The sequence below is a fragment of the Podarcis vaucheri genome, assembly GCF_965113315.1.
Source record: "Podarcis vaucheri genome assembly, chromosome: 4".
Taxonomy (NCBI): Eukaryota; Metazoa; Chordata; class Lepidosauria; order Squamata; family Lacertidae; genus Podarcis; species Podarcis vaucheri.
Window position 1 is genome coordinate 109,450,655 of NC_138762.1, and position 72,089 is coordinate 109,522,743.

Genomic DNA, 72,089 nt, shown 5'->3' on the forward strand with positions numbered 1-72,089 from the left:
GACATATGGTTGTCAAGCCTCTGCTTAAAGACCTCCAAAGAAGGAGAACTTCACAAGATTCCCCCTGTCTCTTACAATCAAGCTTAGGCACTTTGATTTAAGCTGCTTTATTGGGTCCTCCCTTAAAGAGGGCACGTGTTGCGGTGGGGCCTGGCAACCTAACCCTGTGTTGTGGGTGGGTATGTTGGTAGGTCCCTTGATGCAGGCTTCAATCAGGCCAATGGGACGCAGACTAAACAGATCAAGGGACTGATATATACCTATGCACGTGACCCATACCTTCCTCTTTCAGCTCGTGCATCGGAACACCCACCCACCTCTCCCTATATTTAGGGCTTGCGTGCTTGACCTTGCTATGCCGTCGTGTGTCGTCTGTCATTGGGACAGGGGCACGGCAGGAATTTCCCCCACTTGGCTGATTGGCTGCTGCCATTTGGGTTTCACCTGCCGCGTAGCAAATCATCACAACTTGTAAGGTTGCGGATAGGCTCTGGTTCAGGTGATAGGGATGGGAGAACGCTCTCGCCATCTCTATGAGAAGGGTATTCCGTTAAAGGAATCCAGGGACTCAATGGCTTGGTCAATCCCTGTGAGGGGGTTGTGCCCGTGCCTGAGTCCAGGGAGATATCTGAGTGGCAGAGATAGCCTGCTCCCAGCTTTCCGCTTATCCAGGTGTTCACCCTAGGCTGATGTATGCTGGTGCCCTGGGTCAGCGCTACCTGCAAGGGTGCAGGGAGCTAGTTGAACCAGAGCCTATGCAACCAATCACTTGCTGTAATCAATAAAGTTGTGGCCTAAATTCTGTCAAAAACCAAACCAAAATTTGAATCTTGTCTGAATTTATTTAAGGGGGAGGTTTAAAGGTCTCAACATGCAACTAAGAGAATTTTTTAAAGTTCTAAACCAGTGTTCACTGAGCCACCAGATGCAGGCCTATTGGTGTCATCATTGTGCAAGGCACACTGACTCTGTGTGAGACGCATGGGCCAGAGCTAATCCTAAGAATAAAGCCCTAGGCAAATCCAACAGCTTTCCTTGAATGAAACTCTAGGCAACAATCTAATAGAGATACTACTCGCACTCTCCAAGATGAGTCAGTACGCAAGACGGCATATAAGGCAAACAGGCAGAAAACAGGGGGACTGTGGACATCCCTCAGTTGTAAGAACTGTCAGAGTATTCCTATTCTCTGCTCCCTGTTCTGTAGCAAGACACTCACTGACTTCTCCCCCCCCCACACGCACATGTGTACAAACAAACACACACACATGAGATAGACCTTAGTACCAGCCACTATTAGAAACATTGTTGACTTCTGTTGTGGAAGATCATCACTAGCATCCTCTTCCCCATTTCTGTTTGAAAGTATCAGTAGATATTAGCATATTCAGCTAATAATCTTACTGTCCGACAATATGTACCAGTCATAACATTCTCTTTGAACTTTGTTCTCAGGGTCTGATTAATTGTTTTTCTTTGATGCGACCAGAAAGTTATGTGGCTATACTTTAGCCCAGTTGAATGAACATTTCAAGTATGCACTAATCCTTAGGAGCAACATGGCATTTTGCAAAGGACTCTAACCTAGTTTCTCATTATAACTTTACTGATTGAGCTATAATACTTGCCAAATTGAAAATTAAAGCTTGTCTCCCACCCACTCCCCTCTTTTCAGGCTAAGCAGAATTATTTTCATCTGGGTAATTAACTCAGGTTCTTATACCTGAACCTCCAGAAGGTGCCTAGAGCTGACAATGGTTTTCCTAAAATGGATTGATCATAATTAATTACCTTACTATCAAAACAAAATTAAATTTCAAAGATTTATACAGTACAGTATTATACAGAAAGCTATATTTGAAGGCCTCTTTCTCATACTGTACAGACCAGGTACAGAAAGACCTAAATAAATAAGACCTGGATCTGTAATGGTCCATGAAGCTCGTCATCCCATCATCTCTTAGATTTATAGCCCAGCTAGTCCCAAATGTCCAAAGAGGGCAACTAGAGTAATGCCAGGCCTGAGGTTGGTCAAAGTCCAGTGCCTTCCAAAGCTATCTAATTAACTCAATTATTCCTAATGATGTAGCACTGCTCAAGAGTCTTTAATGTTACATCTCTCAGATTTCAGATGGAGTAACAGGCAAATAAATAGTCTAGTTCTAGGCAACAGTGTGCATCACAAGAACAGTCAGGATGGAAACAAGTCCCTAGGGACCCATTACAATGCTCAACATCTCCCATTGGCACTTCAGGTCACTGTGCTGAATATAACCTCTGAAGAAGAAGAAGGGAACCTGTCCCATCAGCCCCACCAGCCAGCATGGTCAATGGTCATGGATAATTTGAGTTGCAGTCAAACAATATCAGGCTTTAGAGCCCTTAAGACTTGGGTCCAATAAACCTTGCCTACCTTGAGTGATCCAAAGATCTAGGAAGGGAGTGGAGGAGAAGGAGAGATTGAGCTTCCATCTATGTTTCCACACCATGCATAACATTTTAAACCTCTGTCAGGTCCTTCCTCTGCAATATTTTTTAACCAGTAAAAAGCATCAAAACATGTTAGCCTTTCCTTCTGGGAAAGATTCTCCAATGGTGGCTAAGTTGGGTCACTTTTCCTGCTTGTGAATTTCTTAGTGGTCCCTGCAAAGAACCATATGCTCACAAAGGATGTTAACAAGCTTCCATCAACACACTCCCAAATTGTATTATATCATAAATATTTTAGTAATAAACCTTCAAAAACCTTTAGGTTAGTCTGCCCAAAAACAAAGATAATTGAAAGACTAAAATATAATTAGGTGGTCTGTACCCAATTTCTTATGAGAGATTAGCAAAAATATGTATAATTCAAAAGCCTCAGTAATACATTTCCTTATGATCGCTACAGTGATTATTCTTTTTTAAAAAATCTTTTACAAAGATTTCTTTTGTTCTGTACCTCATATGAGAATATCAATGTTGCAGTCACTTGAAAAAAAAGACTAACAATAAAAAGCCTATTTTTCACATCAGCAGTTGCATAACATACAAGCATAAATCAGGAGTGGGTTTTTCAGAAAAATATTCATGGGTGGATAGACGTCGAAGATTGTTATAGCTCCTTTCTGGCATTCTAACAAAAAAGGATTAGCAGACTGCCATAAGCAGGCACAATTCCTCATACGGCTGCATATTTATACAGAAATAAGGACCCAAAAATAACAAGCATACTGCTTTTGCAGTAGCAGATACCAAAACCCAAGTAGTAAACCTGAGTTTTACAAAGTGATTACTAAGCTTAATATTTTTCTATTTTATTATATTGGAAAATGAGTAATTTCTTTTTTAGCTTATGGTATATACTCTGTGTGTTTAATATTTGGTACTTTGAAATCGATGCTGTATTATTGCAATATTTACATCCATCTGTCTTGAGATAAAATGGGGGGCGCCTATACATATATGATTTTTGCAATAATACAACATAGATTTCCAGATAACACATACACACATACCCCTTTAAGATTACAGTGAGACTGTGCTGTCTCTAATGTAATTTTCTGTATGTTTTTAATATATTTTTTTCTATATAGTTTTAATTCTAGAAATGTCTGGGCAGTGGGCTTTCTGGCACACTTGAAGTTAGCAGGATCACTCTCCCTTCACATTAGCCGGTGTGAAGGGGGTGGTCCTGCTTAGTGCTGGGTTCACACTTTGTGCAGCCCTTTAAAGGTTCCTGACAACCAACTGGTTGTTGGGTACTTTGAGAACTACAGAAAGTGGTCTTTGGCCAGGTCCACCCTCACCTGTATGACATCAGGTGTTAGGTGAGTCACTGTGGTTTGCTTGCTGGACAAATGGGAAAGCTTGATGCACAGAAACTGGGCCACCAGCAACAATTCCCCACCCCTGATCTGGAGATACAAAAATTCCTCTCAGGAGCTGAGGGTCCCTTGCTATTCCCTAATCAGGGAACAGTGCAACAATGAAAATGGTTAAAGGCAGTCTTGAACACAAAGTGTAGATGACTTTTAACATAATTTAAAATAAACAACACAAACCCAGGGAATGAAGTCCCTATGGGAAATGTGATTGTTCTGGAAAAGTGCAGAAGCAGAAGCTGCCACTGATGTGCTAGTGTTAGTTGGCAACTTTGTTGTTGTTGAGTAAGAGACAGGGAAACTGAAACGAAAATTTATTGTCTAGATGATTCAATATGATATTCATTAGTACAAAATCCTCTTTTTAAAAGGGAGGACTTCTGTGACATATGTCTTCTGCAAATGATAAATGTTGGATTGAAAAGAAACAAATTGTTAGAGTGTTGCCACAGCTAAGTATAAATTCTCATGGGCACTGCAATTTCCTGCATGGACTTGATGCTGACCTGCAGCTTGGAAAATGCATATGCCTAGGGTCTTATTTTAGATGTATTTATTTGTGGGTATCTATCAAGGTATTGTCACATGTTACATTGGTCACATTACAGTGGTCACAGGTAATTTATCAGAAAACCTTCTCCCCACAGTTTCCAATAACTAGAAATAAGTTTGACACTTGCCCATGAAACATGGGCTCTTTATGTATATTGCTGCAGTTTGATTTTTTTAAATTAGAGAAAGCACTGATAAATTCTTAAGGCTGCAAAACTGTTACATTGCTCACACCTTTAAAAACACAATAAGAAATAAAGCATTTAAACTACATGCTGAATACTTTTCATTATTTTTGCAGGTAAGACCAAGCCGGTCAACAAACAGTTTAATGACAAATGGAGTTAAAATAATATTAGCTAAAGCACATTGTTGTATGCCACACCAGTCTCTGAGTGGTGTGAGGCTCCAGGTGCTCCAGGCACTTACCCAGGGTTCAGGTTCCTTGCAATAAGGGATAGCAGAGACTGTGGTGTCTTTAGGATATATGGTTTGTCTACACATATATACAATCTGAGTCCATGATGGAGGGGTTCACTGCACTAACACCCCAATAAGGTATTTCTTCTGCCACAGTTTGGATTCCAGCAGAAAACAAGCATGTCTCTCCCTCACAGGCTTCAGCCTGCTGCCTGCTTCTAGGTTCTAGCTCTCTCTCACACCAGCTCTCGCCTTTGTCCTTTTAACTGTTGTGGTCTTGCCCCAGAACAATCCAGAGCAAGCCTCAATGAATAGTTAGCAGAGTGAAAACACTCAAACATGATGCGTAGTTTCAACATTCATTCAGTTGTACTTTACTGAAGGCAAATTGAGGTAACAGTCACAAATCCAACAATCCTGGATTGGCACAGTCTCCTCAGAACCCAGTTGCTTCAAAACTTAAGTTAAAAACCTAAAACTTAGCATTAAACGTACTATGTACAAATCACCCCTCAAACGAGAGAAAAATACACAAGAATTAAGTAGAGAGAAGCTGGAAAGAGGAGAGAGAGAGAATGAGGAGACCTACTGAGCGACAGATATCCCCATCTCCCAGTGGCCTTGAAATAAAGATAACAGTTCATTCTTGCTTAGACCAGCTGCACTCAGCTCTTCTGAAACATAACCCAAACATAGACAAGAACCTTCTGCTTGTTTCACCAGCAGAATAGAAACTTACTTGTCAGCTAGAAACTTCCAGCTTGTACCACATAGAGAATGTACTATAAAACTCCTGCTTGAATCAATAGACTGGAAATGATCTCTACACTTTAGACAAACAGTTTGTGTACCTCAAAAACACAACCATGACACTAACCTACCAGCCAGTTGAGGGAGGGTCCCCCAGCCACTTCCTTTGTTACCCTAATGACACATACTCAGGAGGCCATTACCATGAAGCTGTCCAATTCCAACAATTGAATCTTTGCTAGATCCAGGAATTAGGAGGAACTCAGGCACAGTGGTGGAGCTTCATGCTCCGGCATTTGGGGGGGGGAGAGCAGGTGGGGGCAGTGCAGGTGCGCATCCTGGGGGTGGTGTGTGTGCTGCCCGCAGGGGCATGACGTGTCCTGGGGGCGGGGCTCACCACCTGCGGGGGGGCACCCAGCGCTGGGGGGCAGCTGCGATGGCACCCTGCTGGGATCGCGCTCCCCCCACACTCCTCTTCCTCTGCTAGTGTTCAGGCATATATCCTAACTATCCCCACCCCCACCCAGCAACTCACAACAATCTTGTGAAGCGTTTACAAATGTTACACTGGTCACTATGGAATTATCCATTATATTTGATCCAATGTGAATAATAATTGTTTTGGCAATGCAAAATGAGATGAACTTTTAAAAGATTTCTCCATAAATAGCTAAAGTTGTTCCTTAAATTGAATATTGATAACTTTTAATGGCTGTATATCAGTTCTTTAAGAAACTACACCTAGTTGTGTAGAAGTTGCAGAAGACCTGTTGGGTAATTTGGATTACAGTTAGGACTGGATTACAGCTGAATTTGCATGAAGCAGCTTGATAGAATGTGGCACATCTGTGGGTATGTTGTTGCTTTAAGAACTTTTGCCTGTTTCCTAACTTTACCCTATATATTTTCAAACTGAAACTTTTCATAAACGTCAAAATATTCCATTATTCTTTCTTCACATAGAATCTGACCCTGTAAATTAAGATTTTACACCTGGAGCGCCCCACATTTCAGTAAAGTGGAGAGCGTGAAATGCTGTGTTCTGTAATGTATAATTAGAGCCAATGGCTAATGCAATTAAATACTTAAATCAGTACATATTCACCTTAAGGGGGTGCAATAAAATGGAAAGCAGTATTTGGAGGAAGTTCACCTCCTTGCAAAGTCAATCCCAATAAACAGAAATACAGGATAATGCAAAACCACAAAATATTGGGAGCTACAACAGTTTATGTTCACATAAGATATCTTTGGAGAGATGATGGTGCACAGTATAAACGAAATATGAATTCCTAATATTAATACCTCCCAAGAAATTCCTTTAGAATGAATTAACTATTTCTTTTGTCTTGATTCAAAAGCCCTGCTGTATGCACTGACAAGCATACAAGGGAGTAAGCAGTTCAGAGGTGCGCACACATGCCCCACCCCAGGCATCCTGCTGGCTCTTCCTGGAGGCTCTAGGTGGGGTACCTTTTGTGGGGCAGCCTCCTGACTGCACTCAGACAGCATATGCATCTTGGATAGACTGCCCCTCTGCAGATGTGTTCTCAGTCCATGGCTCCTTTGGGAGGGTTCATTGTGGGGCAGGGCAGGGCAAGCACAGATGCCTCCACACTCCTCACACATTTGCACCTTTGCCACACACATTTGAATAGGGCTAAAGAGGATGTGCATTCTGAGACACAAATGTAGTGTTGTTGACCTGTGGTCACAGTGTGGCTATTGCCTTCCACAGCTGGTCTGATGAAGCGAGAACTTAATGAGTTCTCAACATTTTGCAAACTGAAATTGCTTGCATCTGAGAATTAAGCACAATCCTAGGCATGTTTATTTAGAAACCATTCCACACTATGTTTACTCTTAATTCGGTGTGGTTAAGATTGCAGGCCCCTTGCTTCCCCAGTACATCTCAAATCTTGAAGAAAACTACTCAACCCTGGAGCTGGTGTACTGGATTTCTTTTCCACAGGAACCAACGAAAGGAGATTTGAAGTTGGAGAGAGCAGTAGAATTGCCAGAGGAAAAACTGCCCCTCCCCACCATATTCAGCATCATCTTCAGGTAGTTTTGTTAGCATCATGTTCAAGCTTCTTGAATGAGCAAGAAAAGGTGGGGCATCTGAAGGGTAAAGATCTATATTTACCATGGAGGTTTGAAAGCCAGCTTGTTCCTATTGGGACCTAGAGGAGCTGGTGAGATCAAGTTCCAGCTCTGAAAGTAGGGAAGAGGCTGGTGATGGTGAGCAGGATGACCAACCCACCTGGACCTGGGAGAGCTTTTCCAAACTCTTTGGTGCACTCAAGCATGTAAATAATATCATTGCCCCGTATGACCCCTCCATGGAACACAGCCTGAAGATCCAGCTTTTGAGTGCAGACAGTGTGCGACTGTACAGGGAGCTGTTTGACCAGCTGAAGAGACAGACCTGCCAGCTGCCCATCACCATGTTCCATGCAGGACACCAGCAGCAGCAAGTGAATCTGACCCACAGCCAAGCACTTCAGGGTACCGATCCACCCCCCACCCCTTGTTGTTGTTGCCACATCGCCCTCCAGTGATGAGAAAAACTAGGAGCCATCATTGCCACCATTCATGCCCATCTGGTAACCACTGCTTGTATTTTTAAGGGTTTGTCAAGGATTCCCAGAGGTTTAAAGGGTGTTTGCAGGTTTTTCAAGTGGTGTTCCCAATACAGTGGTACCTTGGTTTTTGAACAGCTTAGTTCACAAACAACTTGAAACCCGAATGCTGCAAAACCAGAAGTAGGTGTTCTGGTTGTCAAACTTTTTTCGGAAGCTGAACATGCTCCGTTTTGAGTCCCCCTGTGTTTCCTGTTGCGCTGCTAATTTGTGTCCCCCCCATAGTAATTCAAGCCTTCCATTTCCGATTGCAGTGTTCTGAGGTGATATTTGGAGCTCATAGTTGGTGCTTTTGTTTTTGCTATTTATTTTCCATTTTTTGTTTTGAGACTTCTTCAGTTAATTTGTTTTTGTGACTGTGTGGATCCCAGTTCAGCTGCTGATTGATTGATTGATTGATTGATTGATTGTGTGACTGCAGAAATGAATAAAAGCCCTTCATCTAAACCATGACTATCATCAGTGCAGGTAAGGGGGGGGGATGTTTTTATTTTTATCATCTACAATACTGATTTATTTATTCTATACTACAGTACATTAATTATTGCTTTCATTTTATGGATCAATGGTCTCATTAGATAGTAAAATTCATGTTAAATTGCTGTTTTAGGGGTTGTTTTTAAAAGTCTGGAACGGACTGCACATACTTACATAACTGAGTGTTTAGAAGTCTCCTTGTTAGCCATTTGTTCATCCTACACTTCTCAATGCATCTCCCCAGGGCTTTTTTTCTAGAGGGACGCATGCCCCTAAACATTTTGTGAATCTTTTGTCCATTTACTGTATTTATTTTTCCCAATTTGAACTATAAATGGTGATTTTCTTGAGTCAAAATTAGAGTACTCCTAAACATTTTTAAAGGGGGGGAGCACTGCATCTCCCTGACATTTTCCAAATTCCAAAAAGTCCCCCCAAAAAAAATTCAGTGGATTTTTTGTGGTAAAGTGACAGAATCCGCTTTAACTGAACCCACTGAGAGTTTAGATACATGACACTTTTCCTTCAGTCTTCTCAGCACATCCTTAGGAAAGAACATGTCATTTGAAACGCCTTAAGCCTGTTCTTCTCCTCCTCCTCTTCTGGTGGCCTTTACTTGTCTTCCTCTCACTGGTGTTCACATCAGCCTGAGCACACGGTGTCAACCGTCACTCTTTACAAATGTGGACTCTTTCTCTTTTGTATATTCCTCTACATCTCCAGAGGTTCACGTGGGGTCCCTTGCACCGGCGACAAACCGCCAGTGTCACAGCAAGATCAAATGTGGGAGAATTGTGTTTTTTGTTGATGGTGGGGGGGGGATTCAGCTCTTTGCCAAGGATATAAGGGACCGTGGGTACCCCATTGAGTTGATATATCTCACTTGTTCCTTTAAGAGTAAAATCATTTTATTGTTTAATAAGTTTGTTTAAATAAAGACTAGACAGAGCTACAGGGCCGTCTTTAGCAGATGTGGTGCAGGGGTACAAATATCTGCCCAGCGTCCCCAAATATCTGCCCAGCGTCCCCAAAGTACCACGGATAGTGTTGGGGTGGCCATAGCTGCGCACTGCCAGCCATCGGGGGGGGCGCAGCTCTCCCCCATGCCGCTGCGGGAGAGCAATCCTCGCAGAGACTTGGGAGTGAAGTTGGGCCCCTCCCAAGCCTTCACGGGAGTAGAATGCAGAGGCTTGGGAGGGAAGCTGCACACCCGCCAACCTTATGGTTGACAGGGCACAGCTGGTGTGTGTGTGCAGGGAAAGGGGAGGCCACCAGCAAAGCCGCGCAGCTCCCCAACACGCCCCTGAGAGTCCGGTGCCCTGGCGCGACACACCACTAAGCCCTATGGGAAAGATGGCTCTGGTTATATAATTGCTGTTCAGAAAATAGTTTAGAGAGTGGAATTAAGCCTACTGAGAGACTAATATCATGCTAATAGAGATTATTAAGCAAACGAAAGCTCAGTCTCACCAGTGAAGCCAGATTCATTTCTAGAACCAGACACTAGATAATGCTACTGTTTACTCCCATGTGATTTAGCACAATAAGTAAAAGCTTCTTATCTGAGTGGAACAAATTATACCTCCCCACATGGATCTGTGCTAAGCCTTTCCCTGGGCAATTAGCAGCCGACACTCCCCTCCTGATAGATCCATAATAACTTCCAAGTGGTTAGAGCAGAACTGTGAGAACTGCTACCTCACCTACAATCAACTTCACAGATCATACAGCTGACATCAATTAACTCCTATTTAAAATATATCCACTTAGCATGTTTCCTTCCCTGTCCCAATTTCCATGCTGCCAGGGGTCATCCAGACAATTTTTTTGGCAGATTAATTTGTATTAGTACAACACATTGAGTAAAGTATAAAAAATAGAACAATTAATGAATAACAATGATAAAATTATGTTTTGCCTGTGTACCAAGCAGGCAGGGAGAGACGGTTTTACAGCCTCCCAGTCAGTCCCAGGCACACCCAGCTGTAAAAGGTACCATGTCTGGGTTCTGGGCTAATTCAGCTTCTGCTGTCTAGAGCTGCCAACTTCAGCAGCCTTCCCCAGTGTCCATCTGCTCTCACATTAACAGAGCCAGGCTCAAAGCACAAAAGGGGAAGAGACACAGAATGATCCATGCAAAACATCAGAATGCAGGGGCTTGAACCTGTTCAGATTCCATCTGTGATAAAATCCTTGAAACTCACAATTTTAAAAGCCTTTTGACAGGCGGTGAATCTGTAACTCGCGTAGCCAACCTGGTGGCTCCAGGTGTTGCTGGACTACAACTGCCATCACCCTTGACTTTTAGCCATGCTGGCTGGGGCTGATGGGAACTATAGTCCAATATGGCAGGCACCATATTGACTACTTCTGCCTGCACCTTAAATCAATGTCTATCATTATCTTAAACTAAAGAAGCAAAGTTCAGCCTATGAAGAGAAAGGCTACCTCTCCCTGACTCCAAGGACAGAAGCCATCAACAGCCAACCATCCTACACCCACAAAAATAGAAGGAAGATGGATTGCTCCTCTTATTGGCCTGCTGGAACAAATCATTCTATACTTATGTTAAGCCACCTTGGGTTTTCCTTTCAAAAAAGATAATGGATCATAAATATAAATGTTTCTTGATTATGTTGTATTTGTGGTTTCTTCCATGCTGGATGAGGTCCAGTTACATAAAGACTTCTACCTTCACGGTTTGTCCCTCCTGATTCTGCATTCACTTACCATGTATTTATTTGTTTATAAATATTTGTATGATGGTTTTCATCTGACTTAATACTAGAGTGGTTCACAAGTTACAAACAAAATGCAGTAAGATAAAGTGCTTATTAAAGCATTCGACTACTGTACAATTCTGTACCTGCCTTATTTTAGAGGTGAGGGAGTTTCATACATCAACTGATGCCTGCCTCCCACCAGCAATTAGCCTATCAAGTATAACCAAATAAGAAGGAGTACCTTGGTACTTATTTCGCAGGTCTAAAATTGGTAGATCCTGAACATACAAACATAAGAGCCGCTGGATGAGGCCGATGACCCGTCTGGTCCAAAATTCCATTCTCACAGTGGCCAACCAGCTGATAGGAATCCTGAAAGCAAGACAACTTGAGATTCTCAGCCACTGGCCTTCAGAAGCATCCTGCCTTCTAACATACAGTTTCATTGGATGTCCCTGAGTTCTGGTGCTCTGAGAGATTAAGAAAAGCCTTTCTTTAGCCACTTTCTGCACAACACACTTCTATTTCAGAGATTCCCTTCCTCTCCCAAAGATAAGCAATTAGTGATTTTGTTGTCAGTTAGAATCTTTATGCTCCAAAGCATTTGCTAACACGTGAACTTAAGAAAGTTAAATTATTTCCTTGCCTTAATGATTTTATATGTGCTTGTAGATTAAAACTATGGAAACACCAAACAAAGGAAAAGCTGTAACATTACACACATTTCATTGAAAAGAAATTCTCAGTGCTAGCTTGTCATATTTTACCTAACTGAAAACAATATTACTAAAGGCACCCCCTCAAAGGAACAAAAGGCATTATCTCTACTTTAAAGCAGCGGGTGGCCAGATTTGAAGAAACAGATGCTTTTGAACACATTCTGGGTACATCACAAAGCAATTTACTTGTGAATCATCAGACACAGTTTCTGACAGCACTGTGGTGTTGCCTTTAAAGGACCTTCAGCCTAAAGTAAAACACTTGACACATGAAAAGAGAAGATTAGCTCTACTTCTTCACTACTATTTTTTAAAATACATGTTTCCAAGGACATACAAATAACCCAAAGGCAGACATTGAACACACTCACACTAAGCTTCTGCTTAACTTTTACTGCAGAGTTTCGTGTTGAAAATGTTCTCAATCCTCCACAGTCCAGTGACTCACCACAAGGCAATCTTTTCACCTGATACAAGCAATAGCTTTTAATAGGAAAACAACTCTGATTTGATGCAAGTAATTAGCACACAAAATTCATTAGCAGGTTGTCTGAATTTCGGTTCCATTTTAAATTATGATCATAGCTAGGCAGAGGCCCCACCTCCCAGAGAATACAGATTGGTCAGGATTAAGGTACCAGCATGGATTACTACAGTATTAGGAGCTAGCTAGTTTGGTCACCGGAGTCAGTAATTCATGGCTACAAGCCTGTGATTGTGTGTATCCGGAGCACCATGGAAACTGCTGTGTCTCTCTCATAGGAGACAACTCCAGGGGCTAAGGGGGCTTCACCCCCAATAAAATATTTAAGGGGGTCGTCCACCCCCCAGTTGATGGGCATTGTCATTCAAATGTACGTGCACCACATCATATGATTGATTATGCAGGGTGGGGCTTACTTGGGCACACCCAATATTTTATTCACGTTGGCACCACTGGTCTCTCTTGCCAATAGAGTTAACTATCAGGTGTGTGCCTTACTTATCAGGAACCAGCCGTGACACTGTAGCCCTCATAAACTGTGATGATCTTCTCAGTTTCTGATTCCCTATTGTACAGGGGGGTGGGGGCAGGAGGAGGAGAAAGAGTGATAAACAGCCTCTTGAACCTTTTCTAACCTGCCTATCCTTTTCTCACCAGCACCCTTCTTCCTTGCAGAATGAGTACCACAATAAGTGAATAGGAGAGATTTATCAAAGCATTTGACTGCTTCACATCAGGGGCTCGAAAGTCTTCCAGCAGTTTTGTGGCAGCCCTGTTTTGTAAGTCTATTGTTTTGTTTGCCAACTTCCTTGTGATAGATTTCACCTCTCCCGCCCCCCTTTCCTTGACAGCCAACATGACATGAAAAGTACTTGGCTGTTCTCAAAAGATAAAAATATTCTGACAATACGAGTTCCCTAGAAAACATACAAAAATGTCAGAACTTTCATTGGGTGAAGAAAATGCAATGTTTAAAGTCAACAGATGAAAATCACACAGAATAAAGCTTATTGTTTGGGGTTTTAAAAAACATCTGAAGTCTTACCTGGCAATGCAATTTCATTGGAACCATTTCTCCAGATAAACAAACCACCTACTTTCATACTAGCACTTTCATCAGAAATGCAACCAGTAGGGAAGGGCTCTTAGGATTTGCTTGCTTGCTTGTTTGTTTGTTTAAAAAATGGTTGATATATAGCATAGAATCGTTGAATTGTAGAGTTGGAAGGTACCCAAGGGCCATCTAGTCCAACCCCCAGCAACGCAGGAATTTCAACTAGATCATACATGGCAGATGGCTATCCAACTTCTGCTTAAAAATCTCCAAGGTCCCTTCACCACCTGTTCTGTCTCATTCACACATCACTACCATTGTTTCAAAGTGTAAATAAAACACACTGAGGTCCCATTGGTAAAGAAAAAATATATATTACAAACAGTTTCTTCCTGTTTACAAGGACACCTCACAAAGGTCAGACTGATTTCTTGCCTTCACTTCATATCCAGAAGTTGCTTCTTCTTCCGGGGTTGTGGCGCTCATGTCTCTTTACTGGCCGAGGGAGCCGACATTTGTCTGCAGACAGTTTTTCCAGGTCATGTGGCCAGCATGACTAAGTTATAAAGAAGTAGAAGACTTTACATTCACAACGTCAGAAGCTTGTCTTCATCCAGTCAGCAGGCAGGCTTGTATAAGGTAATGCAGTCAGATAGCTTGCAGCTAAGCTGTGGAGAGTTCTATAGGTCATAACCAGCACACTGAATTGTGCCCAGAAACTAACTGGTAGCTGGTGGAGCTGTTGTAACAAGGGAGTCATAGTAAGATTTCATGAAAATGAATTTAAGAAAACTTGATGAAATCCTTTCCTGGCTAAAATCAAATCACCACTACTGTTTTCATATCTTTCTACTTTGATTCTGAAATAGGCAAGATTACTAAAACTAGTTAGTATGGCGAAGCCAGGAATGCCATCTCTGTGGGGCTGTAGGGGCCAGAGGGTCCGCCTGCGGCTGCCTGTCACTGCAGCGTGAGGGGCCAACAGATTCCATCGCAGTCGCAACAGGCCCCGTCAGGCCTTTCTGAGGGTGCAACACCCTGCCGGGCCTCCTCCATGTGCCCGCACTGAGCACCCACAATGTTCAGCAGAACCTGGTGTGCCTGGGCAAGGCTATTGGGCATACATGGCAGCTTCTTTGCTATTTGACACACCTGCCCCCCGGTAACATTTTAAAAGAAAGTCAGGTGTTATTAAACAGTTTAAGACTGGTGACAACTAGTCTGATGGTACAGTTTTGCTTTGTTTTCTTCTAGAATAATGTTTTGGTATTACAGTGGTACCTTGGGTTAAGAACTTAATCCGTTCTGGAGGTCCGTTCTTAACCTGAAACTGTTCTTAACCTGAGGTACCACTATAGCTAATGGGGCCTCCCACTGACACCGTGCCGCCACTGTACAATTTATGTTCTCATCCTGAAGTAAAGTTCTTAACCCGAGGTAGTATTTCTGGGTTAGTGGAGTCTGTAACCTGAAGCGTCTGTAACCCGAGGTATCACTGTATCTTCCTGTAATTATTTTTGGGTTCTGACATACATGCGCCAATGCATTTTTTAATGAATTCCTAGCATAGTTTGTTATATTTTAGTTACATAACATTAAACTAACATGTAACTTTAAACAAAGTCATACCTCAGGTTGAAGTAGCTTCTGGATAAGCATTTTTGAGTTGTGCGCTGCGGTGACCTGGAAGTAACGGAGCGCGTTACTTCCGGGTTTCACCACTCGCGCATGCCCAGACGGTCAAAATGACGTCACGTGCATGTGCAGAAGTGGCGAGTCGTGACCCGCGCACGCGCAGATGCGCGGACACAGGTTGCGTTTGCTTCTGGATGCAAACGGGGCTCTGGAACGGATCCTGTTCGCATCTAGAGGTACCACTGTATTTTATAACTCAGGCGTGTGCCCTACATATATCCATAAGTGTGTACCATACACCTATGAGTCTGTTTCCCCTCTAAGATATTTTGTTGTTGTTGTTTAGTCATGTCCAACTCTTTGTGACCCCATGGATCAGAGCACGCCAGGCACTCCTGTCTTCCACTGCCTCCCGCAGTTTGGTCAAACTCATGTTGGTAGCTTCGAGAACACTGTCCAACCATCTTGTCCTCTGTCGTCCCCTTCTCCTTGTGCCCTCCATCTTTCCCAACATCAGGGTCTTTTCCAGGGAGTCTTCTCTTCTCATGAGGTGGCCAAAGTATTGGAGCCTCAGCTTAACGATCTGTACTTCCAGTGAGCACTCAGGGCTGATTTCCTTCAGAATGGAGAGGTTTGATCTTCTTTATGGTCCAGCTCTCACTTCCATACATCACTACTGGGAAAACCATAGCTTTAACTATACGGGCCTTTGTTGGCAAAGTGATGTCTCTGCTTTTTAAGTTGCTGTCTAGGTTTGTCATTGCTTTTCTCCCAAGAAGCAGACCTCTTTTAATTTCATGACTGCTGTCACCATCTGCAGAGATCATAGAGCCCAAGAAAGTAAAATCTCTCACTGCCTCCATTTCTTCCCCTTCTATTTGCCAGGAGGTGATGGGACCAGTGGCCATGATCTTAGTTTTTTTGATGATGAGCTTTCTGATAAGCTTCAGCACCAGCTGAATATCCATTTATTTGCTGGATATTAATGTGATTTTTATCGGTTGTGGAGATTGTGGCACACACACATGTATGTATATATTATTTTGAGTTGTATTTTAGGTGCTTTAAAAAAATATTATGTACCACTTACTGAACAAAGAAATAAATAAATACATCCATGCTTTTTTAAAAAATTACCCAACAAGTTTCATCTTTCCTCATCCCACTATCTTCTGTTCTGCAGGCTATATGCGCCAAAATGTTCCAGCTGTTGTATCTGATGCGTTCAAATCCCTCAACTGGACCTAGTCTTTTTAGAAGTCCATGTGCAGCACAGGAAATGTTCATTGGAAGCAGTCAGTATCAAGCCTTGAGAACCAGCACTATTCCCACTCTCACCTCTTTTCATTTAGGAATTTCGAATGAATTCTCTCTCTACTCATAGTAATTCAAGGAATAAATTTTAACTACATGTCTTGAAAAATTAAATTGCATTGCTGCAGATTTTGTTCTGTTAAAATGAAATAGTTAAGAATAAAGTCCTACCATATTTATCCAAGCCTTGGTGCTGGATACTAATATTTCATCTGCTTCATTTGATAAGAACAAATAGAAGATAGATTCCAACTTGGAAGCTCTGTTTGGTCAGCAAAACATCTTCCAAAGGAACATCTGATGGAGAACACACAAGACCAATAGTGTTTGTTCTTAACTTACATCAAGCAAGGATCAGCTTGACCTTAGGATGAGCACACTTTTTTCCAGTAAGGATCAGCTTGACCTTAGGATGAGCATAAAATTTTTCCCCTGCAAAGCTGTTTGGAACATTTTTTAAAAATAGAAAATCCCAAAAATGTTCTCTCTGTATCTGTCTCACTCTCTCTCACACACAGTTAAAAAGACCTAAAGGGACTGAGTGTGGAGTAGGATCTGCCGAGAAAGTACAAAAGTAAAAGCTACTAAGAACTAACAGAATGTTCAGTGGACTCTGCACCAAAGTTCATTTTAATCAGATCATTCAAGTCAACTTAGTCTCTACATGTCAGTGAATGTAAAACAGAGATATGAAACTGCAACACACATTTTGTAGCATTTTGTCAAGAATTCATAGTATTTCACACACGTTCCCATTGTAGGCAAGGGTGGAGTCATTTTGGAGAGAACAATGGCTTCCTTTAATTCTCTCCTTGTGAGGAGATTGTTGATGTGATATTCTGGTGCACAACTGACACTTTTAATCACATTGCTTCAGCAGCAATTAAACAAAAACCAATAACACAGAAATAATGGTGTGTAATAACCTTCTTCCTGGGTTATTTGACTTGAAAAGAATGCAGAGCTCCAAACACATTATTATTATTATTATTATTATTATTATTATTATTATTATTATTTATACCTCACCCTCCCCAGCCAAGGCCGGGCTCAGGGTGGCTAACAAGCATTAATAAAAACAAGTTGAATGATTACAACTTAAAAACAAAATTAAAATACATTAAAATATTGAAACATTAAAATATTAAAATGTAGCCTCATCGCAGGAGGAGAAAGGAAAAGAAAAAAGAAAGAGAGGGAGGGAGGGAATCATTTGGCTCAAAGCCAAAGGCCAGGCGGAACAACTCTGTCTTACAGGCCCTGTGGAAAGAAATCAGATCCTGCAGGGCCCTGGTCTCATGGGGCAGAGTGTTCCACCAGGAAGGAGCCAGTGTTAAAAAGGCCCTGGCTCTGGTTGAAGCTAATCTAACTTCCTTAGGGCCTGGGACCACTAGGGTATTGCTATTTATGGACCTTGAGGCTCTCCGTGGAGCATACCGGGAGAGGTGGTCCCGTAGGTACGAGGGTCCTAGGCCGTGAAGGGCTTTAAAAGTCAAAACCAGCACCTTAAATCTGACCCTGTACTCCACCGGGAGCCGGGCAGCTGGAAAAGCACTGGGTGAATATGCTCCCATGGCAAAGACCCCGTGAGGAGCCTCGCTGCAGCATTCTGCACCTGCTGGAGTTTCTGGGACAGCTTCAAGGGCAGCCCCACATAGAGCGAATTACAGTAGCCAAGCCTGGAGGTGACCGTCGCATGGATCACTGTGGCCAGGGCAGGGCAGGAAAGGTAAGGGACCAACTGCTTGATGCGGCGAAGGTGGAAAAATGTCGCCTTGGCTGTTGCTGTAACCTGTGCCTCCATGGAAAGGGAGGCATCAAGGATTAAACCCAAACTCTTAACGGAAGGCAATGAACCCAATAATGAACCCAATGCTCCATATACAATATTATGTACACATTTGAGGTGAAGATGTCTTCTGGGTGCATAAACTGAGGTAAGAAGACCCACAAACAACTGTTGGTTTAGAACAAATAAATCTGGATCAGATCTTGATTGAACTATTTATGGTAGTTCATCCACAATTCTGCTTGTCTCGCTCTGTACCACTGAATCAGAGTAAACATCAATCAGATTTTCCATGGATTTTCACTCCAACTGGAGAATAGCCTTTACCAAAGGTGTCATGGATTTTGGAGAAGCACGGATTCAGGACAACGGAAAAACAAGCTAAGAGGAAGGCACATTTGGGAAATCCTCACCGTGATCAACTCCTGCCCAAAAACCCATGTCCCCACTGTGGAAGGATGTGCGGATCTAGAATAGGCCTCCAGAGTCATTTATGGATACATCACTAAGACTGCGTTCATGGAAAACAATCTTACTCAGTCACAAGTGATCTCCAAGAAGAAGGAGCAAAAGGAAAACTACTCAGCCCTATGCCTAGAAAGCATGGGACATGTGAAAAACCTATTGGACCCATGCTTTCTAGGCACAGGAGAAGTGACGTATGCACAAGCCCTTACAGTACATGATTACATCCCAGCTCAGGTTCCAACACAAATTCCTGGGGCCAGTATGCTATATGTAGATAGCATTTGTTTCTGCAAAAGAGGACACACATATGCATACTCTTTGTGCCATATGCAAATTTCTGCCATCTTCTGTAAGGGGGGTATCCAAAAATAAATAAGTGGACACACACTGGAAATAAAATGTATGTTAGACAGATTGTCAACTGATTAAGCTTTCCCTGAAATTGTATTTCATACTAGAAAAGCTTAGCCTATTGATTTTCTGCCTGCCACATAGCTGTTAGAGGCACAAGAGCCTAGTCTTCCCCCAGTACCAACCTTAAACCATGTAAAAAAATAAAAATGCTGCTACCATTTGCTTTTGGATGGACCTGCTACTGCACAGCCAGAGCAGTACTAAAATCCCGGGTTTCTTAATTATTTACTCTAGGCAACAATCACTTCCCTCCTGGGGAAGATGAAGAAACAGTCTCAGAATGAGCTAGTAAGTTCTTTCAAGACAAATCAGGCAGTCTTTATCCATTGTCTACACAGCAAAATTAGAGTCAATCATGCAGCAAGGAATATCAAATCAGAGCTTCAAAATGAGCCAGAAAGTCCCTTCTACATTCCCTGGAGAAGGGACTTATTTGAAGCCATTCTTGGTTTTTCTTTGATATGTGTGCAACTCTATAAATTTTTCCATAACATTTGTCTTTCATGGCTGTGACTTCATTCGCTGTCTAAACACTGAAAGGTGGGGCCAGGCTCATATCTCAAAAAGCAATTTCTTTGAATAGTGTCTGCACATTTTGTTTCATAACTTTCATTCTGCAGTTGTTAGAGACCTACATTAATTCTTATTTTTATTTTCATAAACATGAAAGCTCAGAATCTGGGGCCCCTGTTGGATTCCCTGTACAGTACCTGCCTCTTGGCAACCCTGCCTGCATCCTAGCACCATGCCAAAGTAGATGTTACCATATTTTTCGCTCTATAACACGCACTCGACCATAACACGCACGTAGTTTTTAGAGGAGGAAAATCCGTAGGCATGCCACCCATAGGCATTCCCTCCATAACACGCACAGACATTTCCCCTTACTTTTTAGGAGGAAAAAAGTGAGTGTTATGGTGCAAATAATATGGTAATTTAAACCTCTTCAGTGAAAAACATCGTGTCTAGCTAAACATTTCAAAGCTGTCACTAATGCCCTGAAAAGATTCCTTAATTGGTTCATTGCCAAGCTTTTAACAGAGGTCAGACAATGTAATTGCAGGCTGGAACTAACACTTTCTATTGTCATACTATGCTAATTCCCAAACACTTAAATGATAGCATTTTAATGGGTTATTGTGAAGTATCTTTATCAAACCGATCAATTCTCTCAGACAGGATTGCTACCGCTCATAAGTATAAAGGTGACATCCCATGATCAAGCTTGTTGTTGGTATCCATCTGTCTTAAGAGACAATGGAGTGCACCTCTAAGGGTGAAGTCAAACCACTGCGTTAACAGCACCAAAGTGACCTCCCTGGGGTGGAAGCCTAAGGAGTGTGTGTGAAGGTCCTGGGGTGTCCAGACAACAAGAACCCCCTCTTGGCCTCTCTGATGTGGTCCAAGGAAAAGCAAAGTAGTGAGGTAGGAGAGCTGGGGGGTCACATCTGGCAACCAATGCACCCCTTTGGTTTCTCATAGTGTTTAAGTAATGTTAAATACTTTTGCTCACATTGGTTGCCAGATGTGGAATATATTGGCATAATTTCCAGCTCTTCTACCCCACTAGAGCAATATGTTTGGCACCAGCTTGGCTGCAGGAGTTGCCGTAAGAAGACGTAGAAGGCGCCATCCAAGTGTCTTAGGGACTCCGCTCCAGATTTGTGTAGAGTTTACACCTTAGCCTTTTCTTCTCCAGAAGATATCCTGCACGGCAGAGGAGGTTTAGGATCAAAGTTGTCCTTGTCTTAGATGGACATCATAATAATACCTTCCAAGGTTGATGAGCCCCGTCCGCCCTTCCCTTCCCTCTAGCATGTGCAGAAATGGCCTTCTTGACTGTTGGACCCACTGCTGGTCTTGTCCACTCAATCTGGTGGAACGCTCTGTCACAAGAGACAAGGGCCCTGCAGGACTTGACATCTTTCCGCAGGGCCTGCAAGACAGAGCTGTTCCACCAGGCCTTTGGTCAGGGCGCAGCCTGACTCCCTCCTTTGGCAATCTTTACAAAACTTTAGTTTATGGTTGCCATCAATTTTGATTTTAATTAATTTTTATAATGTTTTTATAATGTTGCACTATTTTAGTGTTGTTAGCCGCCCTGAGCCCGGCTTCGGCTGGGCAGGGCGGGATATAAATAAGATTTATTATTATTATTATTATTATTATTATTATTATTATCTGCCAGCGCCTGCCTTCACATGCAGGGGAAGTCTCTAACTCACTGAGGGTTTGAGGCCGATCAGCTATCCTCACCTGATTTAGCCAGCCAAGCTAAGGGCCAAATAAACCACATGTTTTTTCTGTCTCACAAAGAACTGCAAAAAAAATGGGATGGGGGTTGACAATCATTGGACATCTCACTCCCCTGGTTCCCTCTCTCTACCACACACTCTTTGGAGCCTTGCCAGTCAATGGCAAGTATTCAAAGACCGCCTCCCCCCACATGAACCAACCGAGTCCCTTTGATCACCTGTGGCTCTTCTTCAAAAGAGGTCTGGTGGGCAGCAACAGGCCTTTTATGTGGTGGCTCCCTGCTTGCAGAATGCTGTCCCCAGGGAGGCTCACCTTTCCCTGAGAGTAATGGATGAAAAGAGGTATACAAATTGTATAAAAAATAAAATAAATCTTTAGGCATCAGGAAAAGCCATTCCTTATCTCCCAGGTCTTTGGCTAATTAAACAATCTATGACCTTTTAAACTGTGGGTGGGGGTATTGTTTTTGTTTGTTATTATGCTACGTATTTTTGTGTTTTTTATTGTAAACCATTCTGTTATCCTCAGATGAAGGGTGGTATGGAAATATAATAACTAAATAATCAATGAATAATCAAATCTTGATTTAATTAATGCAGGTGTGACCTTAGGCAGGTCTGACTTTGTCAGGAGTGGGCACAGCTGGAGCACCACCCTAGGCTGAAGAAAGTTGCTCCTGGCCACCAACATCACCTGGTCATCTAGATGCATGAGCACTCTCTTGATTTTTCAAAAGTGCTACATCCCCTCCAAACCACTCTATTCCAGAGTCTTCCTCCTGTGTTGTGCAGATCAAGCTTCATTTTGATAGCCCACATCCAGTCTGTTCTCTTCCAGGAATCAAATTATTCCATGGATTAGATGAGAAAGACAAACATGCTGGGGGGCGGGTGGAGAGATAGGGCATGGTTACTTGATATGCGTTTGAAAACCTTCCCCTTTTCCTCCCTGCACATGTCCCAGGTCAAGAAGTGGTAACTGTGATCTTGATAAACACTTTCCCATACCATCATTCCCACAAAGTCTACTTCCGTTTCCAAATGGATACTGTCAGGGGTTCAGGAGCAGAGGCAAGGGCAAGGGAGGAAACAGAGAGCGAGGGGGAGGAGGCAGAGGAAAAGATGAGTGATGACGACGACCCGAGATCTCTGAGTCTTTCCAGTGAATCAGAAGATTCACAGAAAGGAGCACCAGTGGCCAGGGCAAGGGGGGAGCCTAGGGGGACACCCCAGGGAGATAGAGCCAGAGGGGACTCAGAGGAGAGCAGTTGGAAATCGGGACCAGCATCACCGCCAGAGAGCAGGGAAGAGGAAGAGAGCCAGGGATCAAGCGCTGGCAGCTCACAACAGGGGGGAGGGCATGAGTCAGGAGTGGCCACACCTCCATCGGGGAGCGAAGAAACGGTCAGACGGAAAGTGGAAGGTTGGGCGCGCGCGCCAAGTTCAAATGCACAGGGAAGTGACGCAGTAGGCAGCCCTGAAAGAGAGCCAGGTCCTAAAGCCCGGCGCAAGGAGACAGGAGAGTCCGGGGGGTCGGCGTCAGAAGAATCCAGGAAGGAAGAGACCCCGGGGGGCAGAGGGACCCAGAGGAGAACAGTCAGGCGGAAAAGGTGGAGCAGGGCTAGGATATTAAGTTGGTGCGCAAGGGGCGGAGACTCAGATGGGACTTCGCCGATCTAGCCATTAGACGTAGAGTTGCACGCAGCAGCTTGAGAATGGAAACTGTAACTCAATAAAGACTTTTACTTAATGATCGCTGGCTAGCGTGATCCTCTGTGAGCTAGGATCTGGAAGCAGCTCTGACAGTAAGTCCCGTCTCATTAATTGTGGGCATCTACAGCCTCGAGGAGAGGAGAGAAGCAGGTGCCTACTAGCGAGCTCACGAACGGCAGACGACATGACGGCTGAGCAGCAGATAGCGGAACTCAGAGAAGCAGTGTCACAACTGAATGCCGAGGCTCTCGCATCCAGGAAGAGAGAGGAGGAGGCAGCTGCCGCCTGCAAGGATCTCCAGATCAGGTTGGACATGCTTACTAAGCAAGGGCAACTGACACCCAAACAGGAGGGAATTGGGTTGGCGAGACGAACAGGCGGTCTGGTCTCTCACTTCGATGGGAATCTGCAACAGTACCCCAACTTTAGAGCAGATGTAATGTGTGCACTGCAACTGCTGAAAAGAGACTTTAGAGATGAGCAAGAGAAAGTGGGATTCATCATGTCTCATTTGCATGGAGATGCTAAAGCATGGCTGCGCAATTTGTGGAGGGATGGGGATCCGGCGCTCCAAAATGCGGATGCCTTTATTAAAGCGATGGATGGATGTTTCTTATCAAGTATTGACGTGGAGCTCGGCAGCAGATACATGGATTGAAACAAGGGAGGGCCAGCGTAAGGCAGTATCATGCACGCTTTTTCGCCTTGGTCAGTGCCCTGGAATGGGACAGAGATTTGGCTCCTGTAAGAGACCTGTTTTGGGAGGGATTGCACAGCTCGGTTAAAGATGAAATTGCGAGGGGGGAGAGACCCCGGACCACGCAGGAGATCGTTCAGAGGGCGCTGGCGGTGGGGGTGCGGCTGGAAGAACGTCCGTGGAGCAGGGAAGAAGGGCGCAGCGGGCGCGAACCAGCCAGGGGCTCCTCCTTCCTTCCCAGAGAAGCAGCGTGTGCGCAATCCACGCCTCCAACAGGGGGAGGGGTGGAACCGATGGAGGTTGGAAGTGCAAGGGCTCAGTCAGCAGCCAGAGCCCTAGCACCGGCAGCAGTGAAAGCGAAGCCTCCTAGAGGGAACAGGAAGTGTTATATCTGCGAGGATCCAGGGCATATGGCGAAAGAGTGTCCCCGGAGGCTCCACAAGCACACTGCAGCCTCAGCAATGGTGACTGCAGCAACGCAGCGAGGAGAACCACAGCAGGGAAACGACGATGTCTGGCTGGAGGAAGAGGCACTGGGGCCCAGCCAGACGTGTCAGTGAAGCAGTCCCCAGGGATTTTACCGCCCATGGACCCCCTCCCGCCCAAGCCAGTAGTGAGGCTCACCGCATCGCTCCAGCTACCCAATGGAATCACCATGGATGTGCCAATCACCGTCGACTCGGGAAGCAATGCAGACTTCATAGGGCAGGAATTTGTCGACCGGCACGCTATACAGTTGCTGCCTGCCACGCTGCCCCTGCAGGTTGTCACGGTGGATGGCAGGGAGCTGCTAGGGGGGCAAGTGGTGAAGCAGACGCCACCTATGGTGCTGCGGCTTGGAAATCACAGGGAAATCATCAGCTTCAACGTCACTCAACTGTCGGACACGCCTATTGTATTGGGCATGAGTTGGCTGGACAAGCACAGCCCGACGCTGGCTTGGTACCAGAGGCAGCTGACCTTCGGCTCTTCCTTTTGCGCTGAACACTGCATCGTGCCCCGGCAGGAAGGAGAGGAAGAGGAGTCACAGCTGCAGCTAGGCACGCTGCAAGCGGTTCCCCACAAGTACGCAGAATTTTTGGAGGTTTTCTGCGAGAAGGAGACGGACATGGACGTTTTCGGGGACGACCTTGGTTTCGAGCACGGCGGCACAGAGATGGACGCGGAGGTGACCGTCGTCGACGAGAGCAGGGAGGAAGAACCGGGAGACTTCAAATGGAGGCCCACCACGGGAAGCGAACGGTATCCGACGTTCGTCCCTCTGCCGCAGCAGCACCCAGCTCCCGCACCGGAAGGAGGGGAGGGGGGAACGGGGGGCTTCGAGGGGGGGATGGATGTCAGGGGTTCAGGAGCAGAGGCAAGGGCAAGGGAGGAAACAGAGAGCGAGGGGGAGGAGGCAGAGGAAAAGATGAGTGATGACGACGACCCGAGATCTCCGAGTCTTTCCAGTGAATCAGAAGATTCACAAAAAGGAGCACCAGTGGCCAGGGTAAGGGGGGAGACTAGGGGGACACCCCAGGAAGATAGAGCCAGAGGGGACTCAGAGGAGAGCAGTTGGAAATCGGGACCAGCGTCACCGCCAGAGAGCAGGGAAGAGGAAGAGAGCCAGGGATCAAGCGCTGGCAGCTCACAACAGGGGGGAGGGCATGAGTCAGGAGTGGCCACACCTCCATCGGGGAGCGAAGAAACGGTCAGACGGAAAGTGGAAGGTTGGGCGCGCGCGCCAAGTTCAAATGCACAGGGAAGTGACGCAGTAGGCAGCCCTGAAAGAGAGCCAGGTCCTAAAGCCCGGCGCAAGGAGACAGGAGAGTCCGGGGGGTCGGCGTCAGAAGAATCCAGGAAGGAAGAGACCCCGGGGGGCAGAGGGACCCAGAGGAGAACAGTCAGGCGGAAAAGGTGGAGCAGGGCTAGGATATTAAGTTGGTGCGCAAGGGGCGGAGACTCAGACGGGACTTCGCCGATCTAGCCATTAGACGTAGAGTTGCACGCAGAAGCTTGAGAATGGAAACTGTAACTCAATAAAGACTTTTACTTAATGATCGCTGGCTAGCGTGATCCTCTGTGAGCTAGGATCTGGAAGCAGCTCTGACAGATACACTATTGAACTGTTTTTGGAATGAAACCAGTTTCTCAAGAAGCACTTTTGAAGGGCAAAATATGTGATAAATCTAGATTGTGTGTGGACTATGTAGAAAAGGCAAGAATTTGGTTTCCATTTATTCTATTTTTTAAAAAAAATGCTGTGCATACGCTGCTTCAGTTTCTCCATTCAAATCTAGTCCTTTACAAATTCCAGCTTCAGAATAGTGTCTCATTTCTATCCTGATAATAAAGGTAAGGTAAAGGGACCCCTGACCATTAGGTCCAGCCGTGACCGACTCTGGGGTTGCGGCACTCATCTCGCTTTATTGGCCGAGGGAGCTGGCGTACAGCTTCTGAGTCATGTGGCCAGCATGACTAAGCTGCTTCTGGCGAACCAGAGCAGCGCATTGAAACGCCGTTTACCTTCCCGCCAGAGTGGTACCTATTTATCTACTTGCACTTTGACATGCTTTCGAACTGCTAGGTTGGCAGGAGCTGGGAGCTCACCCCGTCGCAGGGATTCGAACCGCCGACCTTCTGATTAGCAAGTCCTAGGCTCTGTGGTTTAACCCACAGTGCCACCCGCGTCCCTTATCCTGATAATAGCAAACACCAAATGTCCCAATGAGCCCCACCTCAGTGATTAAAGAGAACAGTTTGGGGACACCAAAGACTAAGAGGTCAAGAAAGAGTTCCAAAACCTCAGGCCCAACCTACAAGTGCATTCCAGGAGTACACAATGATTGATGGTATCACACGCTGCTGAAATATCTGGTAGAGAATCTCATTCCCTTATCCATCTCCAACCATCTCAAAACTAGGACTATTAGACGAGGTATATTCAAACTTTTCACACCCAGAACCCTCTTTTACTCCAAACTTGCATTTGGGTTTATTAATCTTTTGTCATATACAGTATTTGCATAACGATAGTGCTCCTGTTGTGATCCACCTTGTATCAGGTAACGACCCACCAGTTGAACACCATTGTGTTGGATGAAACTTAAGAGACATCCCTTGCCTGCTTGCCCTCACGGTTCCCATCATTCCTAAGGAGCTCAAAAAACTATTAACACTTTTTAAAAAGCAGTGGTGCACATATGCCCAGAATAAAAGTGCAAGCATCCTCTTAACTATGAGCATTTCCAATTTTTGCAGATGGAGCCAAAATTACCAGAGGAAAGAACAGGCTTTTCCTCTGCCCCACCACCTTGTTCATGATCAGAGCTCAAGCTAAAAGAACTTTGGGGCCCCCTTGGAATAAAGCAGTCCGTCTTGCTCCAGACAGGGAATTGTTGAGCGCTCAGAAGCCAGGAGCTAGTTCACTGAATATGCACCAAAGCATTTGAAGTTTTAAAACCAGCATGTGCTTAAGGAAGAGTCAAGTGAAGCCCCATGGAAAAACCAGGCAGACTGTCAAATGCTAACATTGAATTTTAATGAGCGCAGAGAGCTACTGAGGGAGCAGCTTATTCCATGCCAAGTGTAAGGTATCATGGCTGACTGGCTTAAGGGAGGCAGCAAAATAATAATAGAAATAATAGTAAAGTTTATATTTAAGGCATCGTCTTTTTGAATTACTTCTGCGACATAAAGGAACCTCCACAGAAGTGCAGAGCTATAAATTCCCTGCTTCAGAAATATCTCAGAGATACAAGAAAAACATGGGAAACATGAAAAGAATTCCATGGTGTAAACAAGCTAAAGTACATCTGTGTGGAAAAGAATTTCCTCAGAGCTAATACTTGACATCAATCAATGTGCCGTTATTACACCTTTGCTGCTAAGAGACGGAAGTACTTAAGCCACATTATGTAGCAATAGACGAGAACAGATGGCCATTTTCTCACAAGAGCATTTCTTGAACAGCTTTCTGTATTATGCTTAACTTTGTAACTGAAATACGCCTTGCTATACTTCAAAATTTTAGATGATGTCCAAAGACAAATAAAAACAAGGAGAGAAAAAGATTAGAATAGAAGATCTACGGTGATGCCCAAAAGGATGGGTAGAACGTTGTCATAAGGCATGTTCACACTTATGTTTGATGTACACTCTCCGTGTGTCCAGGGCTGTATTTTTAAGCTGTGCTCACACAACGCTCTCAATAAAGCATATAATCAACAAGCGGCTAACAGGGAAATTCAGGAAAGCAGTGAGTGAGCAGTTCAGCGTTTCTTTACATTTCCCCCCAACAGTGCAACACAGAACTTATCACTCGGGTCTTGGGCATCCTCCTCATTATGAGACCTTGCCCCATCACCAGCTAAATGAAGATGCGCTGCATTTTGGCACCCTGCACTCAAGTCACTCCTGTGCACCTTAATTCACTCCTGCCTTTTGCATACAGCAACATATTAGAAATAAGGCTGGGACTTGGTTAATAAAATTTAAATTAATTAATTGTGGGTTTTAAAAAATTAATTAAACTATTGATTATATCTGCATATGGATAAATCCAGTATTTCTGAACCAAGAAATATAGTTGTTTGTTTGGGGGGGGGGGAGCTGTAGTCATGCTTAGAGTGGGCCCACTGAAATCTAAGTCTAGATTAAAACATTTGTTTTTAGATGACACACACAACTACCATAGAAAGCCTCATCTTAGAAGATGAGTGTGTGGGACAAAGAAATAAAATGTCTCTTAAGGCAGTGCCTGCCATCTGCAGTATTTATGAATACTTGTATTTTTTTATTTTAAAAAAATGCTGCTCAATTAATTGGCCCATTTTTTAGTCAAGGTGGTTTTTATTTATTATTCTCATTGATAAACTGACTAATCATTACAGCTGTAATTATTTCCAAGCTGGATCAGTTGTATTGGTAAGAAATAAATATGTCAGAACTAGACAATTGTTGTCATAGAGATATGGGGGTGGTCGGTTGTTTAGCTGGATCTTCAGGTGCTATGAAGAAGAGATGCAAAGCAAGCAGAGTGTTTCATAATGTAATACCAGGCAGTCAGTGTGGCTTAGTTCCTTGTGATCCCACTGTTTGTCTGGAGCCAAAATTCTAAGCCACACTAGTAGGAAATCTCAAACATTTATGTGACAAAAGGAATAATAATGATGTTTCTATAGCACATTCTGAGAGTTCAAATCACAGAAACCTCTTAACAACGTTATGGCTGTATTTTCATCCCCGTATTGAAGGAAGGGAAAGACTAGGTCCATGAACCAGATGTGAGAAATTGAAAGGAAGGAGCTCTCAGAAACCATTTTTTTCCTCAATCATCACTTTCCACCCTTAATATGTGCAAACAAGCAAGATATATGCAACTTGCACAAAAGCATTTTTGTTAAGATATCATTTCAGCAAACCTAACCACTGATGTGACTGAATAATAAGTGGCATGTTTAAAATCCCTTCATCTCTTCTGTGGTTACCAGAACTTATCTCATCTACTATTAATCCTGAATTGTCCAAATGTCCTGTCACTGTTCAGTCACTGCTTGAATCCAAACAAGCAGCAGCCGGCTCTCTTTTGGGTGAATATCACAGCTTCCCAAAGAGGTAATGCTCATGTCTGAGGTAAGTAAAGAAAAAAAAACCTCATAGCAATTTCACAGATCAAATACAAGCAACCAACAGGCCAGCAGCTGTGCTGGAGCATTTACCTTCAAAATTGGCTGCTGTATTCTGCAGAACAGAGGAAGAAGAAGGAAAACCCCAAAAGAGACTGATAACAGCTCACAGCCTCTTCTGTTTACGTCGAGCATAGCTGGTTCAAGCAGCTAAAATTATACCCCTTGCATCTGCCAGGAACCTGAGAGGATGCTGACCCAAGCAAAACCTGGCCTTGTTGCAATGAACTGAATGGCAAAGCAACTGATGCCCACTTTGACAAGATTTTCAGCAAAGTTATATCCTGCAGCGATTATTTTGAGATAGAAAATAATGTGGTCTTGCAGATCGCAATTCCCAAAGTCCTTTGGAGGACTCTCTCCCATAATATTTCAGTGGCGTTCAGTAGCAGATTGCCATCTCACCAATTTTAAAGTAGATTTACAGGCTGTCTCCTGACCAACACCCAATTCACCCTCAATATTGTCAATAGGAAGAAAAGGAAGGAAGGCTCTGGAAAGATCCAGGCAGCAGATGCAGTCATGCACCTTTGTTTGAGATTTCTTACAGTCTAACTCAAGCAGGTACAGGATGAATTATGCAAATAATGTGTTATGTTTTCTTTGCACACTCTTAACATGCTTAGAGAGAAGAGCAAAGTCCTTTTTTTAGTAGTGAAGTACAGTGGTACCTCAGGTTACAAACACCTTGGGTTACAAACACCTTGGGTTACAGACTCCGCTAACCCAGAAATAGTACCTCAGGTTAAAAACTTTGCTTCAGGATGAGAACAGAAATTATGCACTGGCGGCGCGGTGGCAGCGGGAGTCCCCATTAGCTAAAGTGGTACTTCAGGTTAAGAACAGACCTCCAGAACAAATTAAGTTCGTACCTAGAGGTACCACTGTACGTTGTGACGGGCAGCTGAGCTAGACCTGATTCTGTTGATGTGGTGACTTGGAATTCCACCAGAGGGCTGAAGGGTCTCTTTGACTGGCCACCAAGCCAGAGATTGGTGGAGCAGCGCTTTGGGAAGGAAAATAAAATGAGCTGTTCAGAGAGTTGGAGAGTGAGAGAGAGCTGGTTCTGATCTGTGTGTAACATCCACTCTGAGGAAAATATCTACAGCCAAAGAAAGGAGTTTCTGAGTTTAGATAGAAAGACAGTGTTGAGTGTCTTGGGAGAGTATGCAGACAGGAAGGCTGAGTTGGAGCAAGGAGAAGTAGAAGCTGTGAGCAGTGAGAAGTGGCGTAGCGTGGGTTGCTGACGTCCGGGGTGGGCAAGCCCCCGACACTGCCAGAATGCCCCGCCACCAGAGCCAAGTGGGTCCACGCTGCACCACCTGCCCACGGGCGAGCCCCTCTGGCTGATGCGACCCTTGACAGGCAATCCCCCTGACACCCACAAAGAGGAATGCTAGACCAGGCTGCACTGGGGTCACCCCTTGCCCGCCTCCCTCCCTCCACACCCACTCACCCTGGGCCTGAGTTGCTCAGCTGCCTTTGCCAGGGCGGTGCAGGGATCCCCATGGAAGCTGGTGCCTCCGTGGGACCACCTGGTTGTGCCCCCTCACAATTGGTAGCCAGAGCGGTGAGTGCACAATATACCATAGGAAGAAACCTGGTAACAGAAAGTATATTGAAACTCTCAGACCTAAGTTGCTGCCTGCTTAGTGAGACGGAGAACCTGTGCCTCTCCAGATGCTGTTAGACTCGGCTGGAAAACTCTATTCCAAAATGTAGAGAAGTCTGGATTTCACAGAATAGGTATGTTGCTGTTACAACCCACCCCCCAAAAAGGACCTGAGCCAAAAAGGGGAACAAACTGGACAAGACAATGTTCTGGAATTTAAACATTGACCACAACCTTTATGGATTCCAGATGTAGGTTGGACTTGGCTTAGGCATTGGGTGTATATCCCTCACAGCCACCCTGATGGAGGGCTGTGGTGTGACAGGATGAAGCCCAAGATTAATGGGTCATTCACAAGTCACAGGTCTACACGTATGACCCTCCCAAGCAGCTGAAGGAAGCTCTATGGCCCATCTGCCACACACCTTGTCTTTTAGACAGAGACTTCCTACTAGACCCCTCTAACAGGGTACCCTGTTATCACACGGTTCTGGGGTGGGGATGATGCACCACTTCATCCCCTGCATGTTGTTAGGCTGGAAGGATTCCAACGTCTTATCTGCCAGAGTTGTGACTATTGCTATGGGGAAGGCAAAACCTCCAAATGGGGCCAATCTGTTTGGAGGAAAAATTCCTTCCTGGCTCTGAAAATGGCAACCATTATTGAACCACAGAAAAGCCCATGAACGCAGTGCCCTAAAAGGGAAAAGGTTAGCTTACATAATCCCACTGTGTGGGTTAGGGAGGGTTGTCTTTGGCTGACAGCAGTTCATGGGGTCGGCTGCAGCCAGCCTTTATTGGGTCCCACGCCCCTCCCACTTGGGCCAGCTGAATTGGCCAGGATTCAAATAAGTCGATAGCAGGGAATTTCCCACAACTGGCCACCTCACCCTGGCAATGCTTCCAAGGAGGAGGAGCCCAGTACAACAGGTCGCAACAGCCAGCCACCCTGTGACCAGGTAAGCAGACATTTCTGTTTGCACATTGTATCAGAAAATGCAAATCCTGCAAAACCTTTAAATGTGAACCGAATCAAATTTCTCCCTCATCCCTAAATGTAAGTTGGACGGTGGGGCTTTGGCGCCATACAAGACAAGACAACCATGTTGTTCAACTTTCTTTTGGGGCAGGGGTGTCAAGGTGTTCACTGAACATGTTTCCCAGGAACATTGGGAAGTACCCTCAGAATCTTCCCTTTTAAGGAGGCTTTTGGTTTCTAAATGGTTGTCTTATCTGCACAATAAAATCACTGGATTTACAATGAAGGTTGAATAAGGAGAGTAGGGAGAGATGTAGTGCTATTTAGCAGAGCTATGGAGTCTACATGAGAAAGTCTGAAAAGGGCAGGATCTAAGCTTCAGGCCAAATCTACGTGAGCGGTTGCAACTTGTGATGCCTCGTTTTCTAGACCCCTCTTTGGCCTTTCCATTCCTGTCAAAGATTGTCTAGGTAAGGAGTCTGATCTCTCTCATTCTACCGTTTCCCATCCTTGCCTTTGTGTATTTATATTTGTCATCAACCTTTCTATCCTGTTTTTCCTTTAACAAAAATCCAGCAAATCCAATCAAAGTGTTTCAGTCATCTTCAAACAGAGAACATTTACTGCAGTTGATATCAGCTCATGTCAAAGAAAATTAAAATCTGCTGATTAGCTGGGGGAAAAGTGAAACAGAACACATAGAAGACATTTTAGTTTTTCTTTTGAATTTGTAATCTTTTACAGCAAATGGAGGAAGGAAACCAAATTTCACAGTGACCCTATACAAAATTAGATCTCCAGCAGCAAATTTGTCCAGGTTACTGAACATCTGCAGAGTAGAAGGAGGACAGTTTGAAGGAGTAAAACAGGGGTTATGGAGGGTTTTTTTTAAATCACAACTGCATGTACTCACTTTATCTTTTTTTCTGTGTTCAACATAAAACACACACATAAGAAAAACACCAGCTAAATCTTTAAAACAGACTAAAAATTGCACAATTCCATCAGTTAAATAAATTGATCTCTCTCTCTCTCTCTCTCTCTATATATATATATATATATATATATATATAACTGTGTGTGTGTGTTTGTGTGTAGCCTGTGTTGGTGCCAGGTGAAACTATTTGGCAAAGGATTTGATGATCCTGCACCCCAATCCCGTTTTGCTTTTCTTGTTTGTTGTGTCAAGTTAGGAGAGGAGTGCACGAAGGGAACTATTTAAGCACGCATGCATGTCCATGCACATACCACCTGTCATTCCTTTTCTAAACAGAGGGAAAGCGGCAGTCCAGGACCATGCCTGCTGCTAAATGGCTAATCCCACTCTCAAAGGTCTTACAAGACAGGAAATAAGAATCTAAAAAGTCATGTATTACCAATCAACCAAGTGCTACCTGTTTGGCATGCATTAAGCAACTACAGTTTGAAGACTATGTCTTTCCTTGAACTGCACAAACCTCTGCCTAAATTTATTATGCATATATTACATTAATAGTGTATAGTAAATGTTAAAATAAATACTAGAGTTCTGAGACAGCAATTAGTGTTAGCCAGAGACACAGAAGGGAATGAAGAATCAAGCTGTTCCAGCACAAGTCCTTAGCCACGGCAAGAATTTCAATGAAAGCATTGAAAATAATGTATGAAACATCACCAACCAGCTACTAACCTTAAAAAAACCTTTCAAATACATTATCTCAGTAATCATTCTAATACTTCTGCCAGTATCCCCACTGGAAAGGGGAAAGGAAGCTGAGGCTAAGAAAGGAGTTTGCATAAGACTGTGCAGCAAGTTTGTATTTGATGAAAGATTTGAACCAGGGACTTTGTTCCTCATGCTTTGCTGCTGTGCTGCACCAGCTGGCCTCCTCAAATTGCTCTACTTTTGACAATCAGGTTCTGCCAGGCAAAATAAAATGTAAGAGCCTGACATCTATCTCATAATCTAGGAATGGAGACCCTGTGGCTCTCCAGATGTTGCTGTGGCTAAAGGTCAGAGGTGGTGGGAGTTGTAATTCAACAACATCAGGTGGGAAGTGAGACTTTGCACTGGCCATCAGGCGATGGCTTTCCCCACTTTTCTTGCCCCCCCCCTCCAGCCCCAGGAACCTTCAGAAAGGAGTTGCTGCCACTGGCATTATGATGTCTTTGATGAACTGAAGAGAGTGGGAAATTATGAGTCACGCGGGTGGGGAGACTGTGTATGAATTCACCAGTACTTATAGATTATTTTTTATTGCTATTTTGTTGATGTTGTTAATATTGTTTTATAGATTATGAATCCTGTAAAATGATTTTTTTTGTAATTGTGCTGTTTATCTTATTTTTGTGATTGTTTTGTTAATAGTGGTTTATAGAATTTAATTGTTTAACTGATAATCTGTAATTGTTTACTGTTGATTTGTTATTTATTCTATATGCTTAAAGTTGTAATTGTGATGCTCTATTATGTTACTGTTATTTATTTTATGCAAACTGCTTTGTGGTTTTTGTGAATGAAAAGCAGCATAGAAATATATCATATCATCTTGAGCTTTCTTGAAAGATCACTAAGAACCCAACTAGAGATATTTCCAAGACCGGCTGTCAGAGATCCTATCTTGGAGATACTTTACCTACTGAGCCACGAACCAAACTTTTAAACTGCAGGACCAGGCATTGGACTCCCCATACCCCAAACCATATAAATAAGAGACCAATACGACTGGTTTTGGGTCAAAACAGGCCACAAGTTTATTGAATACAGATGGAAGAGGTTTGGCATGGGCACGGGGCAATCTAAATACTTCCAGCCCGCCCACCGGAAGTGACGCGGGGTCAATCCAGGCAGTGGTTCCTAAGACTTACATCAAATAGGATGACCCTCGCAGGTACGGCCATCTGGGGGAGTGCCTTCGACCCTGGCCCCCCTGGGCACGCGGACATGACCATTCCCCCCGGATCCCTTTAATGGGATACCCCAGCGTTTGGAGGGACAGGCAGAGACTGCAACCTCCCCTCCATCCAAAACAAAGGATTGCCCCAATGCCCAACCAGTTGTGACAATTGCCATGAGGTAGGCAGAACCACTGGGTCAGAGCCAATTAGCCTGGTGGGCAAATTCCTATCCAGCCCCATAAAGAACGGCGACCACCGTAGCCACAGCGAAGTCATTGACTATCAGAGTAAACCATGTGGGGGTGAGCGGGGAAACCCAGTGCAGGAACAAACAGGCTGCGCCCCAGGTGCTGGCTGCTTAAATGGGCAAGGGAAGCCCTCCATCGGCTCCACCCCCTGACACAGCCCAAGTCCCAGCCTGCAGCCCCTTTTACCAAAGCAGGGGGCAGGCTAGGATCCAGTTCCTGATAGGCGGAGGGGGTTCATGCCCCCTCCGCCTAACAGGAAGGGCACTGCAGTTTGAATTCCCTCGCCGGGACCCCAGTGAAGCCTCCTCCATCCCGCAATGCCGCCTCACCCAAAAAGGGCTGAGTGGACTTCTCATAGCAAAGCTTTTCAGCTTCTGCCTTCATCAGTTGCTCTGATAAAAGTGGTGCTGTTTCTAAGGTGAGAGTTAGAGAACTTTGAAGATGGATTGCTCAAAATACCTTCATTCATAGAAGCTAAGTGATGATAGTACTGTCCTCTAGGTTGAGACCATGAGGTCTTAGTGTATCTGGTGTGTCCATCCATAAGTTATCCCTTTCTGCTAATATAATATTGTTATATTATACACACACCTTTCATAATACTTTCATAGTACAGTACAATTAAAAAAGAGAGAGAGAAAAGAAGACTACAAAGTCCTTTTTCTCAGGTAAATATTAACTTGTCCAACACAGAGAGAGGTGAACCCTCCCAGCTCTCACCTGGGAGCTTCCCTTTCTTCTCCCATCCTCCCACCCTGGGAGATCTTCCCTTCCCTGCCTGTCATGTAGGGGGTCCTTCATCAAATAATATTGTTGGATCTGTTGGCATCTCTGTAACAACTATTTATAAATCCAGCAGGCTGTGATTCTCAAAACAGTTTGCGATTTTGACAAAAAAGTGAAGCAGTCAAAACAAGTTTACCAATCTGTTGCTAAACTTCTTTTGGTTGCTCCACTTTGTCAAAATCACCAATTTGTTTTTTCATGAACATGGGCATAGGTCAGCTGTAATTTTACAACTGGATAAAACATCCTTCTGGATATTTGCATTCAGTGATATGGACCAGCAGGTCCTGTCTGATGTATCCAGGCATTGTGATCCCCAGTCCCCAACCCGCAGTGAAATAAAGGACCACATAGACTGGTTTGGATCAAAACAGGCCACAACTTTATTGAATATAGATGAAAGAGGTTTGCTAATCTGGGATGCAGGCTAGGATCCAGCTTCTGATAGGTGGCATGGGACTCCGATGATGCGATTCCCTCGTTGGGGCCATGGAAAAGCCTCTGCCGTCCCACAACACTGCCACACCACAAAGGGTAAGCGGACTTGTTAAAGGCACCCTCATATATTTATTGAGGATAAATATTCCAATGAATTCACCAATATCTTCAGCCTCATCTCTTAGCGATCAGCAGCTTTGGGGGTGGATAATTTTGAGCAGAGAAGTTATGGATGAAAGAGAACCTTAGCCCCTTTCCTGTCAACCACATCTTCTCCAAAGTGGCTCATGCCAAAGCAGGTTTTCCCTCGGAAAGAAAGCCCTCAGGCTTTTCTTATGTTCTTATTTATGTATTGCACAATTCTCAGCCCTACTGGAAATCTTGGGACATGCATGTTTAAAAACATCTTTGGATTGCCATCTTCACTACTTCATTGCAGATAAAAATTCTCTTTTCTGCTTCTAAGTCTGAAGCCAACTAAAGTAAATATTTCACATACAGCTACTCTCTGAAGTGGCATCATTTTTCAGCCATTTCATCATTAAAGGCTGAAGGGAAAATCTGGGAGGAGAGAGATGAACCTGACAGATAAAGATTGCACTCAACTGCCAAATTACAGCAACAAGCAAAACTCAAAAGTGGTGGACTGGCAGCCAAGGCTTATTCCTTTATTTGCTGAATAGATTCCATACGTTCCAGTGCAAAAGTATTTAAGCTTTATATCTCTTTCAACCCTTCAAAAAGGACCCTCAGTGCATTTATTTCAATTATAATTGAGAACAGAAAGCTATAATTTAACTTGCACTGGAGCGCAGACTGGTTTTGTGCTGCTCATTTTGGAGGGTATACTGGCACCATTCACATAACAAAAACTACCACAGAGATATCAACATATTCAAAATTAAGGGGTCCATGGTTTGGCTTTCGAGTCTGATATATTTATCTAATTAGGAACCACTGGTATAGGCCATTGAGTAGACTCAATAGTCCAGCACGTACTTGGGAAATAATAGGTGAAGTAAACATATTAATCAGTTGAATGGAAAGACTTTCAGTCACAGGACAGATAACAGTCCACTGAAGTACTCTCCAAGGCCTTTCCAGGTTTCTACTTCTAGCCGTGGGTCCATGTGCTGTGCTAGAGACCTAAAAAAAAAGTTGTGGTGAGATTGTAGTAAAAGAAAGGCACATCAGTTCTTCTATGCCCTTTTGCCACTTCTCATAACTAACAGTTCAGTGATTTAAAATGTGATGGAAGATCCTGTTTCGGCTCCTTATAACAATTAAGGGAGTGATCCTATGCACATAAAACTGGCATGAAGCAAGCCACTGTAAGTTAAGCCACTGTAAAGTTACACCAGGGCCAAACTTGGTTCAGCAGCAGGGCTACTGATGGCTGAGCTGGCCTCAGCCTGACAGAGGGAAAACAAGGCTTTAAAATAGTGTTTGAGTTACAGAACCCTGTTTGCCATCTTAACTTATGACAGATTCCTAGATAATGTGACTGAGCAGAACAGGTTTAGGAACCATCCTAAATCTGCTCCTCTACAGTTCTCCAGAACACTCCTTTTTCAGGGCTTAAGATCCTCCAGGCTCAGCTCAGAAGGGGGGTGGGATATGCAGGAGATCCACTGGATCCTAACCTACTCATACCAGTGGATCTTGCTCCCTAATCATATGACATGAGATGTTTCCCAGTTCTTAATTTTTAATAATAATTTCTTAATCTGTCATCAAGCTAGCTTTTGAAATTAGTAAAGTTCAAGCTTTTAGTCAGAACACTGCACACTCTGGCGGGGGGGGCGGGGGATGGAAAAAAATATTTTGCGCCCTGCCCTCTCTCATTGGGCAAAGGGGTGCTGAACCAAGGGAAAACTTGGAAAACCAGTTTTACCACCCAATGCCTACAATTTAATGCAAGAGAAGGGAACACAAAAAACAGCAATGGAGCAGAGGAATTAAAATGCAAACATCATTAAGCATAGCTAGACAAGCATTTGTTTGGATTGGTTTAGGTGTAGTCAATCCCCTAAGCAAAAGGATTAACTGAAGGACATCTTAAAGTCACTCCTAGCTGCATGTTTAAAGGAATCCCCCTCTTGAGGTGAAGATAAATAGTCCTTTGGCAATGGCATTTCAGGAAAGAGTCATGCTGTGGGTGGAATTAAATAAGATAAAAATCCCTTGCCTGAAAAGAGAAAATAGTACGTTAAATAACACGCACACACACGCACACACTTAGGGACAAGTCATCTTCTTACTGATCTTTGCAAAATTATTTTGATGTCTCAAGTTCTCAGGTGTTTTGCCTTGGCAAGGACTTTGGCTAGTGGTGCCAGAACTGACAGTTGTAGGGAAAACACTTGTCATTTGAACTTGGAACTCTGGGGGCATGCAACCTCTGATCCTCTGGTTTTCATGCTCCCAGTTTACCCTTCTGTGATAGACGCATGTACTTCTGGAGCAGGAAATCTATACAATGGAATGCATTTGTCCTCTTTTTCTTTCTTTCTTTTTTAAAGCAGCAAACAGAATCAAACTTACAGCTTCCATCTCTAATTGGAATAGCACAGCTAACATCTTGTAGAGGGGTACTTTGAAAACATAGCATTAAAACTGAAGCAAAGGCAATTAACATCCATGGTCATCCTGAAACTCTTACCATCTAGCTTCTTTGAATTATCCCATCTTTCCTGTAACCTTTAGGGCATCCTTGTAAATTAGGCTAGTATTATTAATCCTATTTGAAGCTCAACATGAAAAAAAACTAAGATCATGGCCACTGGTCCCATCACCTCCTGGCAAATAGAAGCAGAAGAAATGGAGGCAGTGAGAGATTTTACTTTCTTGGGTCCCATGATCACTGCAGATGGTGACAGCAGTCACGAAATTAAAAGACGCCTGCTTCTTGGGAGAAAAGCAATGACAAACCTAGATAGCATCTTAAAAAGCAGAGATATCACCTTGCTGACAAAGGTCCATGTAGTTAAGGCTATGATTTTCCCAGTAGTGATGTATGGAAGTGAAAGCTGGATCATAAAGAAGGCTGATCACTGAAGAACTGATGCTTTGGAATTCTGGTGCTGGAGGAGACTCTTGAGAGTCCCATGGACTGCAAGGAGATCAAACCTATCCATTCTTAAGGAAATCAGCCCTGAGTGCTCACTGGAAGGACAGATCCTGAAGCTGAGGCTCCAGGAAGAGAACTCCCTGGAAAAGACCCTGATGTTGGGAAAGATGGAGGGCACAAGGAGAAGGGGACAACAGAGGACGAGATGGTTGGACAGTGTTCTCGAAGCTACGAACATGTTTGACCAAACTGCGGGAGGCAGTGGAAGACAGAAGTGCCTGGCGTGCTCTGGTCCATGGGGTCACGAAGAGTCGGTCACGACTAAACAACAACAAAATTAACCCCTTAGTGTGGATTGTGTGGCACCTGACAGCAAGAGACAACAACCTTTCAGAGACTCTACCTGTTTCCGCTCTGTCTCAGTCAGCATAGCTAATCCTGCATAGTATTGAAGAAGCTTCTAAAAAAACCTTCAAAGAATTTAGAGAAAGTAAAAAAGCATGTGAAAAAACTAAAAAGGAGATAGAAGAATTCAGAATAACACAAAAAGCCACTTGGGACGCTCTGGCAATTTTGCAGATGCAGACCAAGGAAAAAACACTCAGACTCCCTTTGGTCCCTGGGGCCCCAGAGGAAAATACACAAAGAAAGATGATTAAGGAACTGGCCCCTTGGTTAGATTTGGAGGAAGAAGAAATAATAAGAAACACGGAAAACATATTCAGATTGAACTCTAAAAAAGCTAAAGCCAACAAGTGGCCAGAAGATTGCCTAATTACTTTTATTTCTAATAAATTAAGAAAGGAGGTTTTGCAGACAAGAGGTCAAAGAAAATTTAAAATTGAAGGAAAAGAGATCATAATTTTAAAAGAAATTGCTCCCCGCCTACTGAAAAAAAGAGATAAATTCCAGTTTCTGACCAAAGCTCTTAAAGCAAAATCAATATATCAGACCACTTTTCATGTATGCAACAACTGCAGCCAGAATTCTGGTAGTAAGGAACTGGAAAAGTGAAAAAAAATTACTACAATAACCAAATGGCAGGTCCAAATGAGTGTTCACAGTTGGCTAGAATGACAGGGAGAAGTAGAGGAAACCCGACTCAGAAGGTACATAAAGAATGGAAAATATTTAAAGAATATTTGAAAAAATATTGTAATAACAAAAATCTCCTGGCAGATCATGACTGATATTTGTAAGAAGTAGGTGATAAACAATTAAGCATTCTGGATAATAAGTAGGAAAACAAAACAATAGTCTGATGCTGGGTGTAAAATAATCAGAATAAGCGACAGTACAATGGGTTTAATCGGAAGTCAATTTTATTTCTTCTTAATCTTTTCATCTTTCTTTTTTTCCTTTTTTCCGTTCTGTAAATTAGTTAATGGTGATGTATACAATGTATAGTTGTGTATAGCTGTGTTCTGTAGTATACTATGGAGTGATGTGGTTTGTTGTGTAATTAAATATTGTTTGTCAAATAAACTTTAATTTTAAAACAACAACAACATAATAACCAATACAATTTCCTTTTGAACAACTTTGTATTTAAACAAAGTCTGAGATACAAAGGAAATTGAGCCCCCTATCGATAGAACTACAACCTTGCCATACCAATCTTATTGGACAATCGCAGAGAGCATGCCATAGTAGAGGAGGAAACAAGTTTGTTCCCTCTTCCATGTGACAGCCCTTGATATATTTGAAGATGGTTATCATAGAGCAAAAAAGAGGACAGCCCAAGCCACTGCCATCCTGAGCTGGAGGGGCATGTTGCCCCCCCCCCAAAGAGGACATGTCTTGGATTTCCCGGTTGTAAGGCAACCCCACATTAGGGTTGCCTGTACATTTTCAAAAAAAAAACCCAAATGCAGCCACACAGGTTTTTAGTGCTCCTAGTTTGGGTTCCTGTATATTTTTTTCCTTGATGGTCAATAGCAGGCTTAGAATGATAGAATCACAGAATTGTAGAGTTGGAAGGGATCAAGACCATTGCACAAAATAGTTGGGCACACACCTGTCTCCATCAAGATGCAGCCTGAGCCAAAATTGTTGCCTCCCTTTAGGCACTTAAGCTGATGCATTCATGCATTTCTCACATCACACCTAATGAGGCTGCTTGATTCTCTAAAAGGCTCATATCAGCACAGCAGAGGAGTGTGAGCCTCTTTTAGGTCTGTCTAGCACCAAGAGCCATGTGCAGTGGTAGGTAGACAGTTGCAAAGATGTGGGCAAGCAAGCAGTGGGAGTGGCCTGGGGTGCTTGTGGTGATTCACACATGCACACTATTAAGTTGTGGGTTGACATAGCAGCCGGCACAGCGATTCCTTCAAGTAGCTCTTTATTAAGGTAAGCTGGAACAGAACTGACTGTGAACAGCTCAGCCGGCCTGTATTTATAGGCAGCCGGCTGTCAACATTGTAACCACAACAGCCCAGAGTTCCCGCCTAAAATAACTGCCGCGGACCTGAGTGAAAACTATCTACAGACCTGAGTGAAAACTATATACAATAACCCCCTGTTGGCCCAGGGTGAAACTACACTACATAACACCCCTCCCCACCGAGATAAGGCGTTAGTTACAATCGTAATGGTTTCCTTATATACAGCACTACGCGTAATGGTTCAATTAGGCACAAAAGCATATCGGTTACATTTCCCATACTTAGACCAACAGTGATACCTGTCCAACAACATAGTCCTTTAAATAAGTTGGGCGCTTGGAAACTCTGCCAGACCGCCGGGGACTGGTAGCCAAGTCCGGAGGGCCACACAGTTCTCGCTGAGGCTGTGGTGCGACCCTAGGTGGTGTTGGAACCAACTCCCCTGGATCCGCTGCTGTGGGTGGAGTCTCCGCAAGTGGAGTGGTCTGAGTCTGTTCCACGCTGGCAGTTTGCGAGGGAGGTGTAGGTGGGGCCTCGCCATCTGTACGTGTCTCTTCTGGAGCCGCAAGCGCAGTTGGGGGCACCTCGGTAGTGTCCAAGTCGCCAACCCTGCGCCTAAGCTGGTCTATGTGCCGTCGCCACAAACGTCCGTCTTCGAGTGCCACCTGGTACGAGCGAGGTCCAGTGACTCCCACTACTGTGGCTGGCACCCAAGGAATGTCCCCCACATAGTTCCGGGCAAAGACCTGGTTTCCTGGGACAAATGACCGTGGTGCGTTGGCACAGCCTGGGGGTTCAGCCACGGCAAAGTCTGGGTGTAGCCGGTCGAGCGGTGACCTGAGGCGGCGGCCCATAAGCAGTTCAGCAGGACTCCTCCCTGTGGCCGCATGAGGGGTGATGTGTTGACACGAACAAGTATTCGGCGACCCGCTCATGCCAGTCTCCCCGGTCCAGGCGCGCCAGTGCCTCTTTTGTCGAGCGCACCATTCTTTCCGCTTGCCCGTTGCTGGATGGATGAAAAGGTGCCGTTAGGGCATGGCGGATGCCCAGTCCCAAAAGATACCGCTCAAACGTGCCTGACGTGAACTGCGGTCCGTTGTCAGAGACAAGGACATCAGGACACCCATGCGTTGCAAACAGGCCTCGCAGCACCCGGATGACAGCTTCGGTAGTGGTGGAGGGCATCAGGGCGACCTCCAGCCATTTGGAATAGGCGTCCACCACTACCATAAAGGTCCGGCCGTGAAAGGGGCCAGCCAGATCGATGTGCACCCTCGACCAGGGTGTCTTTGGCGTCTCCCAGGTGTGTCCCTTAGCTGCCGGTGGTGCAGGCCTCGACTCTTGGCACGCTTGACAGGCGGACACCCAGGCAGTGATGGCATCGTCCATATTAGGCCACCAGACGTAACACCGAGCCAACGCCTTCATTTTGACAATTCCCGGGTGGCCAATGTGCAGAGCCTCCAGGACGCGCTGACGGAGTCCCTGGGGAATCACGACGCGGTCTCCCCACAGCAGACAGCCGCGATGAGCTGAGAGTTCATGTTGTCTGGTTGCGAAGGGCTGGAACTCCGATGCAAAAGGCCCTTGTGGCCACCCCCTCCACACCCAGTTGAGCACCCGGCTGATGGTGCGATCCTGGGCAGACGCGGAGGCCACAGTGGCAGCCGATACAGGCGCTGTCGGAAGATCCTCAATCAGAAGGAGCGATGAAGCTGGAGCCGGGTCTTCCACAAATGCTGGAAGAGGGCAACGGCTGAGGGCGTTGGCATGCCCCATCGATTTCCCCGGGCGATGGATGAGCCGGTAGTGGTAGGCAGCCAGGAAAACAGTCCATCGCAGCATGCGTGGTGAGAGGACCGGTGGAGTTGGACGATCACCGGCGAGGAGGCCCAGGAGCGGCTTGTGGTCAGTGATGAGGTCAAAAGTCCTGCCATAGAGGTATTCATGGAACCTCTTCACTCCAGCCACAAGTGCCAATGCCTCCTTGTCGAGCTGGCTGTAATTCCGTTCCGTCGGAGATAGTGTCCTGGAAAAGTAGGCGAGCGGTGCTTCTCTTCCATCTGGAAAATGGTGACTAAGGACAGCACCGATGCCAAAAGGTGAGGCGTCGCAGGCAAGGACCAGCGGCCTGGATTCACTGTACTGTACCAGCACACTGTCTGAAGAAAGGAGGGCCTTGACCGCGTTGAAGGCCGCCGTCTCTCGATGACCCCAGGCCCAAGGCGTCTTAGTGCTAAGGAGTCGGTGAAGAGGCTCAGCCACTGTGGCTTTGTGGGGCAGGAACATGTTATAAAAGTTCAGCAGCCCCAGGAATGCCTGCAATTCCGTTTTGTTCTTTGGGGTGGGGGCCTGCTGGATAGCGCGGATCTTGGATGTGGTTGGATGAAGGCCGGAGGCATCGATAAGACAGCCCAGGAACTCTACCTGTGGAACGGCAATCTGGCACTTCTCCCTCTTTACCTTGAGCCCGGCCTCCTGGAACCTGGTCAGCACGGCACGGAGGCGCTCGAACAGCTGCTGGTGTGAGTCTGCAGACACCAAGACGTCATCAAAATATGGTACCACGCCAGGAAGCCCTTGCAGGAGACGCTCCATAAGGCTTTGGAAGATGCCAGGAGCCACACTCACCCCGAACTGCAACCGGCGGCAACGGAATGCCCCCCGGTGGGTGACGATCGTCTGGGCTTCAGCAGTGGCATCATCGACTGGCAGTTGTTGATAGGCTTGGGCAAGGTCCAGCTTAGCGAAGACCTTACCCTCACCCAGGGAATGCAGCAGGTGTTGGACAATAGGAACCGGATAAGCGTGCTGCGGAAGTGCCTTGTTGATCGTGCACTTGTAGTCAGCGCAGATTCTCACCGACCCATCTGGCTTGACAGGCGTGACGATGGGGGTTTCCCACTTTGCGTGGTCAACCGGCTCCAAAACTCCTTGGGCGATTAGTTTGTCCAGTTGTTCGTCCACCTTAGCCTTGAGCGCAAAGGGAACCCGGCGTGGCTTTAGCTTGATGGGGGCGACTTGTGGATCAAGGCTAAAGGAGATGGGCGTACCTGTATATTGTCCCAAGGTGCCGTCAAAAACCTCGGCAAAGTATTTGACCAGACCCTCAGTCTCTGCGTTAGAGATGCAGTTGATGCCGGTGACTTCCAGGCCGAGGGCATCAAACCAGTCTAGCCCTAGGAGGCTTGGCCGCTGACCTTCGACCACCACCAACCGGAGCAGGCCCGAAAAATCCTTGAAGGCGATCCGGAACCGGCCAACGCCTACCACGGGAACGTCGTTTCCCTGGTAGTCTCTCAGGTGTACGCGGTGAGAGTCGAGTTGCCTTTTGGACACTCTGGGTACCAGTCTTTTGATGGTGCTCCATGACACGATGGACAGGGCAGACCCGGTGTCGATCTCCATGTCACATGGAGCTCCTTCAATGAGCACCGTGACGTTCAGCTTGCGTCGCGTAGGCGAGTTGGTTTGGCCAATCGTGGTCCCAGACGGGCAGCGGCAGTTGGTGAGAGCGAAACAACTTTCCTTGGCAGACTGGAGTGAAGACTTGAACTTGCGAGTCGATGAAGGGGGGGTGTCAGACGGAGCCGATCGGCAGACCTTAGCGATGTGGCCCCTTCTGGAACACTTCCTACAGATGGCGTCTCTGAATCGACACTTGGCACGGGAATGGTTGCCTCCGCAGCCAGCACATTCCGGTTGGCCCTTGGACCTCTGTTGGAACTTCCTGCGCTCCCGCTTTCTCTGGTGCACGTCATCGTCTTCACTGGAGGATGCCTCATCACTGCTGGCCTCTTCATGATGCACCGGAACTGGCTCCCTAGCAAGACGCGGGCTGCTGGACTTGCGGATCTCCTGGGCGGAGCGTTCAGCAGCTTCTGAGGCCACAGCCTCCTCAATGGCTTTCTGTAGCGTGAGGTCTGGCTTGGCTAGGAGACGCCGTTGCAGATGGATGTCCCGGACCCCGCAGACGATTCGATCCATCAGGGCATCGTCTAAGTCTCGGAACTCACAGTGCATTGCAGCCTGTCGCAGGGCGGTGGTGTAGTTGTTGATTGACTCCCCCTCTGCCTGGTTCCGGTGGTAGAACGCATGGCGGGCAGCAATCTTGGACGGCTTCGGTGCGTAGTGGTTGCGGAGCTTCTCTTGGATCGTGTCCCATGGTGTTGCCTGGACTGCTTCAGGCGCAACCAATGCTCGGGCCGTCTCAAACACCTCAGGCCCACAGAGGCTGAGGAATAGGCCCCGCTTCCGATCCGTTGATACTGCTGTAAGCTCGTTGGCTTGGAGGTAGCAGTCGAACCGAGCGAGGTAGGAGTCCCATGATTCAGAGGCTGGCGCAAACGGCGGTAGAGGCACAAGTGAAGCCATGATTCCGATGCCGACGTGAAGGGTGATGGATGGAACACAGCGCTCTAGCCAGAACAGTCAGCTCTGAATTGGTTCTGCCCAGTGATTTCGCTCAGTGATTTCGCTCAGTGATTTCGCTCTGTGATTCAGCTTAGTTCAGAGGCTGGCCGCATCTGGCTGTGCTCTGATGTCCATCTATCCCATCCTCGTCGCCAGTATTAAGTTGTGGGTTGACATAGCAGCCGGCACAGCGATTCCTTCAAGTAGCTCTTTTATTCTGGTAAGCTGGAAATAAACTGACAGCGAACAGCTCAGCCGGCCTGTATTTATAGGCAGACGGCTGTCAAAATTGTAACCACAATAGCTCAGAGTTCCCGCCTAAAATAACTGCCGCGGACCTGAGTGAAAACTATCTACAGACCTGAGTGAAAACTATATACAATAACCCCCTGTTGGCCCAGGGTGAAACTACACTACATAACACACACAGACTCTCTCTTGTGTACTGTCTACATCATCATAATTGTACAATGTGCACTGGGTGGGGGAGCATCAGCTGCATGGGGAGAAAAGCACACAAGGATGACCTTCCCCACATGCCCCCCTCCAACACAGCCATACACAGCCATACACAGCCATACTTCCCCACAGAGCCATCTTTCCCATAGGGCTTAGTGGTGCGTCGCGCCAGGGTGCCGGCCTTTCAGGGGCACCCCAGCGAGTGGGGGAGCTGCGCAGCTCTGCCAGTGGCCTCCCCTTTCCCTGCATTCCCGCCAGCTGCGCCCCGCCAACCATAAGGCTGGCGGGTGTGCAGCTTCCCTCCCAAGCCTCTGCGGGGATCGCTCTCCTGCAATGGTATGGGGGAGAGTTGCACCCCCCCAGATGTCTGGCAGTGCGCAGCTATGGCCATCCCAGTACTATCCATGGTAATTTGGGGGCGCTGGTGCCACATCTGCTAAAGACGGCCCTGCTTCCCCCAGTCTGCCAAGTGACATTGGCAGCAAGATTTGGCACTTGGGGGATTTGGCCACAGAGACAACTGGGAGACTCAGGCAGGCTGCTCTGAATTGCTCTGAGGGCTGCATGGGGCTCAGTTTTAAAGGCTCGGTGAAAACAGGGCCACATTCCATCACTGAGCTGCTTCAGTAAGAAACAAATTGCTTGTCAGTCATTGCTTCACCCCAGTCAACGATAATACCCCTTGTGTTCCATTCATTTCATGACAGAAAAAATACAGAATTTACAAGAAGGAGCTGTAATGCCGAAAGAGAAGAACAATGGAAAGGTTTAAGTGTGATTCTGCTCTCACCCACCGCCTTTCATTGCACTTGATTTTAAGTCATATTATTACTAAACCAGTGTAGGATTTTTCAACAAAAGAGCACAGCCCAGGCTTTACTTCCATCTCTGGGAACCTGCATTTTAGGAAAAACATGTCTTTCAGGAGCAAGCAGTGATTACCAATTAGTTGCATTATCTTTTTGTCAGTGTTTCTCAACAGGTAGTGTCTAAATAGGCATAAATGCATCTCTGAAGAATGAAGACAAAGGAATAAACACATAGGTAGAAATGTAATTTCACTGATTAAGTACCTTTTACTCAAGAGCTTGCAGAGTAAGTGCCTGATTGAAAAGCCTTCCTTCTGATGTTAATGGGCCATTTGTCAAACATTATTATATAGTAAATGATGGCCACTGTGTAGTCAAGTGCTTAGAATTTACTTCTAAATGCAGATGCCCCTACCAAACACATACACAGAGTAAACACATGGAAATATTGGGTCAAACCATGATAGTCCAGTGTTTGTGCTTTCAAAAGCAAGGGGGGGGGAGAGATTTAACATGTATAATTTCAAAATGCATAGTTATGAAAACTAGTGACTGTTTATCAACAAAAAATAAAAATATTAAAAAATCAAAACAATTTAGCTAGATGTCCTCCTAGGTTGCATTATACAGAGGGAAGGGAAAGCTGAGTGTAGTTAGTTGGGTACTCTGGACTTTCAGTTGATTTCCAAAAGCTTAAGGAACAATGAGTCGTAGCCAGGATATATGTTGGGGAGACACACACCTGTCATTATCTTCTGTCTGGCTCTGTCTAGCAGATTCAGGATGAAATGTTTCAACAACAGTTGTTTTAAATTACTTTCTTTTGACCCCAAGTACTCAGAAAATCTGTCAAAATCTTCAGTCATTTGAAAACTAGGAAGTTAAATATAAAATTAACATCAGGGAGTGCCTTTCATGAAGTTAACAAGTATATTTTGCAAAATTGCAAAGAATGGACCTTTTTTTCATCTTATTTTTAAAAAACATAAACTAAAACAATTTTTCTTGGACTTGCTAAAAAACTTTTCAGCAGATCCTTCTCAAATTCCTCTTTTCTATTGCGGTTTTTCTGTCCACACTCAGTAAGCAAAGCCCATTGAGATGCTTCCCTGTCATCATCAACCTTAGCCAGGTCTTTACTCTCTTCAAGGGACTGAATGACTGCTCCAGAGTACAAGTCGTGCCTGGCTGAGCAAGAGAGGTGAGCAGAGCCTTTTTTGTGGCAGGGTAAAAGATTTCTGCCTCTTTTACTAGAACCGGGCTGCCTGCGACAGGAAGAGTCAGTTCATGGAATCTACTATTCAGTCAAATTGCCAGTTGCGTCATTAGAATGTGCCACAACATCATCCAAATGACCTCAGGAGGCATTTCAATTTCAAATATTCTGATTATTTCTACCTTCAGTTAAGTATTTTTATTTATTTACTTGATTTAGGGGGGCAGCTGCCCCCTCCCCGCCTCCTGGCTTCACCCATGTAAGGAACTACTGGTGAGAACAGAGTCCAACATGGATGGGAATTTCATAAAGGTGAAACATGGAAGGCAAAAATGACTACAATTCCAACAAGGGAAAAAAGTGGGAGACATCTAAAGAAACATCTCAAGAAGACAGTGCCCGGCCTGATGAGCTGCATTCAAGGGTACTAAAGTAGCTTGTGGATGTAATCTCAGTGCCTTTGTCTATAATCTTTGAGAATTCTTGGAGAATAGGTGAGGTGCCTGTGGACTGGAGGTGGGCAAATGTTGTCCCCATCTTCAAAAATCAAGAAAAAGAAGACCTATGTAACCACTGACTGGTCAGCTTGATGTTGATACCAGGAAAGGTCCTAGAACAGATAGTTATGCATGGAAGAGGGAACAAGCTTGTTTCCCCCTATTCTGGAGGGTATGATTTGAACCAATGGCTTCAAGTTACAAGAAATTGTCAGTAAGAGCTGTTTGACAGTTGAATGGTCTCCCTCAGGAGGTGGTGGACTCTCCTTTATTGGAGATTTTTAAGCAGAGGTTGGATGGTCACCTGAAATTGTAAGAAAACAGTTGAAAGAGAGCAGTGGCCCAAGTTCACTTAAAAGTTAATTAGAGGAAACTAGTACTGCTGGAGAAGTTGGTGACCCTGGTTTATTTTCACCGTTTGTTAATTGATACTAAGCCAGAGAAGCCTACTTTGGATGTAATGGGGAACGCTGACTAAATACAAGCCGGGGTCTTCGTGTTAAAGCCAGCTCATGACAAGACAGGAGAAGCAATGTTACAGAGATTAGCACTATTTATTTCTTAAGTCAACTGGCCGCTAGTGGTCAGTACTTATCTGTGGCTGTCAGTGTCCTGGCTCCCATTCAGAGCACAACCAGGGAGCTTCTTACTTGAGGGTGAAGGAAGAGGTCTTTATTGAGGCAGAGTAATGGTCAGGCTCAGCAGCAGGTAGTGAGTCACGGAAACTGGAGCATTCAGGCTAATTGATGGGAAAGGGAAGATTACCTGGGCTAGAAACAGCCGTCCAAGTTTAAGGAGTCCAGGATCAGTGCAAGGAAGTCAGAACAGTACAGAAGCCATGGAGTTGCCCCAATAGCTTGGCAACCCAACTTTTAAAGGCAAGGCAAGGAGAGCTTGCTCCCAAGAGTCCTGTGCCTTGTGAGAAGGTTGAGTATGCAGGTGCGCATTCAGGCTGCCCCACCCTCAATGGTTAGCTGACACCTTCCCTGGATTCCATTGATGCTCTCCTCTCATCAGAAGGGAAGAGGAGAGGCAGTCTCACCCTCCCGCCATTTCATCCTCCTCTTCCCCTTGTTGACTGTGATGAATGAGCATCCCTACTGAGACTGTTCTGGATTTGGCTCAGATTTCAAAATGTGTTACTTTATTCTTTTCTTTTTGTTGCTCATCTTCTTAAAGGTTAAACAACAACACATAGGCAACAGCAAAATCCCCAACAACTACGATGCAGCACAGAATTTAGCCATGTGATACAACATATAAAAGAAAAAAGAGACAGCATCCAGATTATCCAATACAAAAATAAATAAATATAGCACAATATCTGTTAGAAAGTATTTTAGCACTATTTTGCTATTGTGCCAAAATTTGTAACTTTCTTACAGTTCTCAAATGTTTTTAAAAACCAAATCATTTTATTCAAGCTGAGTGTAAATTGGTCTAGGTTTTTTTCTGTAGCAGATTTTGCTTTTGTCTAAAATGCAACTTTTGATTTTTTTAAAAAAAAATCAGCAACATGACAGAGACTTGTGAAATAGCTCATTGTTTTTTGCAGCATTCCTGTTTAATTCATGGTTTTGTCTGACATATGCTTAGTGAGATACAGGTGTGAGAACTGCACTTAGATGTAATTTGACATGCCCATCATTTCCATTATGCAGACCCAGTAAAATCCAATATGTCAGTGCATACGTCCTATAACTTGCTGAACTTTCATCAAAGCATAACCAAGTAAGCTCATCATTCAAGGTGTTGCAGCTGAGTGAGTCAATGCACTGGGTGTACATTTCATGGTAATTATTCAGCTCATATGTAGAGGTAACATATTGGCGTTATTTATCTTTGTTAGTTACAAAAATTATAGGCCACCTTTATGAGAAAAACTCAATCAAGGTGTGTTATACAACAGATAAAAATTATTGTGAGAAGGAATGAGATTATGAATTGTAGCATTCCCCCCATGATTTAAGGAATCAGTTTCAAGATATTAATAAATGCCTTAATGCAGTGGTTCTCAAAGGGTGTGACACGCCACACCGGTGTGGCAGGGGAGTGTGGCAAGTGTGGTGGGAAGATTCAAGGACAATCAAAGAAATATTTAAATATTTCATTGTAGGATGGTAAAGGACCCTGACCATTAGGTCCAGTCGTGACCGACTCTGGGGTTGCGGCGCTCATCTCGCTTTAGTGGCCGAGGGAGCCGGCGTTTGTCCGCAGACAGCTTCCGGGTCATGTGGCCAGCAGTGGCGTAGCGTGGGTTGTCAGCACCCGGGGCAAGGCAAGTAATTTGCACCCCCTAACCAGTGGATTTGCGCCCCCTAACCCGTGGATTTGCGCCCCCTAACCCTAACCCCCAGGTGTTGCGCCCGGTGCGGCCGGCCCCCCCTGCACCCCCCACGCTACGCCACTGGTGGCCAGCATGACTAAGCCACTTCTGGCGAACCAGAGCAGCGCACGGAAACGCCGTTTACCTTCCCGCCGGAGCGTACCTAGTTATCTACTTGCACTTTGATGTGCTTTCGAACTGCTAGGTTGGCAGGAGCAGGGACCGAGCAACGGGAGCTCACCCCGTCATGGGGATTCGAACCGCCGACCTTCTGATCGGCAAGCCCTAGGCTCTGTGGTTTAACACACAGCGCCACCCGCGTCCCATTGTAGGATAGTATAGCATCAATTGTTTGTTTGTTTGTTTGTTTGTTTGTTTGTTTGTTTGTTTGTTTGGCTATACAACTATTTCCACACCTCTCTTCAAGAGCATTGGCTATTCTTCTCCAGTGTTCCATGACATATTGTTGTGAACAGGGATTTTCAACTCTGACAAATATGGAAGATCAGAAAAGAGAAAGGCTTCTTTGTATTGAGATTAGAGTTTGTTTGTCTCAAATTAGACCTAATATGATTGAGATTACACGGCAAAAGGAAGCTCACACCTTTCACTGAGTTTGTGTACATACTTAAAGTAAATATGTAAGAGGCTCTTTTATAACTGTACTGTAGTTGGGGAATGATTCATGTTCTTCTGTAACTGCATTGTTTTATATTTTCTGTCCCATGATAATATTATAAAGTAGTTGTGTTCTGTTATAAATCAAGTACTGCTAAGAGTTGTTTCTTTCTGTTTTCCAATGTATTTCTTAGCAATAAAAAAATTGGTGTGGTGCGAGCAAATTTTTATTCTTAAAGTGTGGCCCAGAGAAAAAAGTTCAAGAACCACTGTTTTAATGGCACTAGAGATTACCTGTCGTAGGGTCCCATTCAGTTAAGAATGCCCTGCCATCAGAATCAGTACAGGTTCCAAATCCCAAGAATTAAAATGCAGAGAGGGCCCAGAAGTCTTGTTTTAAGTACATTCTGAAAGTATTAAACTGGGGGAAAGCTGGTTCCCTCTCCTTCATAGAACCAATAATTTAGAATATTCTCTGGGTAATAATTTGTTAGATGTTATACTGTCTGTTAATTTTCAAAGTACCATAATACTGAAAGTTAGGAATAATGACCTAAAATATATGGGCTGTGAAATTGGAACAAAGAAATAAAATACATCAATTTGGCCATGGAACTAAACACACTCAAGCAGATCCTCATAACATAATTTAAAAAACACACAGCAAGAACACAAGGACTGCTCAGTGAAAGCCAAATCTCTGATGGTGTCAGTCAGTGACACTTAAAGCTAAGCACCTCCAAGAGTCTTGTTTATTGGAAAAGGTTGCACACCCAAAAAAGTAGAATTTTATCTCCTTTTAGAGCAATAAGTCCAGTCAAATCAAGGTACTGTTCTACTCCTTTCTGAACCCTATCCTGAATACATGTTAGTAATTGTTCTCAGATGAAGCATGACCCCAGCTGCTCATGGATAGGCAATATTAAATCCCCACTAATTCACACCTGAAGAAGTCATCAATGAACCTTTGTTAATGAAAACTGAATTATACAGTCATCTATGTCTTCTTGACCCAGTGCTAATCCTTCTGGGTAATGGGTTTAGAGCTAGAAATTCCTCTCTGCTTCCTTGGACACTTCTCTAAGAAAAAGGAAGTCTTCCTTCCTTCCTTTTTCATACTTATCACCCATCTTTCACTGAATGGTTCCAGCACAGGCTTCATAAGACATCACAACTTAAGACAATATGCAATTTGTTAAAAATGTAAGTTAAAATCATAAACACAGACCCTCCAATGTCCCTATTTCCCAGGGACAGTCCTGAATTTACATAAGCCGTCCTGGTTTCTGATTTGATTCCCGAATGTCCAGCTTTTCCTTAGGACCTCCCTATTTTCACTGGAGAAATGTTGGAGAGTATGGAGTTATGTGACCGTGCCCCCCCCCCCAGCCAAGGAGATAAGTAATTATACAGCCCTGTATAGGGAATATAAACTTTTTAAATGTTCTCTTATGGTTTTTATATATGTTGGGGTATAAATAATAAAATTAGTAGTAGTAGTAGTAGTAGTAGTAGTAGTAGTATTGGACACCCCTATTTTCATCTGAGAAATGTTGGAGGGTATGTAAACAAAGCCACAAGAGCGACCATCAGCCTGCTCTTCTAAGAGCTTTGCCTGTGCCTGTGCCATCGAGAAGCCTGTTGATCTTTCCCAGATCTTTCCTAAAGCGCAACTGTGAGCACAGAGGTACCAGGAGAAAATAAAAGTTGACATACCTAGTTGCATTATTTTTCTGGATGTTTAATATATCCTGTGGGGCTCAAAGCCCCAAGTGCTACCCAAAGATAAAACCATTCACCTCTGTAACATCTTACACTCCGCAGTTGCATTAAGCAGTGCTTTTGTCCAGTTTTCTAATGTTCTTTTCACACTGCAGTATCTGGTGCACTGTGGTGCTGTAGCTTTTTGACCAATATAGCACCACATCACACTAAATTTGGCGTGGTGTGACACAGCAAAAGAACATTATTAGACAATGTCACAACTCCCCCAACCTTTCTGCAGATGCATGCTTGTATACCACCCCAAAATTCATCACTTTACCCCCAACAATGTTCTGAGTAAAAATTAATTTCGGGTGCAATTAACATGGAAATGAGCACTAAACTTGCACTAGATTCCTGGAAATGGCTTTTATGCTGTGTGAATGAACAGTTCAGGAAATGTCGGGCAAACAGAATGTCGGGCCATGCGACTGCAGCCCTGCTTGAACAGAAGCTGTTTGTGGTATACTATGAAAAGCAGCAAGCCTACATTTTGTATAGTTCTATTGAATTCAACCTACATGGGAAAGGAAGTGTCATCAATTCCCTAATGCAGTCTGCATCCAACATCTGCATTCTTTTGCTCCTTCATGCTTCATGACATATAGAATACAAAAGGCCCATTGTGTTATTTTAATCTAAAAGCTACATCCCAGTGTCAATAAAATTGCTGGTAATTTTTTCAGTAACTCTTTTTCCTATGTTGCTTATGCAAAAAAAAAGAAAAGAAAACAATCTCACTTCAACATCCAAAGTGTATTGAGACAGCATGCTTGAAAATTCTGGCAGAAATAAATGTACTATGATTAAATTAATATTCCAATAAGTACTATTTGCAAGCCTATAAAAAGGACAACTGAAATAGAGATAGCATTATTCCTCTGGTTGTGTGTATGTGTGGTACATATCTTTTGCATTCTATAGTTTCAGAGTGCTGTTCTAAAAACGCTGTATGTCACTCTATATGCCAATGAATTTTTTATTTTAATGTGTTTCATCGTGCAATGCAATAGTCATGGTCCATTTGTCTGTTGGCATCCTTAGGTTGCTATTACTTCAAAAAGCTTCATTTCTCCTGGCATGAGAAGTCCTAGCTAGAGAAAACAGACAGCCCTCCATCAAAGCTCAATGCAAGTTCCAAGTCTTCGTCATTTGAGTTTCTGAGTTGACTTGGCTGCATATATGGTTAAGGAGAGCATCTGCAATTCATGGGCAGCCAACCTGTGACACAAATTTACAGGAGCAGGAGGGCTTATGGCACATGATCAGGCTGCACATCTCAGCCACCTGCCACTCACTCTCCACCACGTCCCCATCTCAGTTTGGCAAAAGGACCCCAAGGCATGGAAGGAAGGTACATTATGAGAGAGATGCCTATGTGATGTACCATGCAGTAGGGTGCCAACATCTCATACTCTGGATCCACTGGTTGCACACCACTGTTATAAAAATCATTTATCCCGTCTTACTAATTATTATTATTATTATTATTATTATTATTATTATTATTATTATTAATTTCTACCCTGCCCATCTGGCTGGGTTTCCCCAGCCACTCTGGGTGGCTTTCAACAGAACATTAAAAACAGAATAAAACTTCAAACATTAAAAACTCCCTAAACAGGGCTGCCTTCAGATGTCTTATAAAAGTCAGATAGTTGTTTATTTCCTTGACATCTGACAGGAGGGTGCCACTATCGAGAAGGCACTCTGCCTGGTTCCCTGTAACCTCACATCTTGGCCTCAGCATTGGACCTCAGTGTCCGGGCAGAACGATGGGGGTGGAGACACTTCTTCAGGTATACTGGGCCGAGGCCGTCCAGGGCTTTAAAGGTCAGCACCAACACTCTGAATTGTGCTCGTAAACATACTGGGAGCTAATGTAGGTGTTTCAGGACCAGTGTTATATGGTCTTGGTGCCCACTCCCAGTCACCAGTCTAGCTTCCGCATTCTGTTTTTTTTTTTAATGAAATTTTTATTGGTTTTTCACAATTTTTATAAACACAAACATTACACAATAACAACAAACAAACACATAAACAAACATGTATAATTTCGAATCCTTATTTCTTAAACCTTACTTCACCGACTTCCCCATACCTCCCCTTTCTGCATCCCAATTTCCAAGTTCGTTTCAGCAAATCCTACCCCTTGAGTTTATCAAATTTTCCCTTATTCTTTCCCTTTACTTAACCTTTTACAGCTGTAATCCCCTTTTTTCAGAAACTTCAACATTTTAACATTCATTAATTTTACAATGTTTCTTAAGATAAATTTTAAATTTCTTCCAATCTTCATCCGCCGTCTCTTTCCCCTGGTCCCGGATTCTGCCAGTCATTTCAGCCAGTCCCATGTAGTCAATCACCTTCATCTGCCATTCTTCCGGAGTGGGTAAATCTTGTGTCTTCCAATACTTTGCGATGAGTATTCTTGCTGCTGTTGTGGCATACATAAAAAAAGTTCTATCTTTCTTTGGCACCAATTGGCCGACAATGCCCAAGAGAAAGGCCTCTGGTTTCTTAGGAAAGGTACATTTAAGTACCTTTTTCATTTCATTATACATCATTTCCCAAAAAGCCTTAATCTTCGGGCATGTCCACCAAAGGTGGGAAAAAGTACCTTCAGATTCTTTACATTTCCAACATTTATTATCAGGCAAATGATAGATCTTTGCAAGCTTGACTGGGGTCATGTACCACCTGTAAATCATTTTCATAATATTTTCTCTTAAGGCATTACATGCCGTAAACTTTATACCGGTGGTCCACAACTTTTCCCAGTCAGCAAACATAATGTTATAACCAATGTCTTGTGCCCACTTAATCATAGCTGATTTCACTGTTTCATCTTGCGTATTCCATTTCAGCAACAAGTTATACATTCTTGACAGATTCTTAGTATTGGGTTCTAACAATTCTGTTTCTAATTTTGTTTTCTCCACCTGAAAGCCAATTTTCCTGTCCTGTTTGTAAACCTCCATTATTTGATAATAATGGAGCCAGTCTCGTACTTTAAACTTTAACTTCTCATAACTCTGTAATTTCAATTTATCTCCCTCTTGTTCCAAAATTTCCCAATATTTTGGCCATTTGGCCTCCATATTGAGCTTTTTCACGGCTTTTGCCTCCATTGGGGACAACCACCTTGGGGTTTTATTTTCCAACAAATCGTTATATCTAATCCCTAGCTTCCGCATTCTGGATTAGTTGCAACCATCCCCTCCTAGTTGTCACGAGGAAGACTTCAGACAGCTCACTTGGCTAATTGCCGAGTGAACCCAGACATGCAGAGAGCTTCTTTTCAGTACTTTTATTATTAGCAAAGAGAAAAACATGGAGACCATGGAATGTACTCCCTCAAAGCTTGAGCTTTTGCCCAGAGTGCCCACCCCTCCCCCTGGCAACTAACTTCCTAGCTCTCAGACTCCTCCTGCTGTCTACGGTGGCTGCTAAGGGAATCCTTCTGTCTCTTTTGGCAAATTCTCCTCCCCACTCCCTGGACCTTAATGCCTCTGGACAGTCAATGTGCTCTTTGGGGGCGGGGGAAGATGACCATCTTAACTTTATGTGCAGAAAGACTTCACCAATCTGCACTATGCTTGTCAAAACATATGACCAAGGACTCTAACCCCAAGCTGAAGCTGGGGAGAAAAGACAAGTTCACAGCCCCCTCAGCTAAGAGCCAGGGCATTCTAAATTAATCTGCTTTAGTGGTTGCAAGTTCAGAACAATAGGTGGTATGAGAAGATGGCCCCTTGTGGCCCCAGAACCTTGGTTCATCTCAGAGGACTGTAGCCTGGAATATGACCTAATGTGTCCTGGGACATATTCCCCCACCCACCTTGACCCTTTTTGTCTCCATGGAGCTCTACATGGCACAAAACACAGGCATCCTGGCTTTTATAGCAGCGGATGAGCAGAAGGAATAGCAAACTGGCAACTTCCAAGAAGTGAGCCTCAAAGGTACCTTGGAGATCCATATCCAAGTTCTGATAGCTGGACACTTCCTCCAACTAGGGGTTGAGTCCTTCTCCCTCAAATTATTTATGGCAAGGGTAGCAAGCAGATCAAGGAAGTATCGATATCAAAGCTAGCTCTGGCTCTGCCTGGTAGGGCAGAAAAGAGGAGTCATAGAAAGTCTTCCCAGAACATCAAGAGGCAAATGTTTTCTCTCATCAGATCACCTTTCAGTGATCACAGTACTGTATCTTTTTCACTCTGCACTAACAAAGACAGCTTCCATTAGATTTAAGGCCATGAAGCTCTGGAGAGGGGTCTTTGATGTCTGGTGTTCGAAGCCAAGAGAGACAGAGAAACCTGCAGGCATTCAGCACACCATTCCTGCTTCTGGCTGCTTCTTAAGAACTCCTGCACATCTCCCTCCCTCTAGGGACATGGGGTTCCCCAGTTATAACCAGAAAAAGGTATAACAGCTGCTCAACGTGCCGGTATCTCTTGTGCCATCATGAGCAAAGCAAAGTGTGCATAAAGGCTTGCAGACACATGAACTACAGAAGATTATCCTTTTCATACATTAACTCCAAATATACAGTAGCATGCTTTTAATTTTCCATTTTAGTCTGTATCCATATCATCTATAGCTATAACTATAACTATAGATATAGATATATTCAACATGCAGCTAATGCTACTACATAATACATCACAAAGGGGGGAAACTCATCCCACTCTCTGCCATTTCTAAATGCATAAATACGTAAGTCAGGCTATTAATACTTTGAATTCTATCATAAACTCAGAAAGTGATGGAGTGGGAAGTTGGGCTGTTTGCCTGTAATGCATATTTTTAAAAAACAGAACAGAACTCTTCATCAGAATTCCCTTGGTTTAAATTATTTCATATAGAGAACAGGAGTGGGGATGGGAAGAGGAGCATTTTGGGTCCTGTCTTGCAGCAGGATTTTTCTACAACAGTGTCTTCTGTTTGTTATGCAATCTTTTCACTTGGGGCGCAAAGCTAATGAGCAAACACAGAAATTGGGAGCACTATCATGTACAAGAAATGTACTTCCATGTAAAGAATGGGATATTTAAATGGATCCTTACCGTAAACTTGATTAATGTTGTCACTGTCTGAAAAGTGCATCCCCACCACCACACAGAGGTGTAGCATGGGGGGGGTAGGGGGGCTGTGGCCCCAGGCACACATTCCTGATAGGGCACAGCCACGTGCCCACACAACAGGCTCCTCCTGAGAGACGAGCTGCGCCCGGGCCGGGCCTTCGGGGCTGGGGCAATAGTGGCGCCAGTGCCTGGGACTTCCGGGGTTGGCGCGATCTGGGAATGGCGGAGCTCCGGAGGGAATCGGCTCAGCGGGGGACAGGTCTTTGCCGTGCCGGCGACACGGGGACCCTTAAAACCGCAGGCGCGGAAGCCTGCGGACTGAAGACTCGGTGGGTGCCTTAAGCGCCCCCCCTGATTCGCGAAGAGCCTTTTTAAAGGCTGCGGAGGGGATACGGGGGGTGGCGTGGCACTGAGAGTCCATCGCTACCTCCGCTGAGCGAAGCCGCGAGTCATGACCGGAGAGCGCTGATTTCCTTCCTTGAAATTCGGCTGAAAAGAACAACCCGTGAGTAAATTGGAATTGGACTTTAAGATTTTCCTGTTTGAATTTGAGACGACCGGGGGGTGTGCTAAAAGGAAGTCCGCACCCCCCCTTGCAGACGAGCTAAAGCAACGACGTAAGAACTAAGCTGGAGAGCCTACCCTGCAAAGGGTGAGTTTAAAAGGACAGTAACTTCCAAGATTGGGCAAAAAAAGCAATTTTGTGCAGGAGAGTGGAGTTTTGGAGGTTTCTTCTTTTGTTGTAAACAATCCTCCCCCCCCCCCGGGCCCGGGAGCGTCCTATTTTGGAGCCTGTAAGCACAGAATCTGACAGCTGTCAAAGCTGTCAAATATACAGTCTACAGGAAAAAACTGCTACGTAAGACCCCTCTGGAATAAAAGGTGTTACAATTGAACTTAAATTGTTGGAAACAAAGTAATAAAAATAAGAAAGAGGACTGTTGGAGAAAACAACGTCGAGTAATCAGATTCCCTCTAGGGGGAACTCTGTGGAATTACAATGGCTGTGGATGGAAAGATACTGGCGCAAATCGAAAGGATGTTCTATTTGGTGGGAACCTTACAAGAGCATATTTCGGAAATGAGTAAACATATGATGACCTTGACTACTGAAACAAGTAGTCCTGCTGATTGCAAGGAGGACTGGAATGAGAAAGAACCCACAGCTGAACCTGAAATGATAATCAAAGAAAAGGAGACAAAACAAGAGAAAGAGAAAGTAAAGCTGGAAAATACTAACCAGAATCTGACATCTGCGGAATACAAGCAAGGAGACTATTGGATTAAATCTACTATAAATCTACGAAAGATGCAAAAGACGAAAGTGGAGGCCCTGGAAGCTTATGGAATGCAAGAATTTAAAATAAAGAAATATAATTGGGGCCTCCACATTGACTCTGACTCTGACTATGATTTGAAAGATCCATGCCTTGTGGAAATTCTTCAGCAGTTGTATTTAAGAGACTATGGATGGATTGTGATAGAACTCTTTCGAGATTTGATGACCGACACAAAGGATTACCAACAAGACCGGCGGAGAGGGACTGTGAGAGATTGGAGAGCCTCGGATGTGAGAAACCCAGGCTAAGAACTGATATTTTGGACATATATTGGGAAGGGACGCAAATCGGGGATGGGAGGGAGGGAAGGATGTAATTTTAACAACACTCAGGACAATGGAAATTAATCAATAGGACCGATATTAAAGACAAAATGGGAAATCGATGGAAGAGAACTGAGGTCCAACTTAGAACAACTGTTTTTCTTTTTAAAAGGGCTATTATTGAGAAGGTTAGGCTGTTGAGAAACGACAATTTGCTGATACAACTCTGGGAATAGGGATGCAAGGGAGGGGGTGGGGGGAAGTCAGGGACCAGGGTTATGAAAATAAGTGTTTTTTGAAACTTTATATCACGGGTGTCAAACACAAGGCCCGCGGGCCGAATCCGGCCCGCCAGACCTCGTCATGTGGCCCGTGGCATCAAGGGCGAGGAAGCGAGCTTCTCGTCCTTTTTACTGGTCCCGACCCAGATTTTAGGGTCCGCACTCCGGCGGAGGCTCTCTGCCTTTCTAAAAAGTGACCCACATGAACAGCCTTCCCTGCCTGCTTGCAGATAGGGCTCCAACCAACGCGCCCTAATGGCGCTGCCTACTGGCCGGTCCCACAACTTTCGCCTCCCCGCGGGCCGGGCAAAGAGGCTTTCTGCTCGCTCGGTCCAGTCCGGGGCTTGCTGCGGAAGAGGCGGTCCCGTGAAGCCGAGCTCGGAGCCGGCTGCCTCCGCCCCTCAGAGCCTCCCAGGCGCAGCTGCTCGAGGGGGCGGGTCGTGCGCGCGGCAACTTTTGGAGCCCAAGAGAGCCGCGGAGGCTGGCAGCGAGGGCAGGGAGCGAGAGCCACGCTTGGGACACCACTCACTCACTTGCTTGGGTCGCAAATAGAGGCCACTGCGGCGCTGCAGCTGGCGAGGAGATGGCCGGGGGCGCGGGCGGCGGGGCCAGGGGCTGGCTGGGGGTGGCTCTGGTGGGTAAATAGCGGGGCCGGCAGGCGGGGAAGGGAACGGCAGAGGCGGGTGGAGAGCGGGGACCAGGCGCAGATCCTGCAGCAGGCAGCGCGCCCCAGCTGGGCTGGGAGAGGCGAGGCTGCTGCCGGTTCAGCTGCGCAGAGTGGGGTGGAGGGAGGCGGGCGGGGGGGCGGGCGGTGTGCCACACCGCAAAGCAGGGGCGCCTCCCACCCTGAAGAGGACTGCGCCGGCATCTGGGCGGCTGGAGCAAAGTGGGAGCCTGCCAGCAACTTGGCTGCGGGAGCCTGGCTACGAAACACCGCCCCCCTCCCCACGCCAACACATCGGCTTTCTCCGGGCCGGAGGACTTGGCGGATAGCCCCCTCCCCGGGTGCAACTGCAGCAGCTCGGGGTCCCAGCAGGACATCCTGGCCACCCGCGCCCGCAGTGCCGCTGGGGCTCCCTTGCAAGGAAGAAACTGCTGCTGCCCAAACTGCAGCTCCGTATCCTCCGACTCCTGAGTGCGGCGGCAGGGCAGGGGGAGGCAACATTTGCTTCTGCTCTGCTCTGTTGGGACAGGCTCCTGTCTCCTCCCCGTTGGAGCTCCAGTCTGCCTGGAAGCCCATCTCGACATCCTTTTAAAAAATCATTATTATTTCTTCTTCTATTCTTATTTAAAATCGTACTGGAATAGGTATATTAAATAGTGTATAGGTTCAAGACAACACACACCAGTGCCTATGGAAAAATAACTTTGAAAAAGTCCTACAGATACAACCGGCCCTTTGAGGGTGACCAAAAAGCTGATGCGGCCCCCAATGAATTTGAATTTGACACCCCTGCTTTATATCTTTCTTGTTTTTGTGTCTTTTTTGTCTGTTTGTTTCTCTGTTTGTTTGTCTATAAAAAAATGTGAAAACCCAATAAAAATTTTATAAAAAAAAAAATAGTGGCGCCAGTGCCTCCTTTTCCTCATGGCCAGCAAAGCCTCTGGGACGGCCATGAGGGAGGGAGGGGAGGGCACCACACCTCATGCTCTGCTCCAATGACTCATCCCCTAGCCCTAACACTATCTCTACCTCTGTTCCTCCAGCTCCAGGGTCCCCAGGGGCTGTGCCCTAGCCCCAGCTACACCCAGCCCTGCTGCCTCAACTCTGACCATCTTCCCTGAGTGCCGCAGGAACAGAGAAGCAGAGGGAAGGTGTGCTAGCCCCAGGGCCGTCTCACCCATAGGCGCTAGGGGTGTGGGGCACCCAGACGCCATGCTCTCGGGGGGGGGGCACCAGGCCAAGAGTCTGGGGCCGAGATTGGAGTCTGGGGATTGGGAAGAGCCGATAGCCGCTGCCAAGCAGAGAAGAGCCCATTTGAAATATACTCAGAGTCGCAAAGTGATTTCATGCTCTTTATTCAGCTCATAGTGGTGAGGAGGAATGAATGAAAGTCCCCTCACAGTATCTGCTTTCTATACATTATTTACACAATGGGCTGCACATGATTGGCTAATTCCGGAATTCTACTGTAAGCCAATCAGGTTTTGGATTCACTTCTATCTGGAGCAGCATTGGGTGGTTCCTGCCAACCAATCATACTGCTGCATTGTTCTAGGACCAATCAGACTGCTGCATTCTGAATCCTATTGTTCTAGGACTAATCAGACTGCTGCAATTTGGATCCTATTGTTCTAGGACCAATCAGACTGCTGTGTTTTGGGTCCTATTCAAATCAGTACATAACACCATTGGAGTACTGCAGCTCTTCTGCTGCAAGCAGGTGAAACGCTGAGGCAGCCAGTCAGCTCCACCCTCCTGCGCGCCTGGGATTGGCGGACCGTCGAGAGGCCCGCCCAGCGCACGCTGCTCACACAGGTCACCCGGCTTCACTCATTCGCCACTGCCACCTCCTCGGGCTCGACTCTTGTTGCGCTAGGCTCTGCTTGCCCACCCCCAGGCGCCCAGTTGCTGTGCTGCCGCCGCCTCTGCCTCGGGCTCCTTTGTTGTTGCTGAGGCGGCTGCCCAGGCCAGCCCTGCCATGCGTGCCTGCCGGCCGGCCTTAAAAAAAGGTCAACGACTTTGGGCAACCGGGGGGGGGACACACACACACTGGGTGGATATTTGCACCCTGGCGCTGCATATGCTTAAGACAGCCCTGGCTAACCCAGCTCAGCACCAGCGGGCAGCAGGAGTCCTGCCACTGCCACCGCCTCCCCCCACAAGCCCTTCCTGGAGCAAAGATAGGGGAGGTGGTGGCAATCAAAGTGAGGAGCTTTGGCTGCTCCAGTCACACCCCACCTGCCACCCCCATCTTCCACCACTGGCCTGCCTCTCTGCCTCTGCCAGCCAAGGATGCGGCACATGTATGGCCCTGCAGGCTCACACCCAACCTCCCAGCCTGGCTGCACGGCTGCCACTGAGGGACAGCGGGCAGGTGGGTGATGCTGGGGTCCTACAGATTCCTGAAATATGGCAACCCTATCAAATATGTCAAGGGTCATCAGTTGGAAGATGGAGCAAGCTTGTTTTCTTCTGCTCTGGAGGGTAGGACTCGAACCAAAGGCTTCAAGTTACAAGGAGATTCCGACTAAACATCAGGAAGAACTTTCTGGCAGTAAGAGCTGTTCAACCATGGCAGGTAAAAAAAAGGTAAAGGTAAAGGACCCTTGGACAGTTGAGTCCAGTCAAAGGTGACTATGGGGTACAGTGTTCATCTCGCTTCAGGCCGACAGAGCCGGTGTTTGTCCACAGACAGCTTTCCGGGTCATGTGGCCAGCATGACTAAACTGCTTCTGGTGCAACGAACACTGTGACAGAAGCCAGAGTACATGAAAACACTGTTTACCTTCCCACTGCAGTGGCACCTATTTATCTACATACTTGCTCATACTTGAATTTGAACTGCTAGGATGGCAGAAGCTGGGACCCAGCAACGGGAGCTCACCCTGCCGTGTGGATTTGAGCCACTGACCTTTCTGACTGGCAAACCCAAGAGGCTCAGTGGTTTAGAGGTTGGGCTTAGAGGTTGGGTGGCCATTTGTCACGGATGCTTTAGCTGAGATTCCAGCATTGCAGGGGGTGGATTAGATGACCCTTGAGGTCCCTTCCAACTCTATAATTCTATGCCATGCAAAGCGTTAAGGAGATATTTTAAAAGAAAGTTGCTTACACAGCAGAAGTTTTCATTTTCTCATTTATTTTTAGTAAAGCATTTGCATGCAGCTAGGTTTATTGCTTTTAAGAGCTGTTCTTTTCTGGCTGCATTGTCCTCATTTCAAGGTATGCACTTAGGTTTTTTACAGTGAAAATCCTTTATACTCTCTTTCCAGTGTCTTCAGAAAGAATTTGCATTTCAAGTAAAATAAACCTCCGGCACGTGTGGAATTCTAGATTGTTTCTGCACAGATGTTTAACAATAAAATCACACAAAAGAGATGCAATGTAATAAAAAAAAAGTTTCAATACAACACACACTGTTGGCAGAGTCAAATATGAGAGGTTTGCATCTTTAGTCCTGAACCTTTTCCATACATAGAATTATACTTCTCTTTTCAGCCAATGGGCAGGCAGGCTTGGATCCCCTTCCCAGCTGGCTAGGTGAGCGTTAAGCCCCCATACCAGCTGGGCTGCCCCAGAGACTAGAGGCAGCCCTGGATCCTGGCGGGAGAGGCAGTGCCAGCCAGGTAAAGGTAAGCGGACTTCTCTTTTCAGCCGTAAAGGGGGAGAATAATTGCTTTCATGTACCCACCCAATACACAAGGTAATATTTGTAAAGCCAAGTTATCTGCAAAAGGTAGGGGTGTCAAACTTCACGCTTCACCCTTCCTACCATTGTCTGCATTCTTCTATCCACCCAGCATTTGTCCAAAAATTTCCTGAATCTCTCCCTTCCCTTTATTTGCCCACCTGCCAGTTGGCTCTGCCTCCTGCTACTCCGAGCCAAGAGGGGCCAGACTTGGGGCTGCAGATGCAATCAAGAAGAAGACTCACAAATATTAAAAATATACTTGTAATGTATTCTAACAAACAAACATATAGAAAAGGCAAGGCAAATACAATGCAAAAAGGACAGAGAGCAATAGTACTACTGAATAACATGTGTGAGATCCATTTTAACCATTCCAGCTATGTCTCAATTAGTCTCAAGTCCTTGGAAAGTACAGTGGTACCTTGGGTTAAGTACTTAATTCGTTCCGGAGGTCCATACTTACCTGAAACTGTTCTTAACCTGAAGCACCACTTTAGCTAATGGGGCCTCCTGCTGCTGCCGCGCCGCCGGAGCACGATTTCTGTTCTCATCCTGAAGCAAAGTTCTTAATCTGAAGCACTATTTCTGGGTTAGCGGAGTCTGTAACCTGAAGCGTCTGTAACCTGAGGCACCACTGTATTCTAAACCAACTTCTTTGAGGAATGTTTTCAAACAACTTCTTGTGTCTCTGTGACTGATAAGTTCCAGATTTATGTATAAGCTAAACAAGCTATAGCTTCGGGCCCCACTCTCTTGGGGCCCCCCAAAAAAATTAAAGGAAAAGAAACCTGGATGCACATTTCCAAAATATAAGATAATAATAATAATAATAATAATAAATTTATTTATATCCCGCCCTCCCCAGCCGAAGCCGGGCTCAGGGCGGCTAAGAACAATAAAACAGCACAACAGTACAACACAACACAACATTCAAAAATCATTCATTATAAAATTAATTCAAACAAATTAATTAAGATAAAAAACAAATAAAATAAAACCTACATACAGCAACAGTGGCAAATGGCTTTAGTTACCTATTAGGTCCATAAATTACCATATAGCATATATTCAACACAAAAAACAGTGACAATTTGTTGTTGACAAAGGGCAGCTGGACATATAAAGGGCCCCATTACCTTCAGTAGCTTAGGGCTTCATCAAACCTAAATCCAGCCCTGCTGATAAGATATCTTTTTGCTCTGCAGTTTTCTTATTATTGGCAGGATTTTTTCTGAGACACAAACTGGATTTTTGATATGAATTTGTCATCCATTCTTTCTTCCCAGAAAAATACAAAAATGTTGTTTAGAATACTTTCCCCATGACTTAGGGCAAACTGGGGCATACTTTTTTAAAGAAGAAGCTTAATAATGAAAAGGAATCTGTAACTGATTGTTCCATAGTAAAGGTAAAGGTAAAGGTACCCCTGACCATTAGGTCCAGTCGTGGCCGACTCTGGGGTTGTGGCACTCATCTCGCTCTATAGGCTGAGGGAGCCGGCGTATAGCTTCCGGGTCATGTGGCCAGCATGACTAAGCCGCTACTGGTGAACCAGAGCAGTGCACAGAAACGCCGTTTACCTTCCCGCCGGAGTAGTACCTATTCATCTACTTGCACTTTGATGTGCTTTCAAACTGCTAGGTGGGCAGGAGCTGGGACCAAACAATGGAAGTTCACCCCGTTGTGGGTATTCAAACTGCCAACCTTCTGATCGGCAAACCCTAGGCTCAGTGGTTTAGACCGCAGAGCCACCCTGGTACCTGTTCCATAGTATTGGTGCTTAATTGTCCTATTTATATTATTGTGTGTTTTCCTTTTCTATATGCTTATTAGAGCACTTTACAAGTATAATTTCTTATTTGTGGGTCTGATTGTTGGTTAGTATGATACGCAGGAACCCTCATTATACATTGTACTGCAAATTTCAGGATTGATAGATTTACTTTCTTTCTAGGGTTTTTTGTATTTTTTACTAGAAGCTTGAGATCTACCAATGAGCCTGGTACAAAAAACATATAGATAGAACAAGGTGCCTTTGAGCACAGGCTGAACCTAAACATTTGTGTTTAACCTCAGAAATGCACTGGGTTCACTATCATTTCATACCAAACTCCAACCCTGAATATCCTTCACATCAGCGCCGTAATTTAGGCAGGAAAAGTCATTGTTGTAACTGTTGTTGCTTTTGACTGGGTTTTCATTGAATTTTTCAAAATATAACAAATGTAAATTGCTAAACCATTGGGAATCAGAAACTCTTATCAACTTACTGCAAATCACTTGGAGATCTACCAGGAGATCCTGATCTGCTACCTTCTGCCCACCCTGGATTCATGGTCAGTTCAAGCCCTCACCAATTTACCTCAATACACTCTTCTTTATCCATTTCCATTGTTATCAATGTGATCCTTGCTCCCATCCAAGCCTATGTAGGCATATAGTTAAGGAAGGGGATTGAGACTAGCATCGTAATGCCATTACAGTACAATCGTGTCTTATGCACATTTAACTTGCCTGATTTCAACAGTATACAGTTGAAGTCTGGCCGGTTAAAATCCTGCAAGTTAAATGCGGAGCCAACTTGAGGAGAGGGTCCTTTATGCACCAGATTTTCCCAGCATAAAAGAACTTTGCTTCCCAAACAAAGGTCTCTCCCCTCGCTAGGAATCTGTTGCTCCCCTTGAGATCTTGTGGGAACTTAGGCAGCCCCACATGATCTCACGAGAGCATCCTGGAGCTTTTGGAGCTGATGCTCCAGATGTTCTGGAAGCGTGAGGATGCTCACACAGGGGTTCGGTTCCAAGTGTTTGAGTATATGCATTTTTGAGGAACCCTTGCAAGAGAACCCCTGCGTAAGACACAATAATACTGCACTTAAAGGGCTTTCTATGCCTCTATGAACCTGCTAGGGGTTTGAGATAGGCTACATAGGCCTTGCTCGTATGCACAAAGGAAATGAGCTCATCACATCATTCAAAAAGATGCAGAAAAGGACAACCAAAATAATGATGGGATTCAGGTACTTTTTTGTACACAGAAAAGCCAGCACTTTGGGATCTGTTTTTAGTTTAGACAGGACGGTGGAAGGGAAATGAGAGAGATTTTTAAATTACACACAGTGAACAAAGAAAGGATAGAGAGACCACTTTCTTTGTCCCTCAGTTCATCGACAGATGATAGCTGACCAAAAAAAGTATTTATTCACACAACACATAATTCATAATATTTTTATTTGAAAGATGTTGTCTCAAAGGACAAATAGAATTTATTATTTTATGTGACAGAGCCAATGAGGATACTGGAAAAAAGAAAATGATCCATTGATTGTGAGAATTGTGGAATTTTGCAAAATAAAACAAGATTTGTTGGATTCTGCAAAAGGGGAATAATGTATTAATGGAGGAAGGTTGCAGAGTGCAAACCCCAGAGAGATGTTTTCATAGCCTGAAAGCAAATACACTCACAAAGACACCTTGGCCACCTCAAAGGTAAGGCAAGTGCAAACAGAACCATGCACTCTCACTGCTGCCAAGCAACGGCATAGGGCACAGTTGGGAACTGATTGCTGTGCCACTGACAATAGAGGGGGTGAACAGAGGTTTGCATTGCCCCTTTGCACCCAGCATGTATAACTAAGGAACCAGCAGAAATATAGGTGCTTTGGAGTCGTAGTCAAATGGGGTCTGAAACATAGGGATATGGAGCTGATTCTTTGACACCACTCCGCATATGACTGCAGGCTAAGAAAGAAAGAACAGCGCATGCACCTCAGGCTATGCTTTCACCAGACCCGCCCTTAACTGGCACCTCTGCAGCCACCACCATACATACAAGTATGAAAGAGTTTCCCTAAATACCTCTCAGATCTGCTTTATTTTTGTGCTCATACCAGAGAATCTAGTCAATCATCCAGGCTTTGGAAGGCTCTAAAATAAATGCCCATTTTGAGTAGTTTAACTGATGTCCAAGTCAGGGAGAAGAGACCAATGGGAATACGAAGATGCTGTACACCAGGCACCCACATATTACAGGCTGTTCAAATAAAACTATTAGGAAGTATAAATCTTAGTGCCTAAGGACCAAGGAGCTTAACCTGCTTTTAAAACATTTAACAAGTGTCAGTACATAAAAGTTGCTCACGAGCAAACAGAGACTAGCTGCAGGGCGTTTGGAATGTACCCTACTGCTTTTATTTGAAAGATTAATTGTCCTTTTACGATACATCGCTACCACTGCTATTTATGATCTGTGTTTCACAATGAAAAACCCCAGGAGTTGCAGGAATAAGATGGATGCTGCATTATTAAAGCCGAGCAGAAGCTTGGCCAGAGCACTTCCGCATCTGTCACTCAACGTGTGTGTGTGATCCTCTCTTTTTATGATTGCTTCCCGCTTGTGGTTCCGGCATCTTTTACCGCTGTCAGTCTGCTCCCTGAAGTACCGCAGTGGCACAAATCCCTTTCCAACGCCTGGCACTTGTGCCAACAGAGCAGTCTGAGCACCACAGCATGATGTGCCCAATATAATTAGAAGCTGTTTATATATAGCTTAAGTTGTTGGTTTTAGAGCCATGTTTTTATCTTTAAGTGGCATAGCTGTGATCTGCAAAGAGGAGCCTCAGATACTGTACAGATGGTTATCGGGTACAAATCTTCTCCATCACCTTATGCCATCCAGCACACTCCAATAATTTAAGGGAAGCCTCATGGAGTCACTGAAAGCTAATAAACACTTCTTCCTCTAGATTTATTTGTTTACACTATTTTAAATTACTTTAGATCATAAAGAATAACCCTCCATCCTACGTGCAATGACCTTTCTGAATGAGCCTCGACATAAAGAGCACACACTGCAGCATTTCAAATCTTTATGACAGTGTCTGGCTGTTCTTTCAACAGCTTGCTGGTTTCCTAATGATCCTCTTTCAGCTTTATTTCTTCAAATCCATTTATTTTCCTGCCTGTGCTATCTACCAAGGACATGTATGTTTAGAGCAAAATGTTCTCTTTTTTCAAACTCTTGAATAAAGATTGAATAAAGGCTAGGATTTTAAAATTACCTTTTAAATTAACACAGGCAGAGTACTTTGACAGTGGAAAAAAAGTTTAGCATCATGAGCCCTGAATTAGAGGATGCCTCAAAGCAGAAGACAATTCTGCAGAGCACTGCTGTGATTCATGATATACTGTACAGTACTCTTCTGTCCCATCAAAGTGTGCCTGATGAAGAAGAGAGCTTGGCTGCAAAGAAAGTGCTTGTTATATTGATAAAACAGACTATAAATAACCAAGAGTCCCATGCCTGCTTAAAAATTGTGGACTATAGCTCTATCTCTCTCACATACATCTTGGATCCCAAGTTAGTTAAGGAAGGTTGGGGAAGAAAACCTTCCCATCTCCAACGGCCCTTCATAACCTCTCCAGGGTGCAGGATCCCTTCCTAGAAATGTGGGGGGTGATGGAGCACATGAAGTGATTGAGGGGGCAGAATTGCCCCAAATTAGATTGACTTCCACCTTTGGGTTGTTTTTGCCCTCTCTCAGAAGCCTCCTGAGGCTTTTGGGGTGCACAGTGGTGGGGAAAGCTGGGAACCTCTCCTTCCGTGAACCTCCTTAAGTTAACATATCTTCAGGTCCAATCCACACAGAGAACAGAAAGAAGGAAGGAGAGTGTTTTTTATAAAGCGAGCCCAAAATGTCAAGTAACACAAGAGACAGCAGTAGATGTGTCACATACTGGATAGAGCACACACAAATCCAGAATTAAAAGGGAGAGTCAAAGATGAAGTTGTCAATTTCAAATTCATTTGCAAATTTCATGCTATTACACTTGGACTCAGAGAGGGTTGGAAACAGTTTTCTCTCTTTGGAAAGTAGCTGTTCACAATAGCATTTCTTCTCACACCCAGTGTAAAGAGCTGTGTTTATGAGCTCTTGGTGACTGGTTGCTGGTAGCTACTAAACACACCCCACCTGTTTGGGTGGAGGCCGAAGGAAGCTGTTTGCAGCTCATTGCAGCCTGAGAGGACACAAGCATCCACGGTCTGCAGCTGGCTGGCAAGATCTGGCCTTGGGAACTTCATGGTTATGTTGTTGCACTTGAAGAGTTTACTGACAGAATTTACAACAACCAGTCTAAGCACCTTTCTACTGTCTGTGAAGTTATGTAAGTAAACTGATATCACACACACACACACCATAAATCTCATGTACTGTATCACATGACAAGGAAACTGACCTTGCAGAAAGCAGCACAAAAAAATTCCGACACTTGGAGAAACTGGAAATCAGCACAACAACATTGGCATATTTGCAGCCATGCCATCATAAACCACGAATAGGGTACAGAGAGAGTGGGGGCACCATTTGCTCAGAATCCTAAATTCATCTGTATAGGGTTGGGGCAGACTTACCGCTGTCCTCTGCATTATTCTGTTTTGGACCTGTCTGAAACTGGGTAGCCTCCCATCTCTATCCATACCAACTTTCTCATCTGATCCATATTCAAAGCTTGCTATGTCACATGTACACCTATTCCACAATAAATATGTTGGTTATTAAAGTGCTGTGGGTTCCTAGGGTGCCCTGCCCCACCCCAGGCCACCCCAGGCTTTGCAATGGTTATTCACTGTTTTCCAG

The 72,089-nt window shown here is 44.9% G+C and overlaps 1 long non-coding RNA gene across 1 annotated transcript; it reads right to left on the reverse strand.

Annotated features, from left to right (window-relative positions):
• Positions 1-22,131: 22,131 nt before the first annotated feature.
• On the reverse strand, positions 22,132-31,275 carry LOC309531728. The gene is made up of 2 exons (XR_014219389.1): positions 31,092-31,275; positions 22,132-22,439 (listed from the first exon to the last, which is right to left on the reverse strand). It is a non-coding gene; the product is annotated as an uncharacterized lncRNA (long non-coding RNA).
• Between the last annotated feature and the right edge of the window lie 40,814 nt (positions 31,276-72,089).